Source organism: Mustelus asterias, chromosome 13 (genome assembly GCF_964213995.1).
Source record: "Mustelus asterias chromosome 13, sMusAst1.hap1.1, whole genome shotgun sequence".
Lineage (NCBI taxonomy): Eukaryota > Metazoa > Chordata > Chondrichthyes > Carcharhiniformes > Triakidae > Mustelus > Mustelus asterias.
This window is the reverse complement of record NC_135813.1, coordinates 74,264,116-74,336,204: the sequence shown is the minus strand read 5'-3', so window position 1 is coordinate 74,336,204 and position 72,089 is coordinate 74,264,116. Positions and strand designations below refer to the sequence as shown.

The 72,089-nt window shown below is 41.2% G+C and overlaps 1 protein-coding gene across 1 annotated transcript; it reads right to left on the bottom strand.

Moving 5' to 3' along the window:
* Positions 1–14,113: 14,113 nt before the first annotated feature.
* Positions 14,114–21,422, bottom strand: LOC144503148 (LIM/homeobox protein Lhx5). The gene is made up of 5 exons (XM_078227658.1): positions 21,253–21,422; positions 19,229–19,452; positions 18,187–18,464; positions 17,295–17,460; positions 14,114–14,499 (listed from the first exon to the last, which is right to left on the bottom strand). Exons 1-5 carry the CDS (start codon positions 21,420–21,422, stop codon positions 14,114–14,116), a joined length of 1,224 nt encoding a protein of 407 aa, XP_078083784.1.
* Between the last annotated feature and the right edge of the window lie 50,667 nt (positions 21,423–72,089).

The following is a 72,089-nucleotide window of genomic DNA, read 5'->3' as shown; positions in this document are numbered from 1 at the left end:
AGACCATCCCCTATGATTTAGCTTCCTGCATTTAAACTACTAAATTTAGTTATCTTGTCTTGGCAACGAACTCATAGACCCAGTTTATCATGGGTCTATATGTTTGCTGTTAAGGAATGGGCACTTAACAGTGCAGACTTATGAATGCTGGTAACCAGGAAACTGACCTAAATGAAGAACAGTATAACAGTAACCATTTTTGTTGCAGAAATATTGTGAAATGTGGTGTTGCAGTATTGTTATAGTTTCATGGTGTAAAGTGAAGCTGCCAAGTTTATTTTGCAGGGGAATACCAGTCAATCAGGAAAAGGGGACTGTACATGCATAAACTGTGCTTCATAGTTATTTTAATATTACATTTTATAACTTTGCTTCTTATTAATGTAAACTCCCCACAAACCCTGCACCCAACATCACTCCCAGCCAAGCCATGAACCCTCCACCATTGGTTGCACATGAATGTTTGAATGTTTGCACATGTCAGCAACTAGAACAACATACCTGTGCCAATGAGATGAGCCACCCAACACATCAACAATTATCAAAATCACAAGATCATAAAATAGTACAGTACCCACTGACGAGGAAGCCTATTATAGCTCATCCATGCTGAAAGATCATTCACATAATATGCCAATATTCTTAAGTAAATGAACAAGGGCTGGCGTCTCCACTGTTCTATTCTGCAAGTTCATTGTGTGTTTTGATCAACCTTTCTGTGAAAAACAACTAGTGAAAAATTATAATTTTGCCATTTAATGGTTTGAACCTGTGTAGCCTTCTCATAGTTTAGTTTGAAGTTGTATCCCAGATCTATCTTTGTTCTGCCTGCATAACTGCATTTCAATTGCTTTCGAAGATCAAAGATGAAAAAGCTGTGTGTCTCCAGTTGCTGGTCTCTCCATTGGGCAGTAGCGGTAATATAACCAACAGGAAAGTGCAAGCGAAATCCGGCTTGTTAGGTAGATTTCAGTATCTCTGGAGATAGTGCTGTCTTGTCTATAGTAGCACACTGCCAATGAAGTTAAAGCTTATATCTTGTAGTAAATACATCAGATCAGCACCATAGGGTTTGTTTACCCACAGAGCCATCAGAGCGACTTTCTAAGAATTTTACATGAAGTACCACAATGAACCTGAGCACAATTTTGCCTTTCATGCTGTATTGTTCAATTATTTCATCTGATCTGCAAAAATCTTGTTTAGGTTATTGAACAGAACAACAATTAAAGCAGCAGTAATATGATGCATTCAACATAGTAAATTGCTTCACAGAGTTTCACAGCGGCATTATTGAACAAAATATAACACCAAGACACATAATGAAGGACAGTTTGGTCAAAGAGGTAGGTGTAAATAAGCACCTGAAGAGAAAGCTAGAGAAGCGAAAGGTTTGGGGTGGGAATTTCAGAGCTCAGGACGTCGGCAGCTGAAAAATGGCATAACAATTAAAAATCAAGGATACACAAGAGGTCGGAGTGCAGAGATATCAAGGAGTGTGGGGCTGGAGGATGTTGCCAAGATAGGGAGGTGTGTGGTCAGGGAAGAATTTGGAAACCAGAATGAGAATTTTAAAATTGAAGGTGTTCGGAGCTCAGTTAATATGTGATTACATGTGCATGGGTGTGAATTCAATGTCGGTGAATACAGACACTTCTCCAATCTTTCAATCTGCATGTTAACATTCACTAAACAATAATGCATAAAAATGAAAGAAATGGAAAGAATGTTCATGATTTTTTTGAAAAGCAATGATGGAGCCTTGAGGTACTATTGACAATGATTTAATACATCAAATGTTAACCTTTTTAAATCTGGGTTTGTGGAGTTTTCAGCTGGTATTTGTGTAATCATGCACTGTGATTCTGATTTTAAAATCAGATTCATTGGATTATGATAACGGAATAAGCTTAAATGCAGTTTTTATTTTATACTTTACCCATGTACGTTTCTGTCCATTTTTCAAGAAAAAAATGAAACCTTGATAATGACTCTCCATTTTGACTATGGCACAGATTTTCCTCTTTGTAAGGAGGTTCGCATAACAATAAGATGCAGCAAAAGACAAATGTCCACCAGATTTTAATGTGGTAGCTATTGGATATATTTGGAGAAACTTGACTGACCATCAAAGATGTGCGGGTTAGGTTGATTGGCCATGCTAAAAATTGCCCTTAGTGTCCTGAGATGCATAGGTTGGAGGGATTAGTGGGTAGATATGGGGGTAGGGCCTGGGTGGGATTGTGGTCGGTGCAGACTCGATGGGCCGAATGGCCTCTTTCTGTACTGTAGGGTTTCTATGATTTCTATGATCAACAGGCAAATCAGATCTATAAAAACTGTTTTAGGTTTATTGGTACTGACATCCAACAAATAGTTTTCCTTTAACAATTGTTACCAGTAACACTCAAGAAAAACACATTTCTGTTGGTCAATCATATCATGTTGTCTTTAAAGCTACTGTGAGATAGGAAGTATAAGTTATAGGTGTATGAATATTGGAAAAGGGAGTCATTCACTAATGACATGGGATTGTAGTGTTTTACTAGTTTTAGATAATCATATTGTTCAAACATTTACTTGGGTTCCTTTTTTTTAAAGAAGATAAATTGAGCAAGTTAAAATCTTAACTTAATGTTGGGTTAAATTCTTCTGTTGTATCACTTAGAAATTTAGAAACCCTACAGCACAGAAAGAGGCCATTCGGCCCATCGAGTCTGCACCGACCACAATACCACCCAGGCCCTACCCCCAAATCCCTACATATTTACCCACTAATCCCTCTAACCTACGCATCCCAGGACACTAAGGGCAATTTTGGCATGGCCAATCAACCTAACCTCACTGAGAACATCACTCTATTCACCTCCTTTCCTGCCACTCACACACTCTGCACCTCCTCTTCGCACCAATTTTTCAATCCGCGTTTCTCCACTCCTCATTATTTCCATTGCAATCAAACTATATGCCCATGACAGATACATTCTGGAAGCACCGCAAGGCTTTCACTACAATACTCCCTTATGTTCAATCATGTTTCACACATCCTGAGGAAGGAGGAAACCTCCAGAAGAAGCAAAGATTCCCTCTCTGAAAAAAATATGTGTTGGCCATTATGAGCAGGGGAGAGGGACATAGTGTGGTACATGGTGATTCTGGAGGAGGAATTGCAGATTATTATTTCCCATCTTATCCTCTTATTCTTCCTTTCTGACTTCTATTATATTCTCTTCATTGTAAAAAATCGTTCCTCTGCTAAATTTCAGGTACTGAAATGTTCAACATTGCAGGAAGAGATGGTCAGTCTTCCTGAAGGTACATTGTTCCTCAATTTCACCTTAGCAAGCACCATCTCAGTAACTGCAACCTTGCATATTTGAGAGTGTAGTTTAAGAATGCAGTCAGAGTCAGTTAGCTCAGTCAACTGGATGGCTGGTTTGTGATGTAGAGTGACACCAGTGTAGGTTCCTGTGCTGACTGAAGTTATTTATGAAGACTTGCCTTCTCAACCTTGCCCCTCACCTAAGGTGTGGTGATCCTCAGGTTAAAATCACCACTAGTCAGCTCACCCCATCGAAGAGGAGAGCAGCCTATGGTCATCTGGGACTATGGCAACTTTACCTTTCCAGCAAGGTGCACCAGATTGGCCTGCACCATACCAAGGTGCTACAGTCAGCTGCGCTCTTGAGACTCAGAGCTGCTTGAATTTACCTATCACAGCCATCTGATGTGTCCATAATGGAAACACAACTAGCCTTCCATCTCCCAAGCTGTTGGCAGAGGGGAAAGATTTCGTAGGAGTACCATAAAGGTGCACACAAAGTAGAAACTGAGGAGTTTCACAAGGTTGATTCTTACTTCATGTTAAATAACACACACAGATAGAATTGAGTTGTTCTTTTATGGATTTGGTATTGGTGTTAATATTTGCAATAAAGAGAGGGTAAGGCCGTTAAATATGGAATGATGGAAGTCAATTGAATAGTGGTTGCAAGGACAGTGGTGAGAAAGATTGCCGGACTATCAGTGTATTGAGGATGGGAGGGATGGTCCACTTGAAGTACATTTGGATGTGGTGCTCTCAAAGAGCTAGGGGGACAGGTGGCTAATGCTGCTTTTCCTGCTCCTCCTTCTGTACTTCTTGTTGCCCAGCCTGGTGTCTTACTATGCCAGAGTTATGCAGCAATTGACTACACAACTGGATACACAGTCATGGCTGTTCTGTAAACCTTCTCCCAAATGTATCAGGCAGTGGAAGCATTGATTGAGCTTGCAGATGATCTGCTTGAGGATATTTCTTGTGGCAGTATAGGTCTTGTTGCATGCCACCTCTCCAACTGGGACTGAGTATGGGAGTTGTTGTCCAAAAATGAAGGGGCGATCTCTAATCACCCAATGGCCAGCCTGTGACTTGATGGTCTTGTTGGAATTAAGGTGGCACAGAGGACTTATAAAGAATGAATTAACCATAATAGCTGCAAGAAAACTTGGGACTAATCTTCATGGCACATTATCTGATGTCTTCTTTTGTTTGGGTTGTATTCTTTTCTGTTCTGAAAGTTGCCAGGGAAGCAGGTAAGGCAATATGGGTGCAGCCATTTGCATCTTGAGTCTGGGGAAACCTATTGAAACTTTGTGCTCTCTCCTCTTCTTTAATTCTGCCCATTGTGAAAGTGATATCTTTGTTCCCCCTGATGCAGAAAGCCTTGGTGATTTCCCAGTGGCAGTAAATGAGGAGATACCACTGATTTAAGCTGTTTCAACCTGGATGGAGCTTGTTGCATAAAAGTCAAGGACCAGGGTAATTGTGACAACCAGAGGTGATGCTGTCATATCCTGGTTTGCAGCTGTGGCAGGTGATGTAGTCTACCTCATTGAAGCAAAGGTGTTGCTCTTCTCAGGAGTTAAGTTTTGAGAGGTGATGATTGTGGGCAGCATTTCCTGTTCAGTGTCCTCCCTTTTCAGTTTTTCCCAGCTGCTTCTGCCCTCTTCTGTTTCCTTCCATCCCCTGCTCACATCCTCACAGTTGTCATAATTGCTCTCCCAAGTGGTAGCCATAGCTCAGTAGGTAACAGTCTCACCTCTGAGTCAGAAAGTTGTGGGTTCAGATCCCACTCCAGAGTAGTGAGTACAATGTACACTGACACTCCAGTGTAGTACTGAGGAGTGCTGCATTGTTGGAAATTCGATCTTTTGGACGAGATGTTAAACAAGGCTATTTTCTCGCCAACATTATAAAAACGGATTATCTGGTCGTTATCATACCACTGTTTGTGAAAACTCATTGTGCACCAATTCACTGCCACATTTCCCCCATTATAGCAATGGTTGCACTTCAAAAATGCTTCAATGACTGTACAGTGCTTTGGCATGTCCTGAGGTTGTGAAAGGCGCTATACAAATACAAGTCTTCATTTTCTCTCCCCAGCCCCCGGTTCTCGAGGCCGACTTGCCAAACCAGCCATATTTGGAATAAATCTAATTTGAAGGCGGACGATAGCAGCTCGGCGCCAGAAACAATGTTGTGAATGGAAGTTACAAATCAATTATAATGCCCAAAATGGGCAACGGAATAAAATACCTGGTGTTGCTCACCCCCCTAAAAGAACAAACCAACAACAACGCCGAATGAACTATTTAAATAGCTCTGCTGTGGACAGGGCCACCCTGTTAGTGCCATTAAGTGGGGGTGGGGTTGGTTGTTATTGCCATCATTTTGCTAACCGAGTTTATTACATGGCATTTCAGGCATTGGGGCAAACCAATTTCACAAAAGGGGCCCCAACAATAAGTAGGAGACCCTTATTTAAATATTATGGGGGACATCTGTAACACGTGCAGGGTGCGGTCTGGATGTTTATCATGATCTGCTGGCCACCAGGAGCCAGTTTTGCATTTGTAAAATGAGCACCATAGGATCCAATTTCTAGGACCCTTTCTGTTTATTTCTCATCACTAAATAAAATCTCAACAGATATTGATAACTGATCGACATTCAGATATTGATCGTATTTTAAAGATCACCCAAGTGGGTGATCTATCTAGTGCAATTGCCCAATCTCCATTCCGCACTCTCTTTTAGTGATATTAACTTCATTTACAATCATCATTTTGTGAAACTTCTGGCAGCCCGCACAGGAAACTCGCGTGTGGTTTACCACAACAGTTGTACAATCAGGCAAAGATATGCAGGGTAATAATGTTTTGCAACATTTTCAATACTACAAATCTAATGGATATCTGAAAGCAGGATCCGATTGGTCATTTTTGGTCAGTATCTTCAGTTTATCCACTGTTTTTTCAACAGTTATATAAGATTTAATTTGTGGAGTGTTTTAACTTGACACAGCAAATTTCAAACACCTCAATACCTTAAAACTTAGTGCACATTGTTGGACAAATCAGTACTTTTAAAAAGAAAATGCGGGTTAAAACTTAAGGACAACTCCCCATGCTGTGTGGATTTGAGGTTGCATTCTGACCTCCGCACCTGAATAAAGCGTTCACAAGCTTTCTGGGGCTCCACGTTTGCACCAATGAAGTGACTTATATGCTCTCTTAAGCGGAACAAACGATCGGCAACACAAACAAAGTAAAGGCAGCCCTTGGTTGGGGTATTGTAACTAACACAAAACGTCAGAGGAAACGTAACTAATCAAAGTAAAACCTTATTGCGGGGGTGATGATGCCCCTCAGCCCCTGAGGTGTCCACCGGTCACGGAGGGCCTCTCCAAGGCCTTGCGAAGTGAATGTACTTGACATGCAAAACTAGATACAACTGTGAGCACCCATGCGGATCAGGCTTCTGGGTGATGTAAAGACGCGTGGGGAGAGTATCTCCCAGCTGAATACTCTATTACACCTATAGTGAACCTTGAGAAAACGAGAGCCTGCCATTGACAAGAATAAAGTTAGACTTTAGAAGAGGCTTATACCCTAACAGAAAAAAAACCCCCTGCAAGAACGGAGACAAGGGTACAACTCGGCTTCTCTCTTATGATTTTTCACTGTTAGAAATATATTAAAAAGACTAACTATTGTTTATAAAATGTCCGGGCGTGCTTTAATGTACCTCTGGGTATACTTTAACGCTTGCTTCATTCTGGACAATACTCCAACAGTGCTTTAACATCGCACATCGGAACCCATGGGCGAGGCGGCAAGTGAGTGGTCGGTATAACTACAGGTTGAGATTGCTGGAGGGAAAAAGGCACCAGGGTTTTTCTCTAATGGTGAAATTAATGTACAGAACACGACCAGATAGAACAGGCTTGCCCAGGTTCCCAGGGAAACTGCTGATTATTTTAGTTCATTAAATCTCAAACCATTCCAGCACCATGATGTCCGACCGAGTCTGTATCACCAGATTTCTGACAGCAATTTAAACAGGAAGACACGAACAAGATGAGGCCATTCAGCCCCTTGAACCGGTTTGGTCAATTCCATTCACTCAAGGCTGACCTGTATCTCCACTCAATTTACCCGCCTTCATCAAACCCTGGATCGGGGAACAGCCGAGCATCAAAATACAGTACTAGAAACCTCAAGATTCGCCATTTACCGTTATGGTTCGCACAAATAAACTGACCGCGGTAACGGAGCCTTTGCAATATTCTCTGTAATTTATACTGATTGGCCATTCGAGTCAAAGTAATGAGAGGGATTTCACAATCTGTTTTTCTGCTTAGATTTTCCGCTTTCCTCTAGAAGTCCATTCCTGTTGCTGTGCATTTAGTTATCCTGCAATGTGCAACGAATTGCGATCTCTATCTGGAAATATTGTAAATATTCTTCGAAAATGTAAGTAAGGAATACGCAAGAGCGATTTAACCAAATTCAGCCACAACCGGATCCCGATGAAGGAGACCGGTTAACCGTGGTACTTGGAAAGAGAATTGTATTTGAATTGAATGGACAGTGCCGGACGCCGTCCATAGGCTGCTGTGTGTGATTAGACCACAAGGGCTATGTGGGAGCTGTCCGTGGTCCTGAAGCGCACATCCACAGGAGACAGACTCGCAATCTCTCAGATGGGATAGTACATACTTTAGCTGGCTGACCGATGCTGACTCCAGGATCAGCACAAGCTTACTGTCCACATCTACATCCGGACTGAGCAAAGTGCGCTCTTCGTAAAGCAACAAACAGTGTGTTTCAATTAGCACATGCTGGTGATTGTGATACTTAGTGTTTGGTGCAGTTACATCTATTTAAAAATTCCTAAATGATCTGTAAAACATAAAAAAAGCAGGAACCATGAACAGCCACAATTTATTTCCACATATTCTACCATTTCCTTATTCGTTAGAGCTTCCAGCTTTTTAGCTCTCTCTTGATTTGCCTCCTGGTCTACCTCTGCAGCTTTATCCAGTTAATCTTTTAAGTTGATGGTCAAAAGGGAAAATAAGTCCCGATATTTTTTTTTCAAAGCAGCCACTTGCTGTTCATACCAATGCTCTACTGTTTTTGACATTATACATCAGCTAATAAAACAGTGGAGGATCAACTCTTGTGTCATAAATAATGCGCGGATTAATTTATCACCATCGTACGTTTTTTATAAGAAACACAAAATAAATTGGGTTTCTCTGTGCTTTCCAGCGTCGTTTCACTTACACGTTTACATTAAAGGCACGCTTCCCTTCAAGTCTTTATGTCGAGTTAAGCAAACGGAAAGGCTGGCATTATTGTTAGCGGGTCAGAGCGTTCGCTAGAGCAACGAATTCTTCCAACTCCCTTATGCGTTTAAATTTATTACAAAATTAGAACGTAATTTTCATTTCTAGGTTATAATTTTCTCGAGTTGAACTTTTACAAAAAAAATTGACAAGATGGTTATTTAACGAGATGAAGTTCCGCGGTCTGGACTGGATACCTTGAAGATGAGGACATGATTCTAACTGAAGTACCCCGACTGCCCGGTTATCCAAGCATTAACTTTCTGAGTTTACAATTACAAGTGATTAATGGAGGTTCCTGATACTTGCTTCACCATGAAACCCGCCATAATTGCATGATTTATTCTTTATAGTGCTTTGTGCTGACCTGCAGAAATCAAATCAATGAACATATCGCAACCAAACACCTCAAACAAACAGGATATCCCCCTCCCCCATTCCCCCTGCCCCCGTCACTAGTGGGTTGGAATTCCAAATAATTATCCCTTCATAAACCAGGATTGAGGCAGAGCTGCAGTTCCGAACTGAAACTTTCACTGGTCCACTTTTGACCATTGTGTGGTCGGTCCCCGCATCATAGGCGCATAAATTACTATTTGCTGTTAACACTATTGAATAACGAGACCGAACTAGACCAAAACAAAACTTTAATCGAGTCAAATTATGGGCGGCACACGGCACACACCAGAAACAGTGAAAACTGTGCTTCCTACATCCAAGAATATCATGAATATCCAACATGGCCAACTCATGGGCTGTCTGATTCATCACACACAGGCTAACGCTTGGTCTGCATGGCCCGCATGAATGCAAGGAGAAGGTCTCCCCTTGGTTGATGTGTTGCTAACACCAATGAGTGGACATTGAATGACCGTTTTCTAAATAAGCGCATACTATAACAATGAGTTCCATCAGTGTTTAAATGCTTCATCACGGCAGAACGCGCATGATAAGAGTCATCCTATTTACGGTACTTTGAGTATTATTCATGAAGGCTCCGCCTTCTCTACCTTGCCTCTCGCCTGAGGTGTGGTGATCCTCGGGTTAAATCGCCACCAGTCAGCTCTCCCTCTCAAAGGGGAGAGCAGCCTATGGTCATCTGGGACAATGGCGACTTGACATTTCTTCGAAAACACAAATGTGCGCAAAATTACAGATGCATAATTACAATGGATTTGTCTGCAAAAAAAAACAGGTCTTCTGTTATAGTTAAATAATATATAGGTATACTTTTGTTACAGTACAGATGGATTTGAGAAGTAGCACGAACCAAAATGCTCAGAGGTTTTCGATGGATCTTGTACACAGCAACTTCAGGTGAAAGTATTTTCCCTCAAATATCTAACACGCTCCTTGTGTTAAACACACCTGAAGGGCTGACATTCTACAAATGTTTCTCTTAATGGTGTAGCATCAACTTCCCCTCAAACTAAAGGCCAGTTAACTCGAAGCCCACTGCATACATTCAAATTCAACCAAGCGAAATAGTTTCTAAAAAGGCAAAACCGTTATTTTTGGATTCAAACCGGATGAACGTTGAAAGAGAAACGTCAGAAAAATAATTACAGAATCCCAAGTAGGAGAGAAGATCGTTTTATTTGCTGTAAATTTCCACACAGTTCTATCTAGAGCCCAGGAGTAGGGATATTGGGGAATTTAAACCAGCCTTTAGGCATTACAAATGACCTTTTTGGATTTGCATTTGATTAATGCTTTGTGGTCTAACAGCTGGAACAAAAAACAGAAGCGACTGCTTCACAGTGCAGGTTCAGGTGATTACCTTCTCCTGTTTTGAGGCAGTGGTTTGCAAAGCCTAGTGCAATAAAACTGCATTGCCATTAATACCGGCAACTGCTTTGTTTTTTTCACTTTCTCATTTGCGTTTGTACTTCAAGTAGGTATCAATTTTCAGGTACTGCAAAAAAAAACACGTCCACACAAAAGCCGTCTGTGTCTCTTCTGATGAATTTCGCTGGCCAGCTACCCGGGAGATTCATTCCTGAGTAGGAACCCATAAATCAAGAGGCAGCTCCCTATTGTATGCTACATCTTATGCAAAAAGGTGTTTCCAGTCAGTGCCAAAGGCTGCAAAATCCTATTACAACTGAGGTCATTAATTATAGAAAGTCGACAAAACTGAACCCTGCTATTTTTCACCGAAAGCTTGAAATTTCTGCACGGTACCTCTTCGAAAACGCACACAAGCGCGCAGATCGTAGGCATATTATACATGAACGCACATGCCAGTACGCCCATTCGTAGTACACAGACATAGATGTGTACCACTACATGTAATGTTCACACTGGCTCTGTCACAAAGACCTAACGTCTCTTACATAAAGTAAAGCACACTCATACAGAACACACTCGGAGTGCACGCACTCATATACAGTTCATCTCACACACGCTCTTCCCTCGCTCACTCAGATCAACCCCCCCCCCCCCCCCATAGAAACATAGGAGACGTGCATATGCCAATCTTCGCAAAGTTTGCAAACAAGGCAAACGATCTAGGTCATATCAAATACAGAATAATTTCATTGGCACCATCTAGCTGACCGGGTTGATCATTGTGGTTAGACAGGCTGTTACCCTAAATCCAATAGAGATAACAGCACTTCAAATCGGCAGCAAGAGCCCTACACAAGTGAGTGTTGCCTGAAAATGGAACCCGTTTCTTCAATGGGACACCATTTTGGAGAACAAAGTGGGCCACAATAGCGTTTGCGTCAACATATATTTTAGATTTGTCATGCAATGTTGGCGGAGTATTTATAATATAACTGATTTCAGATTGGATTATTATATTAGTACACATTTGAAGCACATAGCTAGCACAATGCTCCCCCTTCAGACCAAAATATGGTCATAACATTTTCAGTGTTTCAGGACATTCATGAATGGAATCAGTCTTGGCTTGTGGAAAAACAGATTTGCATAAATCTACTGATTCAAACCTAGGTGAACAGATGATTTACAGAAATACCCAAGAAGCTAACAGAAATCACCGTGTAGTCAGGGGAATACCATTACAAGGCTGGGGCGTCCCGATGTAAACGTGGGGTTAAATCCTGTACGCGACACTTGGATAATGTACATTTAAGTCATTAGTCTTCATAAAGCTTCTCGCCTATTCCCTTTCCGTGCACCCCATTGGGGTTCATTTGATTGATGGCTCATTGATGATAAACCCAACGCAGCTTAAACACTCTTACAATGAATATGCCCAACTGGACTCTGGGTTGCTAAGATGCTGAAGGAAATTACAGTATAGTATTTAATATACTTCCCGTGAAGACGTATCGGTCAAAAAGTTTACGCTAATACTGACGACGAGCCGCTGTTGGCAATTGGCCCCTGAACTGCATCTTTGAGCATGGCCTTAGACTGCACTTGGTTAAAAAGAATGCTTGCATGCGGCGTCTTCGTGTCATGTCGGTTGGAAGAAATTACAAATAGGTTAAATCCCATATCTCTATTTTGGTTAAAAAATAGATCTATAACATAAAAATGATAACATCGAAAAGGAGAACGTGACGCAGTTCGCTCACCGTATCCCAGCAACCATGAGTGAGGATTCGCCCATTTTACCTGTAATATTTGCCACCCCTACTGGCGACCCCTGCTAACATTACCGATAATTCTGCCTTTCACTTTTTTACAAGGAGTGTCAACATTGTACTTCCGGGTGCGCTGCCAAACACAGAAGGAGATTTATTTTAATTGCGTTCAGTTCAAAAGAATATTCCAACATTTGACCCAATCTAATAATTTCTTGGATACAATAAATGCAAGACGCATCCTTTAAAGGTTGCTGGAATCATAGTGCTTGGTTAGAAAAAAAAACAGATCTGTTGGAGATTTTAACCACTTCCGTCGTAAAATCGTTTCAGTCAACCATACATTGGTCTTTCAATTTAGCAAAATACCTCGAAAACTGAGGCCAAGTCATGTACATGTTATAACTGGTGCCTGTAGCATCCTTTGAACCAGGTATATGTTTGGGCATACGGGGACAAGACGACAATCATTCACATTTAACGGCCTAAAGCGATAGGTTGGTTTTCTGCGGGATTAGGATATGCTTCCACTTCCAATAACGTGCACAAAACGTCTTGGTGGAGGACGGCTAAAGGGGCCCGCATCGAAATATTGCATGGATTGCCGAATAAGACCTCGCGTAAATTTACCGCCAAGGGCTGAACTGTGATTTAATGATTATTGTCCACTGAGGTATCCAGCATTTTGTGCACCCGGTGAAGGTGGAATGCCTGAGTGAGGCCAGATAGTTGCTGCATCATGTCATCAAATCTATTTGTATTTCACTTCTAGCTTTATGGATGGCACATGGGGGGAGGAGCGGGGGGGAGGGGGGTGAGGGGTCACCACCTTTCAATCTATTATCACTTCTAGCAGTGCAATAATGAACCAAAGTTACTGTGAGGTATTCTGACTTCTCCCCTTTGGTGGGTGAGATACATCTATTATAAATCCCATCCCCCCCACACACACACATTTTTTCCTTGTAATAGTGAGATCCCGAAATAAAGCTTGCTAATCGCTGTTTGTTAAAAAAAGGATATTTATTCAAGTGTTTACTTTTTTTTCTTAAACATCAATGGTGACAATTTTACAGTTAATTAAAGAAATTTAAAAAGGTGTCACGTAGGGAACTCCAAGATTGTGGGATGGGAACTAACTATCCAAAGCACTCAAAGTGATTGTCATCATCGATGCCAGATTTCCTATGACTGATGGAAACAATGGATTGTCGGATGAATGGTGAGTTGAAACTAAAACGATCTTTATTCACATTAACAACAAAACCAGGAACTCTATTCATAGCCAGTGCCTTCTGCCCACTCTTACGGGGGGGGGGGGGGGGGGTGGCGGGGGGCGGTGCAAAAGTGGCAACTCCTGCTTTCCCAGCAGGCAATGCCTCTCCCAGAGACCCCTGCGGTGGGCCCCTCCCCCACCGGATGTGCCACCATTCGCGGAGCCTGCGCAGTGCCAACTTCCTCCTCCCGACCCCTGTCAATGAGGTCACTTGGGTGGGAGGAGGAGAAGGAAGGGAAGGGTTGAGTGGGAGAGAAGGAGGGAGGGTGGGGTTGAGTTGGAGGCTATGTGTGGGAGAGGAGGACGGAGGGTGAGGTTGAGTGGGAGGCTCTGCGTAGGGGGCAGGGGAGGGAGGGGGTGCTCTCCCCCATCCCCACACACCCACCTCGTCACTGCTCCTCCTGGGAGGGGGCGCAATGTATTTGGAGAGAGAGATGACAGTTCAATAACTTGAATGCCAGAGCCGCAGTGATCATATAGTCATTCCCCTGTTGCCTGAGCTGAGTGGAATCCTCCCCCACCCCCCGCATCGCCCCCTCCCCACATCTCCTTCTCCACTCCCCCCCCCCCCCCCCTCCTCCCCACACCCAACATCCCCCTCACCAGACCGCAGTCTCATTCAGCTCCTGGCTCGGATGTGAGAGCGGCCCGCTGTAGCCACTGTTGCTGGACATTGAGAAGGGCGGGCTGGGTCCTCCGCTGAACACTTCGCCCGGGATCGGGTGCAGCGGGCCGGTTATCCCTGGCTCAGGACTCGGGGTGTCAGGGTGGGAAATCATGTCCGTGTACCTTTGGTTTTCGCTGCCACCGATAGTGGGAGGATGGTGGCCGGGTAAAGGGGGTTCAAGTACTCCGAGTGAGGTCCCCCCAGGTCCTGAGGACTGCATGTAGCCGGAGTCCGCCGGCGAATGTGCTTGAGAGGACGGTGGACCGTGCGGGAAAAAGTCATAGTTTGCCGCTGGGCCGTAGTAGTCTCCCTGATAATCTGCGTGGGATGAAAAGAGAAAAGTGTGTTTAGCCTTGCAGTTCGATTCCAGTTTCATTCATTCTGCCTAATCGTTCTTGAAACTGCCATCAGACTTTTGAATGTTCCTACCTCACATTAAGTGATCTTTCTCTACATCCTAGCTATGATTCAGTATACTGGAGACGAATTATGACATTCTGCACTCTCTCCTTTCCCTCTCTATGTACGGTATGCTTTGTATAGCGTGCAAGAAACAATATTTTTCATTGTATACCAATACATGTGACAATAAGAAATCAAATCAACACCGTTATTAATGATCCAAAAAAGTACAGAAATGTGATGAAAGAAATGCATTCAGTTTAAAATATTACCATAAAAATGGCCTGACTGAGTTCTCCAGTGAGGAACCTGTTGCCCCATCGCTACAAGTAAATCCCATCGACCGCACACTCAGGAAGGAGTGTCAAACTAATGCTGTAACTAGCGAACGCAGCTCTGAGGAATGACACTGACTTGTTCGGGAACTTTGCTCCGGACTTTTAATTTCCCATTTTTGGTCGATGTATCAAATGCCGGGCCAAATCGTGTGAACTCCACGGTGTACACACAATTTGTGCACGACATGCTTTCGCGACCATTGTTAAAAGGCAACATCTTCTTGATTTTATCATCAGGCTCTTCGCTCTCCAGGCCCGATTGTCACACAAGAGCTAACATGTGATTTACTATTATTCACCAATTGGTAATTAATGTGAGTGACCTGATGGGAAATGGAAATCCATTGATTTCCCGGTTACAAATTAAAGTTTGTGTTTTTTTAAATGTTTGGACGGCAAAAACACTCAAGCACGTAACGTTAGCTGTATCTGAATGCATAGTTTTAGAAGGGCCGATTATTATTATTAATGGTCAACAGCAAAAGGCGGGAAAGTGAACGCCAGCAGCCCATTGACTGTTTCCTGGTTGGATGACTGACTTCAATCAACTTTGCAACAAAACCTTGACTGGTTGAAGCGAAATGTTGTTTTGATGAAAAATCTGTATCACTGCCTGCATACCAATAAAATCTAAAATTTGTACATGAACGGGTAAGATATGATGCCATAGATTCCAAATGTGTACAAGAGCACAATAATGGGAAGCTGCAGAACTGATTTTTGAAACCTGTTGCTACGAATCCTTTGTTGGTCTTACAACCGCAATTCGTGATATTCCGCAAAAGGTACAGCCCATTTATACCCAAATTAATAGATAAATAGTGCCTACTTCTGATGAGTACTTTTATTTTATAGGAGTGTCAATAATTTTCTTGCTAGCTAAAAAGTGATTCAAAGTAATTCCTTATCTGTAAGTTCTACTGGGTGTTGGCGCGTGGTAATAAGTTTCCAGATTAACATGAGTGACACATTTCTATCCAAAGGATTCTTAACACTTACACAATTCAGCAACGGGAGACGAATTATAATGTGTGATTCAGTATACTGGTATCACATTTGGATTTGTATGTTAAACTATAAAGCGATGGAAATTTAACGCGACTGGAGTCAAATATTATCTCATATTCCTACTGTATTTAACAGGGGTGGGTACATTTGGAAACCTCTACACGTGGGTACGGGTGGCGTATACTTAGAATGTTATTTTTAATTCGCTAAAAAAATGTGAAATATGTTAATTTGATGAAGGGAGCTGTTTTAAATGGGAGGGGAGCAGAAGGCTGCAGCAAGCGGCAAGGAGCAGAGTCGTGGCGTTCAGCGAGTGACCCTCCATATGCTCCAAGAGTTCGAGGTAATTGGAACAAATCCTGGGTGAATATCCGACAAAAGACTGCAGCTGTAGCTTTGTTCGCGGAAACACAAGAGAAAGTGCCCGCTGAATGGGCTAGACTTCTCTTCAAAAAGACAGCTTCATCACAATGCATTGCTTTATCGGGCGCAACTTGGCTAGCGCTGGAGCGGAATCTCTTACAGGGGCGGTGAGGAGGGGGGGGGGGGGGCGGGGGGAGAGGGGCGGATTAAAGAGCTCAACAGGCTGCGATCATTCACTCAATAATACCCGTGCAGATGCCACAAAACAAGTGAGAAAGTCATAGCAACCGAGCACCTTGGACCACTCGGATCGCCCGAACGTAACCGAGGCGGTTTAGCAAATGAACTCTCAGCCTCAGCTCTGGCCACCGTTCGCGCGAGAGAGAAAAAACACACCCAGAAAACGATCGTTCCGCTTAAAGATTCGAGTGAAACATCTAGATAATAGCACAGGAGTTAAAGGAAATGTGTCTGGGGAAAGGGGGTGGTTTAGGGACATACACGCCATGCAAAGTAACACAGGCATATCCAAACTCCCCTTCTCCCAAGTCTTTTTAAAGCTTAAAAAACGATGACATTTTGTAACAAAGGGGCTCAAACTCTTTGAGCCTTGTCGGCATTAATGCTGTTGAACACGGAATAAGGTCCTGAGAGAGGAGACAACTCTACTCAGCGAATCTCTGGGTAAACTAGCAGATAGAAAATCAGGAGCTTCCTTTGCCATTCAGTTACAAAAAGTGCGCTTTATGCCCTAACCTGGACCTGCTGATTGGAAAGGACACCGGGAGGGATGCTGGTATGTTGTGGCAATTTAACGCCGAGAGGTGACACACAAATTCCAAATCCCAATGAAACAAAGGCGGGGTGGGGGGGGGGGGGCGAATAAGAGGAAAATGGGGAGATTACAGCACTGGCGATACGGAGTGTCCCATTCCGGACACTGCCTGTTAACAGCGGATAAACTCTTTGATATTTTTGGAAGTTGACTGTTGTGGAAGTTACCTCCATAGTAATTGTAGGGAGCAGAAGCCATCATTTCCGATTCGTCCAGGCGCCCTCCCAAAGGACGCATGCGCCTGGGACTTCGGAAGAAAGCGTGCCTCCTTGCACCTAGAGCACTCAACTGCTTCATCCGCCTCTCCTTAGATCTTCTGTTCTGAAACCAGACCTGCCAGGAAAAAACAATGGGCCGTTCTTTAATGGAAATACAGCAAGTGCCTCTAATAACACCTACTACCCATGTAAGGAATGGGGAAAATAGGACAACCTAGGCAAACCTCATTCTTTGTGTCTGTTGATTAAACCAATACCTTCCCATTATGTGTCGAAAATTGACGCTGCGGGCAATAATTTAACATTCAACCGAGATTTCGCCAACATCGGGATACAGCCATAACCTTATATACATATTTATATGTCCAATTTTGTTTAATCAGAAATAAAGTTTGATTGTTAAAATTCTCTGATCATTCTGATTGAGGATCGGGGGGGGGGGGGGGGTGGGGGGAGGAGCCTTAAGTGTGAATGTTATGGGTAAAAACAAAAGCATCAGTGTGTGCATGGAGTGAGCCCGGGCATTGAACATATTGGCATTGTGCTTATCTAGTACCCGAACTCCCTGAGCGGTGCCAGGGCACGACTGAGTTAGACATTTCAAGTTTAATCTGAATGCTTGAAAGACCGTCCCGGGATAAAATGAAACGCAAACTACTTTGTGGATTCAGTGTTCCTCCCATAAACCAACATTTTCAACAAAGTATATTCGATTCGAAATATCTGCCTCTTTGCTTACACATCTGAAGCGTTTAAAAACATTTTTTTTCTCTTAGAGAGTGATGATTACTGAATCCAGATAACATGGTTCAGGGCCGAATAAGCAACGGCGTGGCGGTACCTGAATAACCCGCATGTTGAGGCCTGTTTCCTGAGCAAGTTGCTCCCTTATGTGTCGGGTGGGCTTCGGGGTAGCGGCGAAAGCGGCTTTTAGTGTTTCTAACTGCTTGGCTTTAATGGTGGTCCGGGGTCCTCTCCGCTTGGTGCCCATGCTCTGTTCCTCGTTCTCATTATTCTGCGTCTCTTTGTCTGACGAGGTGGAATTGTCCGTTTCTTTTGTATCGTCCAGATTCTGATCTTGGATGTCGGGCGATAAACTCCGATCTGTACACGAAGAGACTGAAAGACATAAACGGCTTTTTAAAAATTAACCCTATCAGGCGCAGGCGTCCGTCAAAGCTGCTGCTATTGACACCCCACTCCCAGCCGAGCAAGGACACGCCAGGTAACGCCGGGGCCAGTGTTACCCCGGAAGGGAGATGACTTTCCAACAAGCACAGCGTAATAATCCAAGTCATTAGCCACAACTTTGAACATATCTCCAATTGGATGCGAACAGATGCGCTTCCCCGAAACACGTGTTTAATGTTTTCATTTTTTTTTAAAGTTTCCATTAAAAAGCTTTGAGGGGCTATTTCAATTTGAACGAACTATTCTACCGGTGTATTTTTTTTCATGCCATGCAGTTGCAATTTCATGCGGGTTAGAACTCCCAGGAAAAGATACTGTGTAAAATAGTGTAGTCATCGATTTTGACTTTATACCAACGCCGGGTGCAGATGGAAACCGCGAGAGGTCTTTCCAATACATAGCACCCCAATACAAGAAATAATCTCAAAATCCTGTTGTAAATAATGTTGTAAATAACGCGCGGCATGTGGTCAAAGTATATGGGATTTGAGCATTCCCTCGAAAAAGAATGCTGGAATATTGTATAAGGTTTCCCATTGCACAGACCTAGAAAAGAGAGACTAAGTGGGGAAATGTATCGAGGCGTTTTAAGTCAGTGACGCCTCATTAGAAAGAAAGAACCGGGGGGAGGGGAGAAGCACCGCTCTTGCAGCGGCTTTAACAATAGGTGTTGATACAAGTTCGGGCCTTACCTGAATTTAAGTTGGTGTCTTTTAAACTGTTGGTGCTCAAATAGTCTTCTTTGCACACAAATTTATTTTCGTCGATAATATATAGTTCCTCCCCGGTCGACAGTTGCTTATTGCAAACCATACAAGTAAAGCAATTTAAGTGAAAGACTTTATTTCTTGCTTTTCTGACGAGGTCACTGGGAGAGATACCTTGACAACATCCCGCACATTTCGTACCGAACCGCCTGGAAACAGAAATGGGCGCCATGTAAATATATATCACCTCCATAATTAAATAAGCCTTTACCGTCTCATTGAGAAAATTGTGTAATTAGGACAGTCACGAGGACCTAATAATTATAAACAGTTCTTGGAAACTGACAGCGCTGCTTCGCTTGTGGGAGGCGAATAAAGTGTCTTCAGCAACGGGCCAGTTTATTCCTTCTGTGATGAATAAAATGGGTTTCAAGAAGACTTGAAGAGGGCTCTCATTTGCATTTAAATTGTCTTCACTTGCACCTCACCGTTTAATGCTTGTTGTGAGTGTATCCTCCTGTCCTTATTTGAAGAACAAAAAAAAAGCTCCTTTTGAATTATGAATAGATTCTAATACTCATTAGAATTAATAGAGAATGGAAACACGGTAGCAAGCCGTAAGTGTGAATGAATCACGAAATATTTCATAATGACAACATTACAATATAAAGTCAGAATATCAAAATGACCATTGCCCTGAGAGATGATTGCACAAGGCGGATGCAATATACAGAGAAGCACGCACCACATAGTTATTGACTGAAGAAAGTAAGATATTAGAAGATATACATGAACATAGTTCTCTGATATTTAACTTGGGCGAAAGTTTGTTCTTTTTCAATGATTGATATTTTAAGTCGGCAAAAAAATGCAGGGGATTCCGGGACAAGAGTTGAGAGAGGCCAACGCCTCCAACCTCTATTTGTCGGAGGCTGGAAGTCAGGCATGGCCCGACACTATCCCTGAATCCTCAAAAAGCACAGCTGCCGTGGTGACCGATATTTATTACAATGACGTTGATTTAGTAAAAGGATTAGGGATCATAAGTCATCTTTGTCTTATCCGCGAGGTGTAATTGGTTCATTTGCAGCTTAACAGAACCATTAGATACGTGTAACATGTTGCTGCATTAGACACCTTAGAACAAGCGTTGTTTGCAATTTGGAAGGAGCCAGAAAGGGAATGTCCCATTTTTCCTACCGAAGGGCACGTTGATAAGGCCTAGACACCAAAGTGTGATTTCCAGACACCTGCAGTTTGTGTTCATTTTTTAAAAAAAAATTAGTGTTATGTCAACCATTTACAGAAAAAATAAGAATATCATATCATACACCTTTTGATATTTCACTTAGTTGGAGCGAACTTCCTCTTAACTGACGCTGCCTAAAACCTTCTAAAAGTTTCCAAAGTTTCGACATGCACCATTGCGGTTGTGAACAGGTCACACTGGAGCTTGGAGTGTACCTGAAGTTCCCCGTTTAAATGTCCTCCGTGTTGGCTGTGTGTGTATTGGAAGGCGCACGGGATGGTTGTGTGGAACCCGGAAATAATCAGATCCAGTGAGCGTTCCCACCAGGCTGGCTGGGAAGGAATGTTTAGCTGGATGGATTTATATCGCAAATTGCGGTGTTATAATTCCCCGGGCCAAAACAATCTGGGCTATTGCGTGGAGCACTCAAAAATGTCATTTAAAGTTCTACGGCCCCGACTAAGCCCTTTGTAGGCCCGTCCGAGGATCAAAAGTCAAGTGTGTTTCATTGGGGTTTTTGGTTTGCTGATATTATTTAAGTATAGGCTTTAAATGATATTTTAAGAGTTAGTCAAACTCAGTTCGATAATGGGTGCAATGTGGTGCGAATTGGGCGAAACACATTCGGGGGGGGGGGGGGGGCAGACTGTGTCCCCGGTCTGGTGGGTTTCATGTTACCCGATGTGCTAACTAGAAATACAATTATGCGTGGCGTTTAAAAGGTTCCCCTGTCGCTTTAAGACGATTCGGTCGAACTCACCTGAAGAAATCGTTTTTACAGTAAAGCTTCCCTTCTCTGGAAAAGCATTTTTCAGTCAAGTTGCACTTGCATTCACAACATTGGACGCACTTGATGTGCCAGGCTCTGTCCAGAACGTTGAGGAGGAATCTATCTAAAATAGGCCTCTCGCAACCAGCACAGTGCACCATCGTGGTTTGCTTCAGGGACACAATCTTTTCCTTTGGAAAAAAAAGCGTGACTTCAAGTGACTGCAGATTATACTTCAAAAATCCAGTTGCTCCGTTCAAGTTCCTGTTGTCAGATTCGCAGCTGCTACTTTACCCTTTCGGTGGCGAAGCTGCACTCACACGCTTTGGGTCCGATTGTTTCCTCTCCCTGAAGTTTGAAGGAGCTGGGCAAATGCAAAATAATCCTCTTTTTTTTTACTCTCAAAAGGCGCCCTGCTAGCAGCTCATCTTGCTTCTTGAAGCTATCCTCACACATCCAGCAATCAACTCAAAATCATCCTATCTGGGCTGCTTGGGACTTTTTTCGGCGCCGGTGCTGTCTCCATCATCTTTGTGTACCAAGCTGTAATTCGCGCATCCTTATTCAGATTTGGTGACGTTTGCCGCCACGTACGGGATATGCCGCCCAATCAGAGGCACGCTGCCATAGAAACGCTTAATTTATAGTATATCTAAATTGAATGTAACGTTGTTTCCGCACAGAGGAAAACAGCCCATTTACCATTGTGGGTGTTAGGTTTACTCGGTGCCTAATATCTTAAGTAAGAATGTCCTCCTATTCCCCTCTTTCTGATATGAAGATGTTTCTTTTGTCCGACTAAAGGACGTGGTATTTTTTGGTAAGTTAACATTTAGGTCGACTCACTATTTGTGAACAAGCGCTGATCCTGGCCAGAAACAGAATCAGAGACTAAGGTGCCCAAATAAAAGCCAATTAAGAGATAAAGGTCTCTTTGGATCAGTCTAATAGATCAGAACCCGCGCGCTTTGTCAAGTGGGATGCAGATTTTGGATCCCGGTGTACAGTAAACGTTAGATCTAGCTGCTAGCCTTGGCAAAGGTCTGCCCGTCGCTTTCTCTGCAGAGAAAACTTTATCTAATTGGTACTAATGGTTATAAGTTGCGAGGTGATCGATTAAGTGGAACGTGTTATGTCGTAGATTGCTGATTTAAATATGTATTTGGAAAACAATAATCCGTATGTGAGGACCTCGTAAAACTTTCCTGCAAAGTGAATTATTCTTGATTGTGTTCAATCGGCAGTATTGTTTCCAACAAGCACAGATGAATGTTATGTTTCTAGTATATTGTGTTACTTTTACCACATGTTCAATAAAATCAAAGACATCCGAAAATTATAGAATCAGCAGGTTTGTGTGTTGTTTTTATATATATATATAAACGGGGACCGCTTCTGGAAATCGCACGCCATTGTCTCATTAACCTGCATCTTCGCTTTTTAGATGCGGTGACGAACTAAAATATATAGTTCATTTTTGGAAGGGGGCAGCGCTTTCCATACATATCCTCCTGTAGGGTAATTAGAAAGGTATACAGGGTGGATTAACTTTGTAGACTTAAATTCACAGTTAAAAGGGAGGGCTGACAAGTGCCTGACAAAGCAACTGCTAATGGGAACAGAATGAAGCTGTTTAATTAGTCATTTCATTTACTGTCTTGGCTTTATCACCTTTACAGGATAACAAACTAAACATGTATGTACTCACAGTTACATGCTTTACCTATCTTTCCACAGTTCCTTGCAGTCTATGCTGCAATAACTCAGATTTTAAGTCAGAAATCTGAGGTAACGTATAAATTGGCACAGTGGGGTTATTAAGTAATTAACAGCTTAGGCATTTAGGGTGTTGATATAACATCTGAAACTTGATCTGTTGCACTTTCCTGAGTTGAATTTCGGTAACTGGAACTGAACCAACTCTTGAACAACTCTTGGACAACAAGGGGGAACTTTTGAAATTACTAATTATAAAGTACCATCCAACACTGTAACTTTGGATTAGAATATGATATTTCAGTTTTGTACATTTTGTTAACTCTGGCACTACGACGTGACGGAGGCATTGAACATAGAACTGATTCATATGCATGTTTCATTGGGTCAGTAATACGCAGTATCACTAACATTAGCACCCGTGTTATATGATAGTCACAGCAGTTTTCTCTATTGTATACAGTGCGTAGAAATATTCGGCCTGCTTACCAGACGTTGGCTGACTTGCTCTTGGTAACAGCACGTTACACCTGATTACCGATAAATACATGCAATTTACATTTACTAGGCGTAGGACGCAGATGCCACATCTCGGTGCCACAAACGCCACTGTGCATGTTCAAATCAGCATGGATCAGGCTCTTTAATCACGATTCAAAACAAAATATTCACGCCAGGGTACAAAATAGCACGAGTTGTTCTCATTATGCTTATGTGGTGGATTACAGTTCATCGATTTATCGTGGCTTAGGCAATTGTATGTAGGCATGGTAATGCCGAGTGGAAACTCTAACCCATACTGGGCAAGTCACACACCCTGCCAAATATGTACATTATAAAATTAAAATAAACTTTGCGTTACATTTTTGAGACATGTGTAGAAGTGTTGTGCTCGTAAATAAGGACAGGTTGTCTTCTTATTTGCGTATTTCGTTTGGAGGACAGTGCCAAACAAATAGATAATTTTCGAATTGTTATTTTTATAGCACAAGGCTATACTCGCACTAGTTTCGAAATGTTCTCCCTTTTCTTGTTGCTGATACACATTAAATAGATGAACTGATTCTTTGTGTTTTTTTTAAAAAGACAGGAGTATTTATTTAACAGAGGCGATTAAAACAACCAGGCATTGGAAGCACAAACCATCTACATAACACAACTCAGGACAATTTGATGCTGATGTTCCCAACAAACTGTTCCGTTTCCATTCGTGTTAATTCATGTGTAGTGGGAAGTGATTATTTTGACATGGAACCCCGTGTCGTTTCAAATCTGCAGTGTAATGAACCCGAGGTCACGTTTCTGTGACGTTTCGGAAAAGAACAAAAGTCTGAAAAGGGTTAGTTTAGCTGCAAGATCAGAGCTCGCGACACACACACACATACACACACATATAAATGTGTGTGTGTGTGTGTGTGTGCATTTTATGTGTGTGTCAGAGACTCGAGTCTTTCTGAGTCTTTGTCGGTGAAACCATTGTCAAGTTTTTTTTTGAGGAGGTGGACTGGACTCCAACTTTTTATTTTTCCGACCCGGGCAATACTATTTGTGAAAGACCCTGTATATGTACTTCATTTGCATAAAAGAACAAGGATGCCATGTAATAAAGTATTGAAATATTAACTATTTGTACATTTGAGGAGTAATCTGGCTCACCATCTCAGCCATAAAAGAACATCGCCGGTGAAATGCTACCCAGATTGTACAGCAAATACACGGAGTACGCTCCATACCCTCGCATTGCAGCCAAGCAAACTGAAAAGGTATACACATTATTAAAATAAAACCGTCGCCTCTCTGCTCTTATTGATAACGAACAAACGCCTGGTGGAGCAACTCAAGGACAGCTTGTCGCATCTCCAGGAACACTTTTAATACATTGTGATGCCTTTAGTTCCCCGTCCTAATGGGACAACTTCATTTATGTTTAGTTAAACCTTTATGCCCATTGCTGTTCCCCCTGCACATCTTTTAACAACACCGACTGAAAGCGTTATGCTTTGCGAATCCGTATCTCGTAAATGTTTTGAACAAGGAGGCCAAGAAGATTTGCAATGGATGGAAAATGGCAATCAGCTCTATTTTCGAAGCAGTTTTATTTACTAAAATAAATAATTATTAATCAATGAACCCACACATAGAATAGTCTCCCGATTACAGAATAGTGGGCACAAATCTACAGATGAAATATTTGGGGATGGCATGTATTATAAAACATTGGCAGACTGGCTTTATTCAAAGCGACGTGCAGAGTAATTCTTATTATGAAAGAATCTGCTTTTTAAAAAAAAACTGCACAAGCAACGCGATCAAGGGAAGTTATTTTGCTCTGTGTGTGCGATTTTAAAGTTAAACAAACCCAGCATGGCCCTTGTAAATCGCCTAGGCTTTTATAAGTGACTGCTTTTCAAATGATAAATTTAAATAGTCCTCAGCATTCATTACCACTGCTTTGATACCAGCGAGGCGTGAGAAATTGCATATAGTACCCTTTGCACGACTGCTTCAACCAAGAGCTGAGGACAATCGAAATCGGAATCCCTCAGCAAGGGGAGAAAACCACTGCCTCTGCATTATAATCGCAAGTTGCATCGTTTGAGAATGTATCTATCAACAACGAGGTTTGCTCCATATGCAAGATCAGCACGTTTGTTAGCCTACCGCCAGAAACCCCTTCAAAAAAAATGCAATTCCCTTAAGCAATGTTATAGTAAACAGACCAACTCTACTGGGAGAGCGCCGACTCCTTTAAAACATATAACATTTATTTTTATGTGGTCAGATATAATTAGCTCGTCCCACTCTGAGGTAGGGACGTCAGTTTACCCAGAAATCTTTTCACTCACAAAACAAGGGGAGAAACAATCAGTCATGTATATTAAAATCAATCAATTACTTGTCTCATTAAGAAAGCATGAGAAAGAAAAACAGAGCCACTGTGAGCGTGTGCAGTCACAGCGCAGAGCAGAACTGAAAAGGATTTTTCAGTATTCCCTAATGGTGTGACTGGAAACTAACGTAAGGTAATATACGCAGATTTTAAGTAACATTGCTGTGGGGGGTGCAGGGGGAGGGTGGGTGGGTGCGTGGGGGGGGGGGGGGGAAGCTGTGGGTGGGGGAAATTATTTGAAATTAAATCCGGTCATAAACAGATCAAGTGTTTGGTCTACCTTGTATTTTCGTTTGATTTATGAGGAATATGCTAGGGTAAATATGTATGCAGGTAGACAAAGCTTTAAATGGTTCCGCGTTTCAGACGGGTAGAGACTGATGAATTTGTGTTCACCTGCTATTTTGGAATTTGCTGTAAATGGAGGTGATACAGCGTTACTGCCCCATTGACTATTGTTTGGAAGGTGTTGGGAAAACGCTAAAGCGCACCGCTAAACTGGCTGGCACCCGCCTCAGAGCTTAGAGCGATCGAAGTCAAGTGCAGGAGGAGCTGCTCGCCTCGGGCAAGCAGCACAGACTCAGATGGTATCAGAAGAATTTGCTTCCAGGGATTACAAGAGAAAGATCTTCTTTTGTATCAGTTCAGATGCCATTTTGAACACCCCCCCTCCCCACCAACCTCAGTAGCTTCTTAACAACATTTTAAAAAATCATTTTAGCTGTTGCAAACCCAGTATTTTCGAACAGCGCTGTTGTGGATAGCCGACACGGCAACAATCAGGGAAAGTAATTGCCATTTTTTTGGTCGGATACATTCAGCGACGGGTCCTGCGCACTTGATACCCGCTTAACGTTTTATTAGAAGTTTTTGACACCTCAAAAGCAGCGCCCCTCTGATTTACAGCCAGAGTGTAATCTGGAACTGTATTTAAAAAGAGCGGTGTTTTTTTATGCGGTTGGTGCTTTTGCACATGCCCCGCCTTTCAACAACCAGTGTACTTACCTTATCTGCAAATATGCTGTGATAATTGACTTTCTTTCCTAGACTATCTCCATCCCAAAGTTTACAAGGAGTTTGGGACGGACGTCAGGAGCTCCTACAGTCTGTCAGGAAATGCAAATACCTGCTGATTTTAGCCCAGTCACCTAAACCCAAATGACTTTGCGTTTGATCCGGATGACCTTTCGTTACCTAGTCAACACCAGCCTTCGCGCGTTTTACAATCGTCTTGGTTACATGGTTATAATGATTAAATAGACAAGTCAAAGAAAATACTGACTAACCACGGTACATTGAGAAAGCGCAGTGATGGTTAATAGCACTACTTACCAGACGATGGACTATAATAATGTACTGGGATGGACGAATGCTAAATATTTAAAACAAGAAATGACCGTGAATCACAAATAAAACTATTTGGAAATTAGATTCATGTTATTGGGACATAAATACTTTTATATCGGATTAACATCAATTTAATCACGTTGATGATAAATTTATGATTGTGCTATATTCGCATAGTCTAGTATTTTGGGGGCTGTGGCTAATTAGATCAACCTCAAATGGAGTTGGAAATCAGTTGTCCATTGCAACACAGTTTTCTGTCAGAAAAGAAATATAAGGATAGTAACTGTGAATGCTTAAAGATGTCTCTTTATCCTGTATGCTACTTAGAGATGTTTCCTGATCCTTGTTCATTCTCCCCTTCACTCGAATTCAGGTAAAAGTGTTATGAAATATGAAAAAAAGGCAAGCAGGAGTGTAAGTGGCAAAGATCTCCAAGATTATAGATCAGCTTAATGCCAGGCAACGAATCCTTTGGAAAGGAAATCCACCGTTTTGTTTTCAGCCAACCGAACTATAGCATTCAAACGTTTCTCAAAGAAGAAAAGGTCATTATCTTCCGTTGAATAAGGATGAGATATATAAATGCCATCTGTTTTAACATGCATGGAACATTTCTTTTAACTTATTATGCAGGAACAAAGGACACGCGATGAAGATTTGAATACTGCAGCGGTACTGGGATTTTTGCATAATTATTCATATAGAAAAACCTATACGCTTGCATCTAAAATATATCGAGATTGAAGTCTTAAAGAGAAAGCGCTTCCTTGTAAACCTATATCAATCATGCAAATAAAAGGACCTCTAGGTCACATCGTCCTAAACTGGTATATGAAGATTATTTATTAAGCTTGACACAACACTATCATTTAAAATAGCTCCTTTACTTTCAGGGACAGTAACCGTTAACTGTCGAATATGGAGGGAACTCCCGTGAGAATGTTTATGAAGATTTAATAAGTCACTTGTTATGTAAATGCACTTACAGGAGCCAAAAGTAGAGATGCTGTTCCTTGGGGGGGTCTACATGAGGTGAATTGTTATTACTACAACACTGAACCGAATTACTTTTATTTAGCACAGAATTGTGACTCGGGACAATGTGTAACATTGCCTCCCAGCAAATACGCATGTTCCATTGAAAGTTGTGGACCATATTTCATGGCCCTCAGATCTCTCTCTTCATCTCATTTGTAGAGGAACTGGAACTTTGTGAAGGATGTAGATAATTGTTGCAGCTACCTGGTGTCGCTGGGAACCCTCAACAGGGGATTTACAATGTAATCTCCCTAATAGTATCATTTTTTATTTAAAAACAATACACGTCAATTTAAATAGAGACTGCAGTGAGAGCATTCCAAACTGTATCAGGCCAAATGTTTAGTTAGTCGATATCAATACATGGTTGGTTTGTTCCAACTATTTATTATGGTAGGGTTTATAGTAATGATTTAAGTCTTAAGGTAGAAATCATTGAAGCGTGTAAAGTAACCTATCAGAAAAAGGGTCTATTTCGCCAATCGTTCGGAGAACAAGTACATTATTGTCTGATCAATAATTACTTGTCAATTGCTTTATTCCAGGCGCCATAAAGGCTACAGGAAACGGCATCGAATTCTTATAAGCAGAAAGTAGTGTATAGAGGCATCGGGATGGGTAACAGTTGAACGTTGAGTATATTTCTGGAATGGAGATCTCATAACTCCAACATGACAAAGCGAGTTATAAAGATTTCGTTTGCCCATCAATGATAAAACTTCGGATTTCACAGTCCTTCCAGCAACACTGATATGGGAAAATTGCACAGACATTTACTATATTCAGTTTATTAAGATATGTAAAAGTTATAAAATAAGTAGAACAGTTGAGGCAGCTTACGGTGTGATTCGGAACTCATGGTGATACTAAATCAGTTACTCTAGCACCTAATTTGATATTAGTACAACTTCCAAGTTGAAATAGTATAGAACTATTATTTCTATCTATAATCCCCTATCCGTTCTTGCACCTATTTAGTATTTCATGTGAGATGTGACCGTATTTGATTGTACAATGTATTGGAATGTTTCATAATTGATAGATTCAATTTTCAGTAAATTTTGACAAATACATGTTTTTAAGGCTTTTCACGTTTGCGATTGTCAGCTTAAATGTGATTTAATACCTTTTTGAGGAGGGTTTAGATCCCTATACAATGACATAATTTGTTTATGAAAGGAAAACAGAGATTGCTGGAAATGCTCAGCTGGTCGGATGGCATCTGTGAAGAAAGGATGCTGGGGCTGTTGGTTCCAATGGATGACCTTTAGTTCCTATGTTAACCCCCAACTTCCTCCCAGTATAGATGCAGCCTGGCCCGCCTGGGTTTCCAGCATTTCCTGCTCTTCTTCATATTTCAGATTTATAGCATCTACACTATTTTCTTTTTAGTATGTCCGACTATGAAATATTTCAACAAAAACCGCGAACGAATGCAAAAAGCAAACGATTCTCGTCGTAACACCCACTGCTTGGAGTTAAGATTAAATATGGTCCACCTTTGTAGTTTCCATTTCAGAAAGAACCCCCTGGCTCCAACGCCCAGTTGGTTCAATAAAATGCACAATTACAGTGGTAACTCTTGGATCGCCACAAGAAATTGCCGGGGTTTTTTAAATTACTTTTTTAAATCGTTAAGTTGGAGTTAACGCAACTCAAGGAGATGCTGTGCTGATTGGTTACCAACTTCAAAAACACCAAGGCAATTCTAATGTTAACATTGTGAGTCAGTGCCGTGGCCGGGTTGCTTTGTGCTAAAATTATTTGGACCATCAAGACCCCATATCATGAACTTACTTCTCTTGGTGGCAGTCACGCAGCTTCATTTAAGTGCATCACTGGAGCGCCAGCAAACGTAGGCACCCTCACGCTATCCCCACACCCCCTGCCTTTTTAATATTTGGACAATATTGGCACAACGCTGGGGAAAGATGTCTCCCCACACCATAATTCAAAAAGGAGTGAGTGACGAAAGGAAGGGAGAAAGCAAAGTGAAAGCAGTAGAAATAACTTGCAAAATGTTCCAAACATAATCACCAATGTCATATCCAAAACAACTGCATGTTTTGTTAATCTGATTCTTTGAAGATCTATGGATGACTTCAATATATCATACATGCACCAACATTGTGTGAGAGTAGATCTAAGATTCTCGACTTTAACTGTTCAGTCTGGCCGGAGCCACTCGAATATGTGCATTCGAGAACCTGAAACGTGCATTAACTTGGGAGCTTGTTTCCAAATATATTTTTCAATAATTATAACACAGGTCCAACAGTAAGCTAAATTTGGCATCATAATGTATGCCGCTGTGCACGGTATAATTAAACTCACAACAGAAACAATTTCGGGGGTTGAACCAGGATTTAGGGATTCATTAAACTTGCAGATGCAGATACAAATACAAAGTCTTGCCTTTATGTAGGAGTACAAAAGCAAAATACTGCGGATGCTGAAAATCTGAAACAAAAACAGAAAATGCTGGGAAACACTGACGAAGGGTCATCTGGACTCGCATTCTCTCTCCACAGATGCTGTCAGACCTGCTGAGATTTTCCAGCATTTTCTGTTTTTGTGTTTGGCATTGCAGAGAAACAAAAACAAGAGTTGAACAGGGCCTGATGTTTCACCCCTCACCACTGCTGACAGACATGCTGAGCATTTTCACCATTTTTTTGTGTCTTCTTGAATTTATATCTAATTCTCAAAGTGCTTTATCGCCAAACAAGTACTTTTGTGAACTGTTGCAGTGAAGAAAATGTATAGGTGAAACCTTAACCTTTGCCTCCAGAATTAACGCTTACGCCTTTTTTGCATTATATGGTCAAGGCAAAGTATTAACACTTTTCCAATGCTTTGTTATTAGAGAATGAAATCCGACCCGCTGCAACACTGGACTACATCTCAGGATACCGCATGTTTGTCACGAACATCATTAGATCAGTACCAGAATAATACTAACATTCGTGGTTTGGTCTTCTGATTTTTTTTCTAAGTTTAAACACAACTGATCTTATGATAAGAAATATGACATGTTTCCTGGTACCTAGGCATCTGTTTACATATTCTGAAGGGACTCACCCGCCAATTTTTGCCAATATCGGGTTGATTTTATTTACCCTAAAAAAATATTGATTTTGAAGAACTCCTATGATCTAATGACAATGGCAAAATCTTGGAGACCTGGGAGTCCATCAATTCCAAATATCTCCTGACGTTGTAAAATGCGGGGCATTTCTTATTCGCAATTATTATACTATTATCCCCAAATATTTCTTACTTCAGAAACTGTGAGGCATAATGTCACCGTAATGATCATTTTATTTGAACTTCAAACATAGTATTAAACAAAAAGAAAGGGAAAACTGTAAAAAACAGACAAATGTTACATTTCTGAAGTTTGGTATTTAGTTATATTGGATTATTCCCGCAATGTATTCAATATACAATCCGAAGAGCCTCTTTTCCCAAGCATATTTCATTTCCATAATAGTAACGCTGCTAATTAGGCTGGGTGGATAAAGTAATTACAGAAAATCTGATCCAAACAGGGAGAGATTTCCTACACCTGTATTTGATTTATTTATAATGCAATTTTAAAATCCATTTTCGGTTTTGCTCATTGCTTTATTATGCAAAGGAACTCGGTTATGTTTCAATGCATATCGAAAACCATATATGAACATTATGGCATTGCATTATTGATTGCATGATCCCCTGAATAAAGACTTGGAGCTCCCAAATGAAAAGTTCATTCTTTCCTGTAATTCCTGATCTGATGACATCAAGTGGGTTAGAGGGATTATAGTCAGACGTATTAACCATTTAATAGGGAGTGCAAAATGAACAGAAAAAAATAAGACTTTCCTTGATTGCATTTACAAAAATGTATGCAAGCAAGATATGTTTTAGTGCCTTCATGTTAGCACTACAGCTAAAGTGTATTGCTGGAATTCAAATTTTAAACAATAGGAAAAAGGGAATAGGGGACTTTTCCTTTATTGCAGTGTAATTGTTTACTGTTTGGATGTTTGGCTCGATGTGTGAAACTTAAAACAGGTTTCCCTGTGCTGGGGGCGCTGCGCCTTTAAGGGCAGCGGGCGAGCAGCTGCAGGTTGGGTTAGGGGTGATTGTTGACCAGGTGGGCAGGCAGGGGAGAGCCTGGCGTCTCGCGCCAGCTGGAGGCTCAGCTCGAGAGACGCTCGCGGGAGAGGCCGCCAGGTAAACCGGGCTGGCGGCAACCAAGCGGGCCTCCTTATTGGCTGGCTGGCTTGGCGGGCTGCAGAGGCGCGCGGCTCATTAGCTTCCCGCCAGTTCGGCGGCAGGGCGGCACTCCCCGAGCACTCCCCGGGAGCACGAGGGAGGGAACCTCTCCTCTCCACCTTTCCCTATCTCTCCAACACCCCCCCACCCCCCTCTCCAAATCTGCCAAAGGGGAACAGACACTCAGTGACCACCATTGCCTCTCCTCCCTCACAGTTTGCATCAGAATATTTATTGAATGATACCCGTTAATGAGGCTTAAACACTTCAGTATAAATTCCACAGCAAGGCCATATTTTGACAAGCGCAGAATCAAGTAATTACTTCCAGCACATTAACGAATTCGATACATTATTGCCCACTACTTAATTCCCTTTTATCCCATGGTCTGGGTGGTTGGAGAAAAGACTTCGAGGCTCATGTATCACTTGTTACATTAAAAAACGCATATTATCGAACGTTAATAGTCCAAATCATTATTTGAAAATGCAAAATATATATATATAATTATTCCAATCTCGCTCAATAATACCTTTTTGCGAAGCCAAATCCTGGACTGGCTTCCATCAGGGAGGGAATCCCATGTCACAGCGCCGGATGACTCAGCTTTGACATGGAGTCTTTCTGGAGCAGAAACCTAATGATAGTTGGGACATACGAGTTCCTAAGATAAGAAGTCACCAGACGCCTTGATAATAAGGTTACTCGAAAGATCACCATTATACAGAGAATCTGATCTAGACAAAGGACGCACATTTCTGCAATTCCTATTACTTTATCACACTTTTATCCTGTTCCTTTTTTTAAAAAAATATTTTTTTGTCTAAAGCCTCTTTTAAATGCAAGAACAGGTTGTGCAAAGAGCAAGACAAACTGTGCAACCTGCTAAATATCGATAGGCAATTAATGCAGTAACTTTGGTGATATCAAAGCTAAAATAAACGCAAGACAAAACAAATACATTTTGAACAAGACAAACAGCCGACTTCACGTGGAAACACAGGCTACAATAATCTGCTATGGAAGGCAAAAAATCGCTGTTGGGTTATAAGAAGCATGGTGATAACTGATTTATCAATTATGCTGAAAATCATGCAGCGAATAAGGAAATGTAGTTACACTAGAAGTTCATGGCCGGATGACAATGTTGCGTTAAGGGGAGGAAAAAAAATTAAGGTCATGTAGCTAGTTGTAAGGAAAGGCTTAGCTGAAAATAACTGTGAATAAGTGTATAGCAATGACTCTTGCTTCTCTTTACAAATCCTGATGTTTACCACAAAAGGAAGGAACGGCAGCAAACAAAGACAGATTAATCTGTAGTTAGATTGCCTTTTAGTGAGAAGATGGCCTTGACGAGTTAATTAAGCAGCAGCCTGTAAAACCAGTCTATTTGCATAGTAAATCCTGGCCACTATGCAAGTGTGGACAATTCTGGTTTAAATTACAGCCTCATGAATATGCTAATCTAGTTGTGGGCTAAAAGGGTTGCCTTAGCAACCTTTCTCCAGGTAGCCCTTCTATAGCTGCCCTTGATATCCCCAAAGGCTTGTAATGTGTGAAGGAGTTTGGCAGAGGAGCATTTTGTCACAGAACATTGAACAAAACAAAGGCAAACACACACGTTTTAATTTCACAGCACAGAAGCCTGTCAAATCAAAGACGAACTGAACAGATAACACAAAGGCCCCACCACCCTCGAAGGTAACAATGTAGCACGTACGTTTTCGAAGGTTTACATGAATTAGTGAAATAGGTTTTGCTTTTGCAATATTACAACATTTATGGCATTGTAACAGAGCCAGTAAGTGACTAGAATACCAGGCGGCAGTGCATTAATAAGTAACAAATACCCAATAGTAAACCTTTCTGGTGTAAACATGTATCTTTCCCCCCACAGTTAGTACGTTGGCATTAAAAGATACAGCTTTGGAGACTTTCACCGATGGCAGACATCATCTGAATCTGATGTGTCTGATTAGGCTATTGAAGACTGCATTTTACGTCATGTACTTTTTTCATTAGTTAATACATCACCAATCTCGCATCGGCAACATAAAGGAAATGCAAGCCTCCCTTAGTTTTTCATGATTTTTGTTCATGGGGAACGCGTATGAAACGAAGAGGCACAACCTGAAAGCTAAATAAATCAAATGGACAGTGCTTTTGTTAAATACCAAATAGCCCCCATTTCGAATTGTTTACACAATCTATACATTTGAAAGTAAACAATACAGCAGATAGGTGTTTTTGTTAAATGGTCCAATCCTGTAACAATTTTATCTGTCAAAATAAAAGTGCCAAATAGAGTAATTGGTTTGTAGATAAAGCACTCTGTGTTGCTGCTAGAAATTTAATTTAAATTTAATTGAAAATAAACATGTAACTAAACAAAAGAAGGGAATGAGCAATAATTATTAAGTCACATTACAGAGACTCGTCAGGCTAATGTTGCCTAAGAACAACGCAGCACAACCCTATTGTGTTTGCCAATGATAATTTGAAAGCTTCATTGGCCACCACACGTTGTTCGCCCCCCCTTATAACAGGGAGTGTACACACACACGAAAATGACGCGGAATCAGGGTTGCCGCTGAAAGTGAAGCAGTCACGCGAGAAAAATGAGAAGAGTCATGTCTCTGAGCAGGAACCTGGCACCAGACCCACAAAAGCCCTGAGCACTGGTCTTCTGCTGGAAAGCGGCAAAGAGATGGGGGTCGTCTGTTAGCAACCAGTACGGTGCCGTTCTGTATGTTCACACCGCCCCAGGCACTCTCCTTGTAGATTAACCGACCAATTTATATCCTTAAATCCTTTCCCGAATCTTTAAATCTCTTCCTGAAGTATTTTAGCTCAGTGACTTCAGCTCACTGAACGGATGAAAACGCTATTTGTTTATAAAATCCGAGACCCATTTGTATGCATTATACAGAATTAATTAATATCCAAACGCTTCCGGAGCTCTCTGGAGCCTAGCTACCAAACCAGCTTTTAAAATGCAATAAGTTCTCATCAAAATAAGTTTAGAAATTTCCCAACATGAATGATCTGCGTTCCATTTATCCAAATCCCCTCATTGGATATGTAAAGAAAAACGCTAAAAGTGATCTTCTCCAGCCATATTACATGCAATGAGTAGCCAAGAGGCAAGGTCGTTAACTATTGTCTAACGATAGGAAGATTATAACCAGCGAGTGCCTTGGGCGTTGACTTCATTGTACAACCTTAGGAGGAATTTACCTCGATATCAGCACTGCCAAGGCACGGAATCAGCATTTGTCACGAGGAAAACCTAATAAATGTCAAGCATACGGAAATTAAAGTGACCATGGCTTTTGGTTAACATGTTTTTATTTGTTAATCCTGTTAGGGCGCTGGTGAAGGATCAGTCCATTGAAAAAGTAACCCCAGTCCATGAAACAACCATCTATCTTTATAGAGTGCGGGACATGAATCTAGTCCTCAGTTTACTGCGCTGTTTTGTTCCACTAGTAACGAAAAAATGTCGCCATGTTGGTATAAACTTGTACACAACTAGTGCAATTTCCTAAATAGCCACAATATCGTTGTTACAAATAAGCTTGTCGGCAGTCACCATGTTATTTGTAGAGCAGTGCCATACTTTTGGGCTGTTCCAAATTTCCAGTTAAATTTCCCGTAGACAACTTCAGTCCAAACAACCAAAGTGAATAGTAATGTTCACGTTGGAGTTCACAAAAGCCATTCTCTTCCCTCCCTGCATTCTCCAAGAAGTTCACGAGAAAACCAGAGATCACTGATCAGTGTGGTGGCATTTCTCCTGCATTTTGGATCAGGACAGAATCGCTGTAATTTGGTGCGCACTTCCTATGCTAATTAGGCATTAAGATGTTAGTTTTTTCCCCCCACACCAGGCTCGTGGAATTAATATAAAATGTGTTAATTGGCACCAATAGGTGTGATCGTGATTTATTTGGAATTGACAATGAAAGTTGGTTACAAAGATTAAGGCCTCAAGTGTCCATCGTGCCAAGTGACCTCCAGGAGCATTTGTGCGTTTGAGCACTGTGAACTGTTCATCGGCGCATTAAAATACAAACAACACCAAATATTTACACGGTATATTTATGCAAATAGCTTCTGTGATCACTCGTGACCAAACAGCAAAAGCGAATGGAATGTTTTTGTCGTAAATGCAGCATAATATGGTGAAAAATCCAAATGTTATAATAGTAAAAGTTGCCTTAATTAATCTCCTCCCCCCCACGTCTTGCTATCATATTTGGTACAATATAGCACATTATGTGAAAATGTATGACCGGTTTCCAGTACATGCGAACGTGTTAAAAAATTTACATTTTTAATACGAAATGGGAAAGCTTACCCACTGCCCTTTAGCAAAATGGAATTAAACATACAATTATAATTTTAACAAGTATCACCTTGTAAAACTAAATATAACATATGCTGGGTTCACTATTTTAATGTGAGACTATTGCTGACGGTGGTGTACTGTATTCCAGTCTTGTGTGCCTGACTGGAATGTATTTTTGTTTTCAGCACCACGTTCGTGCATTTTAGTTGCCTCTGTATTAACCCACACCACCAATCCCCGTTAATGTACCAACTTTTCTTCGTGCATCAATTTACGCTCACTTTCGGGTTGAAACTGTCCTATATCACTTTAAAATATTAAATTGCGTGCATACTTGTGGTCCCCCCCCCCCCCCCTCTGAGTTTAATGAAACAACATTGCGAATGGTGATTGGAATAATGCCACCACAGTATATTGTAAAGATAAAGGTATACTAATCATTGTGTATACGTACAGATGCAAATGAAGTGGTGATTTCATCCCAGTTCCTGTTCTTTTCATGTATCTAAAAATAAAATGGCTATATTATTGTGGAATAGTTTCTACATCATGTAATGCAAAAACTAATCATCTGTGCATAATTCAGCAACAATGAGCCCTCCGTATTGCTTAATAGCACCCCAATTAGCATTCCACTTACAATGCATTCCCCCTGAAAATTCTGAACTACTCCTTTAGCCATCCCTAACCGTTGGTCCACATTTCAAAATGGAACGTCAGAAGAAGGCTATGATCTACAAAGCAGATTTATACACTTTCTGTACCATGCCATCTAAAGTTGTACTTTCGGCATACATTTACGACTTTCATTTGAATATAGTATTGCCTTAGGAGATAAAGATAACAATCTAATTGTGAGGAAGTCAGCCCTGAAGAAGACTCTACTGAGTCACACCAAATGCCTATATATATATATATATATATAAATGTGTGTGTGTGTGCACCAGACACATCAATAGCTTTCCAGGAATTGTCCTTCAGAACACGCCCAGAGTGTGTGGATGATATGGGCTGACCGCTAATGATACGGTGCACAAAAGCAGAGGTTTCTTTCAAACTCAGATAAGTCAGTCAGGCATAAATCTTGCTTAATGGCGCGTGCGCGCATGCACTACACCCCCACCCCATAACCTCAGAAGTACACACACACTCACACACATAATACAGGTTATCACACAGATCGCAAACATAAAAGCAGGCGCAGAATATTTGCAATCTCCTCACCCTCACACATCCCAGTAAAACCAAGTTCACTTTAACATGATTTCATATTTCGAGACTAAGTCACATTAAAGTAATATCACTTGCAATTTCATCAAAATATTCTTTTACAAGAGACATCAAATAGGCGGAACTACATGACCAGCCACACACACAAACAAAATTAAACAGAAGCAGGCAATTGCAATGCAACATTTGTAAAGTATTCAGTGTGGCTGAAATTCTAACACATTGCTGCCCATTAGCTTTGCAATTGCTTGGGATTAAAATTATTGCACGGTACTTATTTTGTAAGCACTATACCTTCCTTTCTGCGAGGTTTCCATTTTTTAAAAAAAATCGCTGCTGTGATGCATAGCCTCAATTTTGTCCCCATTTCCACATTTTGCAAATTAAATATGCATTCTGCTCATGTACTCTGTTTGTCATTAACAATACTTGACTGCTCTGGCTTGCATCAGCACTTTGCTTTCACCTATGCAAATTCCACTTATGACTAGTGCTGCATTTTTTGACTGAAGCACTGACCCATAACAGAGTGAATACCAGAGGAGTCGATCTTGTTTAACCACGGAATCTCAACAGCTAGCAACGCTATCATCAACAGTACAAATTATTAAACAGCCGATTTTGACCTTGTGCGGATTTTACCTGAAATCGGCTTTCATTAATAACATATTTAGTTAGATTGTCAAAGAATGCCTCCAGGTTTTTTTTAATAAATGAATACGAGTATATCGAAGTTTTTGTGCTGGTGATTTATTTCTGGAGGTGATGAATTAGTTTTATTAAGGAAAAAAACTATTATTTAAAATACACGGTAGAATGGGCACTTAATTGTGCCTATATACATACCTGTATCTATTAACAGTTCACTAAATACTATACTTGACGGAATGCAATGTGTAAAAAACCTGAAGAAGCACAGATTGCTGGCAATAATTATATGTATCTCATTCCTCTGACTTCATTGACAAAATATATTGCGTGGTTCTGTAACAGATCATAGATGATACTACATCAAACATATGTCCTAAACTACTTTTGTCAATGTAATTCTCTATTAACATACCGTCAGGACAGAAACAAAGAAGAAAACCACTTTGGGCCACATATTCAGTATGTCAAGTTGTTATGATGGCTTAAACTGCATCACTTTCTGCTATTTTCGAACATTTACAGAGATGACACTGTATAATCAGGGGTTTGATTGAACAGCCTTTTAAACAGTTTTCTTTTTGATGTAAATTCCAGTAACGTATCATTATTCATCTAACAATGCTTTCAAATGCAACAAAATCAAGATAATGTGCAAACGGTTATATATCATGAGTTGTTTGTGTCTTTTCATGCAATTCCTTTCTTTAAAAGGGTTGCGATTTCTATCTAAAACTGACCAGTGTAACTATGGGAAAGTGGTTTAAACTTTCATAATGTAAATTGATCAACATTACACATTTTAATAATTCAAAATTTCCCTCTTGTACATGATAAGTACTGAAACTTTTAATAATTTCAATACCAGAAATCTTACCGTCCCCTTTATTAGTTTAGACTGTTTCATTAGTTATCATTTTTCCATTTCTTTGGCTTTTTCAAAGGTGGATCCATAAGCAATATCTCCATTGATTCTCTTGTGTTTGGCAGCAGAGTTAGGGTGCCTATGTAATGTAGTTTCAAGTATGCAATTGAGTTTACAATTGTTGTATAATTCAGTATAGCTGCACTAAAACTATGCCAAACTTTTTTCAGGAAGCCATGTCAAACTTGCACCATCCGCAACAAAACTCAAATCCAGTTTGAAGTCTCATTTTAAATATACCTAGATGGTCCAATGGGCTGCTTAGGAACTTTCAGTATTTAATACAGAGCCTTTTTGAATGTTGCAGAAGAACAGATGCTACCATGTACACATTTTCTAACTAGCTGCTGGTAACTCATACAGATTGCAAAGCACATATGAGGGCATGAACATATTATTATCAAGGCTCTTCCTCACATCCAGTCACACTGAGATCCAACTATGGTGTAACAAGGCATTTATACTTGGACTAGCCATCTAATCGGTAGAATGTGAAGCAGAGATTTAAAAAGACAGGTTGCATTGAGATCAGAGACAAAGGACATTTTGGTATGCATGCTGCAATGGTCTCTGGGCAGTTAATTTTAATATTAGATGAACACAGGTGGCAGAGTCCACTCCTCCTCTCATTAAAAACATCAAAATGTAAATAGGATCACCTGGATATTTTAAAAAATGCAACTTTGTGCTGTCTGGAGTTCTATTGCATCGCGTGCAAACTCAGATTAATATGAAATGGTCACTTGGCAAGGACGAACCACCTCTTGACATTGCCACACTGATCAGGATCTGATTGCCAAGTTATATTGCCAATTTTGTAGGTATATGGACTCAAGCCACACTGCATTGACATTAAAATGGGGCATTACTGCATTTATTTTGGTGATGCCTTTGAATCTATGTTGTCAGTAATATAAGTTCTAAAATGAATCATTTTTCAACTTACCATCTGGGCATAGAAATGACATTAGGAATGGAAATAAAGATCAGGCAGCCTGTGTAATTGCTGGACCAACTGCATTGCCAGTTCATGTCCAATTGGCAAGTTCGAATCTGCTTTGTATCACCCATGATCTGTAATGAAACTGCAGTGCAAAAGATAGGGCCACATTTGGAAAACATCTTTCATAGCTGCTGTAGAACTGACAAAGCTCACTGTTAAAAGTCTCTCTTTCAAATATCCCTGCTTGTCTTTCTGTTTGGTGGTTGCAATTTCTCAATAATGTGATCTTCTGAAGTGTTACAAAATTTAGAAATCATTATTCCTAATGTGAGGTTACAGAATAAAGTTTCAATATCTCTGTTTCCAGCAGAAACAATTCTTTACATCTCCAGTTCAATGTGATCTTCCACTGGCCAAATGGATTTACTCAAATGCTGATTGAGTGTTCATTTTCAATTTGGTACACCTATGGTTGGACAACCGTTTTCCAATTTGATATTTGAGACATAACTTCCTGTTATATTCTAAACTTTGATGTGAATGGCTCTTGAGGCGAAAGGGATCAAACGATATGGGGAGAAGGGGGGATCAGGATTTTGAATTTGATGATCAGCCATGATAATAATGAATGGCAAGTGAAACTAGAACTAGGGGGCATCGCCTCAAAATGAGGGGGAGCAGATTTAGGACTGAGTTGAGGAGGAACTTCTTCACCCAAAAGGTTGTGAATCTGTGGAATTCCCTACCCAGTGAAGCAGTTGAGGCTACCTCATTGAATGCTTTCAAAGCAAGGATAGATAAATTTTTTGAACATTAAAGGAATTAAGGGCTATGGTGAACGGGCGGGTAAGTGGAGCTGAGTCCACGAAAAGATCAGCCATGATCTTATTGAATGGCGGAGCAGGCTCGAGGGGCCAGATGGCCTGCTCCTGCTCCTAATTCTTATGTTCTAATTTTGATTAGAGTTTCCCCATCAGTTTCCATTTTTAATATATTCCCATCCATGGTCATCCTTTTGAAATCCTTGAAATCCTGAAGTTTGCAATGCCTACTGCTCAACTTGCCTCGATACTGAGTGACAAGTCTGCATCAGGTATACTTGACTAAGCAATACTTTGGTGTAATTTTATTGTTGTGCACAGATTGGCTGTTGTGTTTCTCCACATTACAACAGTAACTAACCATTCAATGGTTCTTTATTGGCTGTGAAGCCTTTTGGAATGTCATGAGGGCATAAGTGTACAAGTCAAACTGTTGTTGAGTAATAAAAATAAGTAAACTGACAAATGTGAGTAGTTCAGAAAACTAGTTAAACTTTAACTGAAAATGGTGCAAAAGATTAATTTTAAATTCATCCATTTTTTCCCCCAAAGCATGTAGCCAAGGTACACAGATATCTCTAACTTACTTGGGAAAAGCATCAAGTGCTGAAATATTTCCCTGAGGCAGAATTAATCTTTAAAAATTCGAACTGAAGTTGGTGTGCTAAGAATTCTGATGGATCTGGTTCAATATATTTTACTTTAATGTCATGGGTTTCTCATATTTCAGCTTTCATGCCTTCCTTAGTTCCACACCACATTTAGTAAGAATTACCTATGTCTCTTCTACTCATTGACTTTATGAATCCATTCAATTGGTAAATACAGCTCTTTATAGGTCTGGTCAAAACACTACAACTAAACCTATGCAATAGTTGACAAAGTAAGTCTGTCTTTAGCTTTCATTTTGGAAATAAATTATTGTTGTACTAAACTATAAACTATATATGATTAACTATATATTGTCGTAAAATATTTCCTTTAAGATATGTATACTATAAATACACAATTCAGAATAATGGTACATAAATTATTAGCATGCGTTGATGAAGCCAGATTATACTTCATGTTTTCAAATGACAATTCACTGTCTCTGCAATCCAAGTAAGTTCTGACTGTCTCATATTTTTATGTTAATATGAAAATATTACTGTGGTGCCTTATTTGTTGAAATGAAGCTAGAATTGGTAAATTTCATGAATCTCTGTGGACAGCAAGATATTAAAACATTTACCCATGTGCAAAATAAATTACAGAAATAGGGTGACAGAGGCATAAAATGACAGTCGGCATAATGGATCCACAAAATTTACACAGAATAGGAGTACAATGAATCTCGAAGCACATTCAATTGACAGGGTAATTACTTACACCCAGGTCTGTCTTTTACTGTTCAGTGAGTACTCTGTTGTTTTGGCAATAGTATGAGAACCAACACATCCAAGGCTCATTTTTTATGAGTATTCCTTGCGAATACAAGCATTGTGTGCCTTCAATTGATGTATAATGCCTGTACTGCACAGCACACTTCCTGATTTTCCTTTTAATTTGGGCACATGCTCTTTTCAAACAAAACCAAATTTTAATGAAGCAAAGATAAGTGCACATAAATTTGCACAAAAGCAGTCACACATGCGTAATTTGTATAATGAATCTTTAAAAATTCAAACTGAAGTTAGTGGATGTTAGTAAGTGAACCAATATAATACTTAAATCAATACAAGTGTGTAAACCTACCAATGTTTGGTTTCATCATATTATTGAATTACTGTGTTTCAGTTGTGCTATTATAAACTTTGCTGTGGTGAAGCATTGAATTTAGTACAGGTGGAACTGATGGCAGATTCTAATGGGTTTACTTCATAAACCCTGGAATTAGACACCTTGGAGACTTGGTATGGTTGATAGCTTTGTATAACTGAGAATAAAATGAAATATTGGCAATCATTTTTCCTCTATGGTATTACGAAATATGCTTATCTGTAATTTTTGCAATCTGCTTAGATCAGAGCAGTTATTTGGAAAAAATACCCCATTTATAAGAGTGGATATAATAAAGGCCTATAAAATATTCAACATTAATCTCTTATTAAGTATTAATGGTCTTTTTATTAATCTCTGCTTTCACCAGCAAAGCTAACAGATCAGTTAGCATACAGTAATCAGTTTTAATATTATCACTTCAACAATTTAGAATAACAGATTATTGGTTGAGATGTCATATTGGGATTGAGGGAGGATTGCAAACATCCAAGTGCATTAAGGTCCTTTCATCATCACATCAAGTTACTAAGACTACGTTTCGGTCATTCATGCTTTCATAATACCTCTTGTGGGCGTTCGTGATCTATGATTTTTTAATTTGTAGCTTAAAGAAGAAATAGTAACTACAACTTTCCTGGTGATTAATGCAGTGCTCCAAGAGTAAGATAACAATGTGGATGCCAAGTGAGTGAAGTCGCATTTAAATGCTACTGACTTGTTTGTGCCTCAAGTTTCTCTCAATATGTCTCTTTGCCTGTTGTTCATTTTCCCAGATGCACACAACTCAATCTCAATAATGCACTAGTCTGCTGGTTTATGTGTTGGGGGTAATAAGGTTAATTAGACTCTATCCACATTTTACAAACTGCATTAAAATTAAGGCAGTAAGAAATCACAGTGTTTATGGAGGGTGTAACCAGGAGGAATTTGTGAGTTTTATTTTTCGAAGTTTAGGTGCACCTTGTTTTTATAGGACCAATTTGCTATCAGATTTATAGGAAGACACGTGAAATTGGTATAAAGCTGCTACAATAACCACAGCATCAGTTATGGACCTAGTTCACATGAGTACTTTTCATTAATTCTTGAAAGTAAGGTGAGCATGACTGAAATTGTGAAGCAACTCTGACTGGGACAGGAGGGCATTTTTTTTACAGCTGACTTTTGTTCTCATTGTTAGAGAATGGAAATGGAAATAAAGTAAAACAACTCACTCATATGGCATTTGTTTTCCAAATATACATTGGGATAGATATTCCCCTGTGCAGACTTTGGGTGACTGGCCTGTTCTGGGCCATTGGAATATCAGGCAGTCCTGCTGTCCTGTGGACCAAAAGAAGGTGGGTCTGTGGGGAGGGCCCTGATATCGCGTGGATGGGAGCTGGAGCGGTAGTAGCTGAGGCAGGTGTCGTGGAGTCTGGGTGAGCATTCTGCTTCTCCTCGCCCAAAGCTATGGCCTGGCAGCCAGTTAATACTGTTTAGCCCAAATATGGCAACTACGCCCTATGTACATTATAGGATCCTGCCAGGTATTTTAATTGGACAAACCATCTGACTCAGGGATCTGCTCCAGTTGCTAAGTGTTACGCTTGAGGGAACATTGCTGTGACCACAACAATGGTGGAAACAGAGTAGTATTTCATCGTCCATTTGGGGCACTACTATCTGTGCCAGACTGAGACCTGAAATGTAACCCCATTGGTTTTATAATTTGTAAAATGTGAAGATACTTTTGTCTGGTTTCCATGTTAACCTTATTCGATAGTTTTGCAAAGGATGCTGTATTAGACATGACGACAGGGAAAGATAGACACTTAACCCTGACATGATCCTACTACAGCCTGCCTGTATTATAGTCTAGTACAAAATAAGTAAATGCATTTTTAAACCAGGCTAATTAAAATAATTACCTCCAAGGTAATGTCAGTGCACAATACGTGATTGGGAACTCTTCTGACATTCCGAAAATTTTATTTTCTCTAGTTTTGGATAGGTTGATGCATTCACAGCCACTGCAGTACTTCGCAAGTATAATCATAGACCAATCTAAAGGAAATCCATGGTCGTCAACTGATACCTGAGGGAGAAGGAGGTTGTATTCACACCAATAAGCCTTGTAATAAACAGACTGCATTAACTTAGTGCAAATACATTTTACATAAATGTATTAACCAGAGGAAATTAAGTTCCCCCTCCCACTGGTGTTTGTTTACACCAGAGTTCTCCCCAGTTGTAATGATTAGAAAGAAAGAAAAACTACAGCACAAAACAGGCCCTTTGACCCCACAAGTTGTGCCGAACATATCCCTACCTTTTAGGCCTGAGCTTGTTCTAAGCTTGGTGAGCAGCTCTATTACAAAGGTGTCCAAGCCTCTTATCTTCATTGGCTGTGTAAATACATTCCATTGAACCTTGAGGCAACATATAGGGTTGAATGTTTGGGGTCTTGGCGGCAGGAACAGAAGCAGGAGGCTCCTGAAAATATTGATGTTGGCTGCGTTGTCAGTTGTTGGATGCTATTCCTGGTGTCAGCTATTTTGGGGAAGCCAAGATAGGCCGCTATCCCCCATAAGGCAGGTGGGCATCTTACCTCTTTATGAGCCTTGATAAAGCTACATTTAGGAGAGTCAGTGTCCAGTTTCCTGATGTGAAGTGGGTGCAGTTCAATTGCCTCGTAGCAAACATCCAGTGGCAGACCAAGGTGCCAGAACTCCACCAGGCATTCAGGCCCTCCTTGCCTGCATGAGTGGGAGGACAGCCAAATTACCATGCTGTAGAGGGATTCTGCCATAGGAATGTGGGCGGAAGCTCAAGCCTTTCTCTTTTAAAAAAAAGTCTGGGAGGATGCCTTCCTGTTGCGGCACTGATTGACTTACCTTGTAGAGTAGCAATGTGTGTTTCTGAATCTGGAAGATCTCTGATTGGCCAAACAGCATTCAGAAGCTGCCCAATGCCATTAATTGGAGGGGGAGCCAGTCTCCATGGATCTCCAGTGAAAGGCACACCCATGTGAAAATCTGAACCTTAATTAGTTTCATACTTGAGTTGGGTATCTGAGCTGAAAACAAAACCAGATACCTGTTTACTGTTTCCATGGTGAATATTCAGCCTATAAAATTTAAATCCTTGTTCCCATTAATTTATATCATGATACTGTCAGATCTTGGTGTTGTGATTTATAACTTATCTATCAATGAGGTAACATGCCAAAAACAATCCTTTTCAAACTTTCAGCCTCAGAAAACCTAAAGAAGAAAAGCCACTAAATCAGAACTTAAATCTGTTACATCTGTGGAGGCTGATAATTTTAAAAATCAAGTTCAAACCTCCAGTTAATAGTTGAAACTATTCACTGAGTGGCACGGTGGCACAGCGAATAGCATTATGATTTGGGCCTCGGGTGACTGTCTGTGTGGAGTTTGCACGTTCTTTCCGTGTCTGCGTGGGTTTCCTCCAGATGCTTCGGTTTCCTCCCAAGGTCCAAAGATGTGCGGGTTAGGCTGATTGGCCATGCTAAATTGCCCCTTAGCATAAATACGTGGGGCTATGGGGATAGGGTTCTGGGTGTGATTGTTGTTGGTGCAGGCTCAATGGGCCAAATGGCCTTCTCCTGCACTGTAGGGATTCTACAATTCTAGGAAAGGAGGACAACGTAACTTCTTGAAAGATCATTGAAATTAGGAAAGCAAGATTTGTTCCTTCTAAAGTTGTGTTGGCTGTCAATTATTACATTATTTCAGAGTGATAGGCCTGAATTCTCTGTTCTCGTTGGCTTTGCCAGCAAGAGTGGAAAATTTAGCACTCAGCCAAATTGCCATTCACTGCACCGGGACTGGAGAATCCCAGCCACGGTTATTCATTCCACCAGTCGTCTGACAACTGAAGATGAGAATGATTCCAGGAATGAGGACCTTCAGTTATGAAGATAGATTGGGGAAATTAGGACTATTTTCCTTCAAGAAAATAATGTTGAGAGGCAGTTTAATGGAGATATTAAAAATCTGAGGACAGAATAGATAAGAAGAAACTGTTCCCATTTGTGAAAGGGTTGAGAACAAGAGGGCACAGCTTTATACTAATTAGCAAAAGAAGCAAAAGTGATACGAAGAGAAGTTTGTTTATGCGACGAGTGACTATGGTTTGGAATATACTGCCTGAGAGGCAGGTGGAGGCAGGTTCAATTGAAGCATTCAAAAGGGAATTAGGCTGTTATCTGAAAAGGAAGAATGTGCAGGGTTACAGGGAGAAGTGAGGGACTGGTACTAGGTGAGTTGCTGATTCAGAGAGCCTGTAAACACAATGGGCCAAATGGACTTCTGTGCCATAACAATTCTGTTATTCTGTGAACTCAAACCCATTGTGCCTTTAATTGCACAGTGTGGCTTCTTTCCTCTTCGTATGCTTGGTAACTACATTTGCCTAATTCCACTCTGATATATAATGCTCTGTTGCCTAGCTCAATTAACTAGATGGCCAGTGACTGGTTCAAAATTACATCAACAGTGCGGGTTTGATTCCCAATGCAGCTGAGGTAGACTTGGGACCTACTTCCTTGCCCTGCCCCTGGATGGCAAAGACAAACCATCAGTGACAAAATCTGCCAGGAAAATGGCTTAGAATGATGCATCAACAGATAATGGGTGGGATTCTCCAGCCATTCATGCCAGTAGGATTCTCCCATTCCATTGCAGTGAATGGAGCCTTGGCTGAGCGCCAAATTCTCTGTCAGTGGCGGCAGGGCGTGAAAGGCCAGAGAATTCGGCCAATGAGCCAAGGGCCTGTCTTTGAGCAGAATATACATGAATGAATAAATAAATTAATTAATTAATGAACGCTGCTCTCAGCACCAAAATAGCAACATGAAATCTCAACATGGAACTTGTGCACAAACATTTTCTTCAACACAATAAATCATAGGCTATTTATCTTCCTCTTTTCCATTCTAACTAAAGTGCCTCTTAGTTTAGATTTTGTTTGTGCTGTCTTCATTTGTAAAACTTAGCTACAACAATATATTAATGAAATAGATATAGAATCATAGAATCCCTACAGTGCAGGAGAAGCCATTCGGCCCATTGAGGCTGCACTGACTTTCTGACAGTGCATCCTACCCAGGCCCCTCCCGCTCTATCCCCATAACCCCACACATTTCCAATGGTTAATCAATCTAACCTACACATCTTGGGACACTAAGGGGCAATTTAGCACTGCCAATCCACCTAACCTGCACATCTTTGGACTGTGTGAGGAAACCAGAGCACCTGGACAAAACCTATGGAGACACGGGGAGAACATGCAAACTCCACACAGTCACCCAAGGCTAGAATTGAACCCTGGTCACTGGAGCTGTGAGGTAGCAGTGCTAACCACTGTGCCACTGTGCCACCCCATATATCTGGTATAATGATTATAATGATTACTAAGAAAGAACAAGTGACCATGTGGTGATAATTCCTTTCCATATCTCTCCAACACACATGTACCCTTTTTTTAAAGGGTACCCCATCTACATCTGTGTCCATCATCTGCATTTTGGTTTGCTTTTGTCTCCATCATGGTGTTTTCTTGATCCCATGCACAAGTTTTCCCTCCCCTCACTCTCACACACATATTTCCTAAACCTCTTTCAAACATGGAAAAATATTTTAATTGGTAAATTACAAAAGAGAGGATCTTTTTGTGGCAAAATTTATTGTATTTTCCTTCAAAGAAACACGAAGAATTAACAAATCAGAAAGTTTTAACAGTTGTTTCAGATATTTGAAATTGAGGTGGATACAATACATAGAACCTTTTGTTCTCTTCGAACCTTGTGATCCAACTCACTACCTGGGATCGATGTCAATCCCACAACTCCATATTTCTGCCATGACCTTTACCCCCCACTTCCTTAGAGTCTCCATCTTACCCATTCTGTTCATGCTTATGAAACTCTGACTAAGTTTTGCCTTTGGTTGTCTGTTCGGAGGTCTCCCTCAACGGCCTCTTCCTCTGTTAGGTGTGATATTCAAGCTACTGTTCTGCCAATCTTTAACATAGCTGCCTCCCACCTTATCTGTAGATTTTGTTCCTGTTATATTAAGATTATCTTCCAATTCATACTGAGAAAATCCCTTACCTCCAGGAAATCAACACTTCTCAAGCTACTTGAAAACCTTTCCTTCCCTAACCGAGAAAATTCTCTGCTCCACCTCTTGAAAATTAATCATCTTGTCTGCCAAGGAAATTCTCTTTCCCACTTCATCCCATCAGCCACCTTATTTAATGGGAGGGTGCGTACCTGGGCGTTACGGTAGTGAGTTCCTTACTTATTAAAATATTGAGTTAAGTGTTGCATGGGGAGAAATTTTTTCTATACATGTTTGCCCATTCATGCATTCTGTTCATTTACTGTGGTAATTTTTCATGGTATCATTTCAGGAATCATTACCACAAGATCACAATTAGGAGTGACACTCAACTCAAGAAATCAGTGAAAGAGAATTGAACATAACTCATGTGGACTCGATTTCTGGGTGGAGTTTAGGTGGGAGATGTGGAGGACACGGGAAGGTGGCTGATATTTAAAAAAAGTACAGGTTCTAACTCTGTGAGAGTATCATAAATTTCCAGCTGTTCTGTAGGAAATGCCATTACACATGCACACACACATTAGAGAAGGCAAGTTATGGCGAGACAGTTTGCTTGACAAACCACAGATATTTGATCCATATTCTCTTAGCTTTAACTGAGGAGGTCCAAGCAGCAAAAAATAATAATTTGAATGTTAAATATACACTGGGATCTGATTCTGCCAGTATGTTCCATCTGATTTAAAATTTCATTTTTATTTTTTTACTTAGGCCAAAGATAAAGCAAAAAAAGATGCAGTAGTAAGGATTTGAATCAGCTATGCAAATAACAAATCACATCCAGTATTCAAAAAGTATTGTACTTTGATTGGCAGCACGGTGGCCTAGTGGTTAGCATTGCTGCCTCACAGTATCAAGGACTCAGGTTTGATTCCGGCCTTGGGTAACTGCGTGGAGTTAGCACATTCTCCTGTGTGAGTTTCCTCCGGGTGTTCCGGTTTCCATAGAACCATAGAACCATAGAAAATTACAGCTCAGAAACAGGCCTTTTGGCCCTTCTTGTCTGTGCCGAACCATTTAATGCCTAGTCCCACTGACCTGCACTTGGACCATATCCCTCCACACCCCTCTCATCCATGAACCCGTCCAAGTTTTTCTTAAATGTTAAAAGTGACCCCGCATTTACCACTTTATCTGGCAGCTCATTCCACACTCCCACCACTCTCTGCGTGAAGAAGCCCCCCCTAATATTCCCTTTAAACTTTTCTCCTTTCACCCTTAACCCATGCCCTCTGGTTTTTTTCTCCCCTAGCCTCAGCGGAAAAAGCCTGCTTGCATTCACTCTATCTATACCCATCAAAATCTTATACACCTCTATCAAATCTCCCCTCAATCTTCTACGCTCCAGGTAATAAAGTCCCAACCTATTCAATCTCTCTCTGTAACTCAGCTTCTCAAGTCCCGGCAACATCCTTGTGAACCTTCTCTGCACTCTTTCAATCTTATTTACATCCTTCCTGTAACTAGGTGAGCAAAACTGTACACAATACTCCAAATTCGGCCTCACCAATGCCTTATATAACCTTACCATAACACTCCAACTTTTATACTCGATACTCCGATTTATAAAGGCCAATGTTTCCTCCCACAGTCTGAAGATTAGATGGATTGATCATGCTAAATTTCCCCATAGTGTCCAAAGATGAGTAGGGGTAAATATGTAGGGTTATGGGGATAGGTCCTGAGTGGGATGTTTTGTCGTAGAATTGGTACAGACTCAATGGGTTGAATGACCTCCTTCTGCACTGTAGGGATTCTATGATTCTTGATCAAACATATGCATCATTGCTATATAATGAATTGGATGGAATTGACAGAAAGAGATTTAGAAAGAGAGCTAGTAGTGATCATGCACTCATTCCTTTCAAAGTCTAGACAATGTTAGCAATACCATTAAAAAGTGAAAGAATTCTGGGATGTATATAGATTGGATTGTAGAACAAACAAATATAATAAATCTGCAATACAAATAAAAAACATTTTTATGGTTATCTAAATACATAGCTTTAATTTCCCACTTGATAGTTTCCAAAAAAAGTACCTCATATTATTTCAGTATATGTTACATTTAACTTGCAATATTGTATATGTGCTACTGAACTGTACCATTTCCTATCACAACCCTTTAGTATAGTCAATGATTTTTAATTTCTACTGCTTTTCATTGTTGTACCTTGGTCATTTTAAATAGACTTTTGCCAGGGTAAAGCAACTTTGGGGGAGGCGATTAGGGAGAGGTGATGCCTGATGGTATTATCGCTAGACTATTAATCCAGAAGCTCAGCTAATGTTCTGGGGGACCCGGGTTCGAATCCCGCCATGGCAGATGGCGCAATTTGAATTTAATAAAAAATATCTGGAATTAAGAATCTACTGATGGCCATGAAAATATTGTCGATTGTCGGAAAAACCCATCTGGTTCACTCCCTTCCTTTAGGGAAAGAAATCTGCTGTCCTTCATGGCCTACATGTGACTCCAGAGCCACAGCAATGTGGTTGAATCTCAACTGCCCTTGGGCAACTAGGGAAAAGCAATAAATGCTGGCCAGCCAGTGATGCACATATCCCATGAATGAATAAAAAAAACTTTCAACCTACCGTTTTTTAGCACTGCAAATTACATTCCATGACATTGGACTCTCAGTGATATACCCCAACTCTGATGTGACTACGATTCCCCCACTAATAAGGGAATTATGTCACACATCATTTGCATTCCATCTCTCACGATAACATGTTTTGCTAACATGGGTTTCAAAATATTGCAAAGAAGGTTCTCTTATTCATGCATTTTACACAAAGTCATCTTTGAGTTGTCAGGTTTGAGTCACAAAACTAAATAGTAAACAGGAAGAATACAGATGGCACATTATATATATGATCAGGATACATGATGGTTAATGCCGCTTCCCAATATGATTGCAACTGATAGTTTCATGGCACACTGATAGCTCACAACAAAGAAACGAAATAGAGAATAATGGATACCTGGAAGTGAGTTAGAGGGCTACAGTGTAATTGAGGAGTTCAGGTGGCATCATCACATACCTTTGACTCCTTGATTAGAGTGTTGAACTCATTCACATGGATTTGTTAGCTTTTAAACATGGTATATAGGATATTTTCAAAAGTTTCAACTGCTTCAGTCAGCAGCTACATGTCCTCGATAATATCACGATGTCCATGAAAGACCTGAAATATCATTACTGCAAGCTGATAATCTGTGGTTGATTTCAGGGGATCTCTGCATCCATTATTTATTATGAAATGAGTAATGTGCTTACCTTCACAGTGCATTAGACAATGGATTGACTTTGGGAAGGTTGGTGCTTGATGCTTTGAAATCTATTGTACACAGGCTCCCTGCATTATCACAGTTGTAGGCTTGAGAATCACCATAATCTTTAATGTATTCAGTGTTCTTTATGCAAAGTTCCTTGCCTCATCAGACATCTTCAGATCGGGGACTCTTCACATAACAGGACTGGAATGTTTGTTAGGTAAGGGTGTTAAGGGATGTGGAACAAAGGCAGATAGATGGAGTTAAGGTACAGATCACCCATGATGAAATTGAATGGTGGAGCAGTCTTGAGGGGCTGAATAGCCTAGTTCTGGTGACTGAAAATATCATTTTTGAAATAGCTTATTTTTGGTCTTGATTAACACGATGTGAAATAAGTCCCTAGTTTAGAAGGGAAAAACACACACAAAAAAATAATATTTAGGTAATCAAAAACCATTCACTGACAGCTGCTGCTCCAACTGCATCGCATACTGTGTGCTGGGAGCATCAGAAAAAGATTTAAATGAGCTAACCTTGCTTTACAAGGTCTCGTCAGCTCATTCATGGGAAGACAAGTAGAGCAGCTGTACGGTGTCAACTCCAGTGGCACTGCAAGGGGCTGATACCAACAGCCCAAATATGTTTCCAGTTTAATGTGAAGCTTCCAGTAAAACATGTAGAATATTCCAGTTTCCACACTGGCCCAGATAATTAAGCAGTTGAGCTAAAGATCAGGAACATCCCGGATTTTGTTTCCCATTCTTTTGGAATGGGTTAATCTCAGATGGCATGCCAGTGAGGCAATATAATTGGCATCAGTGCTGGAAGTACAAGAGTATAGACATTAGGTTAGGACATGGACAGACTTTGACTGTTTTCATCTCTTCCTTGACAGCTGCAACCAAAGACTTGCCGACAATTGATGTCTGGGCTCACAGAGAGTAGACAAAGTCCACAGACCTATAATTTGGCAATACGGCAATGTCTTCAAGAGAGGAGGGAAAGCTGGTGGAAGGCAAGACTGTTAGAATGATCTGTACCTCACATTTTCTTATGAAGCCTTGGCACACATTTCCCTTCCAACAATCCCAATCATTTTCTCTTCTCAATCCTTATTTCCTGAAGATAGTGATTTGTGATGGGTTACAGCCCAATGAAGAGTGGAAGATTGCTGGTACTCTTGACTTAACTAGACAGTTTCATGATTAGCACTGTTCACTATTGGCAACAAGTTGCACAATTATAGTTGAGTCAATGGCAAATGTGAAATTGCACTTTTCACATTCTTGGAGTAATGTTCTGCATGTATCTGCCTTCATCCCTAACTAGCCAGTGTGAAAACTCTCTTTCATCTCTTCATTGTCTCAAGGTTCAATCTCTTCAACAATTCCCTTATTGACCTTCTGAGTTCCAGCCTACTCAAACCCCAACTCATTCTGAACTTTGAAATTTGCATTCTATCCCATTTAAGCCCCTCTTCCCCGTATTCCTTTTCTTTCCTGGCCTTAGTTGACTCGATGTGGAGATGCCGGCGTTGGACTGGGATAAGCACAGTAAGAAGTCTCACAACACCAGGTTAAAGTCCAACAGGTTTATTTGGTAGCAAATACCATAAGCTTTCGGAGCACAGCTCCTTCGTCAGATGGAGTGGTAGTTGACTCCCCATTCTCCAAAGAACCCATTTCAAGATTCATTTCCTCATTTACACATCCCTCTGTGTTCTTCCTCCACCATATCTTTTGTCACGTTCTGTATCCTTACATTCCCATGTGAGTCTTCTGTGCCTTTGCTGTGCCTTTCCCAATCATTCTCTCCCACCTTCACTGTCACAGCATCCAGTCAGAAAGGCGCAATACTCTAGAATTCTCTTTCAACACGCGTCCATCTTGCTTCATTTGTCACAACCTTCAAAAGCCTCCTCAAAACCCATTTTTTCAACCTTGTCTTCATTAACCTCCCTTAACTCCTCTCCTAATTACTGCTCAGCATTTGACATTTTCCTTCCCCATCTTGTGAAGTGCTTCGAACATTTTAAAGGCACTATATAAAGACATATTTTTCGCTCTGCCATACATTTGTCTGTGTTAAGTTGCTGGCTTTATATTTTTTCACTGTTTTCATTTACTTTACACGAGGCCCAGTTATAAAATATACCAGTTATAAAAGTTCATGACCACACTTCAAAACTACTTAATTGATTGTAAAGCATTTTGAGATATCAGGTGGTCACGCACAGCACGATATTAATGCAAGTCCCTTTCTCTTTTTTGATCTCAACTGTATCTGTTGTGGACAATAACTAGACTGGTTGGGTTCTTCAGTTTGCAGATTGTATTTTTAAGCTCTTAAACTCTTTAAAACGGTGGTTAGAGATTACAGTATACACAATAAAATATTTCTATTGAAGAATCAGTATATGTCTGATGTTTATCACCACTCCAGTTTTGGATACATTCCTGATAAATGTATCAAACTTAAGATCTATCATTAGATTATGCACATAAGAGGAATAAAAAGTCTAATTACTGGGAAAAGCCTATTATGAGTACATTGAATCGTACTGTTTGCACTATATGTATTCTTTCAAGGTCCAGAAAAGATTAATTGACTTCATACAGTTTAAAGCGTTTCTTATGATCAATTTAAGAGTTTAATGGTTGTTTAAAGTCTCCATTAACATTTACGGCATATTAACACTACTACTTTGTCCTTTGGGCGATATGACTTCGACCATTAGTGATCGTTCTCGAGAAAGTGCAGCATGAGCTGCTGAATTAACCTGTTTGTTAACGTCGCCTCTCCAGAAAATTGTAATTGCGTTGGCATGGTTTGAAAAAAAAACCTCAGACCTCAACGAGCCATAAATATTTAATTTTATTTTTCTAATTTGTCAACACTTTGTGATTGACTTATTGACAGGGGTGTTGAAAAGATTGACAGATTGATGGAATTATATATTGATGAAATAATTGATTGTTGCCTGCTTTCAGGGAAAGAAAAAAGGCAAACAGAGGTTCTGAGTGGAGGTTGGTGAGATGGACACTTTTGATTTGAAACAGCAATTTGGATGCATTGCATGCCTTCAACAACAATAAGCTCAATGGCATAAAATTTTATCTCATTTGTGAAGCAATAATTTTAATTATGAAATCTGTTTTAATATGCAGCGAATGACCCCATGGTTTCCCTTTAAATAAAACAATTGGGTTTGCAATGCATACATACAATAAGGCAATTACTTGCCTTTAATAGAATAGAAATGGAGTTCACAGCCAGTGCTAATCAGACAGACGAATGTCCTCTTACAATTTAACAAATTTTCTATTAGCAGCAGAATGACTTCCGTGTATCCCCTTAGTTATTTTGTTGATTAGTAAAGCATCCTCATGGCAATTTTCAGACAGATATGTTTGCACCACTTCCTGCACTTCTGAAAGTCAAAGTACGAATGGTATAAAATTCCAGTTTGTTGTGAAACATCTTTTGGGGTAAATTTATTTTTTAATGGAAAGTGTGAAAATGCCTGTTTCTCTCCATAATGAACAACCCACCTATACACATGTCGTAATATATAACTTTGAAACAGGCAAGTTTGGACAATGTAACTTTATGAATGGGTCATTTGGAGGTCAGATGGGTTATGGTGGTTGAATAACTTAAATTCCATTTTTATTGCATAGGATTCGGTGAATTGCATTGACATTTTGTGATTCTAAAGAGAAAACCTGCAGCCTTGCCTATAACATACAAAAGAGCCTGATATTATCATTAGAAGTGCTGGCTTATGATGATGGAATAAGTCCAGTTCTTTTATTTCAATTGGCTTTTAGTACCTTTTCGCTATGATTTAGGGATTGCATTTTACAATTTTGTCTTTTCTCAGTGAAAACTAATAACCAGCAGCCAAAGTCATTAACTAGTGGAGAAAACAAAACATAGTTTTGTGATTCTAAACAAAATAACATCTTTTAAAATTATTTTAATTCTTGGAGTAGTAGGCAGATGGCTAACTTACTATTTTTTAAAAGAAAGAAATCTAGCAATTTTACATCAGTTTTTGTTTACTTAATGATAAATCAAAAGCATGTCCTTTTTTAAAAAAAAGAACTGTATTTCCACAGAAGTTAATTGCACATAGACATGTTGTTCACCATTTAGCAACTCAATGAATGTTATTCCCTGAAACGCAATAAAGAAACACTTTAATTAAAACTGCGACATAGATTTGTTTTTTCCAATAATCTGAATCTTGTGCTTCTTTTTTCCTGAATAGTATTAGAAATGGTGCATTTCAGAACTCTGTCTTCCAAGTAAAGGTTGTGTAGTAATGGAACTCTCTTTCTAACCTTACAGTGAGCTGTTTGTAAACAAGGGAAGTAGTGCTAAAGGAAATTAAGTACCCTCTAATTAAAGGCTATCATACAATGAGAAAATTATGATATTTGACAATTTAAATAGGGCTGCAACCTCCTACCAAACAAAATTAGGAGAATAAAATAACATGGTGCTACTGAGTAGAAGACCATCAAACACACAATTTAGTAAATGGGGAGTACAGCTGAATGTAAACAAATAATTAACCCTCCTGACCCCAGAATGTCACTTTACTGTTTAACTCTGGAATTGGTAGGATAAATTACAGTATTTGAGAATAAAAGCTGTCCTCCTCTTAACACTTTGCATCCTGCACATTATTCCTTCTGCCTACTGGTACAATCAGGTTATAAATTGTGTTATATAAGGAAACAAAATGCTTTTGAAATATTCAGGAGCAGTGGTAAACAATACAAAGGGTAACTTGCTGTACATTGACTAATTCATTATTAATCAGCCTCAAGAAAATGTCAGAATTTTCACACACTTGCTGCCATTCTTCTCAAAACATCTCATATAATTCTAAAATGGAAACATTAATTGCTGACAGAATTTCTGTACCTGCGGGGTATTGCTTTGGCGTGCTATGATACAGCAGCATTTTGCAAACAGAGGGATGGAGCTTGTTCTCGTTTCACTGTCTCAATAAGACATCCTTCAAAATACACTTGCGTGGCAAAGCAAAATCCTTAACATTATTACTGACCTTTAAACCTTCCCAAGTCTTTCTTCTGCACCTAAACCAAACCAATCATTGTTTGATAATCTTGAAATGAAACACAAGCTTTCTTTCTAGGGAGATATCAGTAGGATATAACTTCCCGTTGTCTTAATTACTCAATTAATTGTTGTGTAATATGCCTTGTGTACATAATTTCTTTGTAACACTGACTATTACAGGATATGCAGTAATGTTTTCAGCTCTTAAAGTAGATCATAGCTTCAGTCAATGGTCCAGATTTTGCTGGTGAGAGACATCTTATTGCCTGTCCCATTCATTACATTTTATCCCCACCCTTCAGCAAAAATGATTTGTAAGTTTCTGGCACTGATAACTGTTCGGCAAGGGCAATTGGGCATTCGAGTCTTTGTGAACAAAAGGATCAACAGTCTATCTCTGTCACCAACAAAATTTAAGGATTGAGAAAAAAAAAGAACAACAGAGAATGAAATAAGGTGAATTAGAGTCAAGTTAGGTATAGAATGAGAAATAAAGGAGGGAATTTTAACCTCAAAACGAACACATTTGGATTGAGTGGGAGGTTAAAAGGAATAGAAAATGACTCCTGAATCCAACTTGCCTCCACTCCACCTATCTTTGGTGCTAGACAACAAACCCCTCCCTCCCCCTCCCCAAGGAGGCAGGTTGGCAATTTAAATGTTTTAATGAGGCTCTCTGTATCATTCGGGGAGATGATGAGGTAGTGGCAATTGTCACTGGACTAGTAATCCAGAGCTCCAGCCGAATACTCCGGGAACATGGATTCAAATCTCACCATTGGCAGCTGGTGAAATGTAAATTCAATTAATAAATCGGGATATTCAAGCTGGTCTCAGTAATAGTGACCATGACAACTGTCACCGATTGTCGTAAAGACCCATCTGGTTCATGAAGGAAATCTGCTATATTTACCCAGCCTGGCCTTCCATGTGACTTCAGACCCACAGCAACGTAGTTAACTCTTAACTGTGCTTCAGTTCAAGGGCTTTGCCAGTGATGCCCACATCCCGTGAAAGAATAAATAAAAGAAAATCAAATAAGGCTCTGGCTGGCCATATTCCCTGCACCTTGAGGACGCTGCCAGCTAAAACAAGGTGAGCACTGTTGGACCTAGTGCTTTTCCACTTACCTGTTGGATCCACTGTACCCACCTCACCAACCTCCTATGACTGGACACTGCTCCATACCCTTCTGATCTCCCGCTCTGACCTCTTCCCCCAAAGCCACCGCCGCCCCCCTCCCCATCCCACTCCTAAGAACCTCTTCATCTTTGATCTCTTAGGCCTCTCAGCCTGGACACCCAACTCTGATCTCCTCTGTCCTTCAATCTCTAATATCCTCCTCCACCAAAATCAGACCCTCCTCTACAATCTGACTCTGCAGTGCCACCCCAAGATCAGACTGCTTGGTTTGGGAGTTGTACTTACCTGTTCCTGTGATCTCTTCAATGCAAACCTGTCAGTCAGGCTGATGTTCAGGTGAGGAGCCTGTCAGTGACTTCACGTGCATGTTGTCTTGTGGGGAAACTTTGCGTTACTGGAAAATCCCTGTTCCCAGAGATCAAGAATGTAAAACTCATCCCCAGAGAGAGGGACAGAAAGATTGGATTGAGAGGGAGAAAGGAAAAATAAGAACAAAATTAACAGATATAAATTTTCACATTTTTCAATGCTCTATCAACAATGCACTACTTGCAGACATGAGTATCCATGATTTAAATTACCCCTTTTCTGTGCAAAAGAGGGTAATTGGGATTGCAGGAGCATACACCTCCTCACTAAAAAAGGTACTTATGCTGTTAATTACTAACCTTGGTATTCTATGGTGGCTTTAATTAGACAAGTAATTTACAAATGCAACAACTTCCTGAAACGCACAAGAATTGGAGGACGAGCTGCTGCCTTTGCAAATCGAACAGTGCAAATCGCCCAGCAATTTGTGACAATTTGCAATTCATGGGATTTCTCTTGCGACAAGCTGCTGATCAGTTACACACAATGATTGTCACTAAATTCACTGGTATTTTGGTGGCACATTCTAGATCGGGGTGATGTAAATGTAGCAGAGAGCAAAGTTAAAGACTGCAGGAAAGGTCTTGGGGTTCATTCGGTTTGAAATGCTTTAATTTTACATCTTGAGAGGGGCACTGATGTGGCTGAATGCTGTCCTATGAATATTGACACTTTGGGGTGCCTCCCAAAATGAGCAACAATGTCAAAACCTTCCCAAAATTCTATGGTAAACAGAATTGCTATTTGTGCTCATGTATCTTTGTAAAATATTTTCATGCATGTGTTACATACTATATATGAAGGAATGATCTGGTAATCAGGACATCTACACCGGCTCTAATAATACCTTGAATAGCTAACTAGGGCATGAGCGAAGAGGTACGGCCGAAGATAACATTGACTGTTGATTTCCCCTCCTTACTGTCGGTTGGCCCTCTCACCCACTTGCTACTGGACCCATCAGCATAGCTGGGAATGAGATTGAGATTTGGGTTTGCTGTCTTTGATGTATGGCATGCCAACACAATGCACCATTCAGACAGCTCTCACGCTGTTTCCCAACAATGTGAGCTTTGCTCTCCTTGATCGTATACCATTTGATTCTTTTATTCAGACTGCAGTACCACTTATGACAAGGTGAAAATATTCTTGGCTTGTCACATCAATGCCACATTTTGAACTTCCAAACTTAGATGGCACTGTGTTAATTAGAAGTGGTTGGCTTGAAGGGCTTTGTGTAATATTTGCTATTTTTGTAAATAGGGCACAAATGGAATAATTGTTTAGATAATAAATCTAATTTTAGATAGTAAAGTGCCACACCCATTTTTCAGGCACAAAACGGACACCTAAGCAATTAAGTACCTGATGTGTGTCCCCTGCCATATTGATAAAGGCACAAAAAGAGGGGCTCACATTCTGTGCCTGAAAGAAAAGGTTATAGGCCCATTGTACACTTAAGCAGTGGGTCTCTTGCTCTCTTGAGGCTCCCTGGGTAAAACTGAAAGCAGCTGTACCAGGTCAGCTGTATCCATGAAAACATGATCTACATACAGCCTAACCAATGCTCCACTAAGTGATCGCTGGAGGTCTCCACAAAGAAGGTAAGCTTAAAAAAGTCACCTAAATGTTGAGTCAAGAGGTGAAGGAGACATAATCCTCCTGGTTGCATTACTATGCCACTCTCTGTTCCAAGCCTCTGCTTAGCCTCTCTTGATGGATGCCTGCCTTCCCTCTCCTCGTAAGAAGTCTAACAACACCAGGTTAAAGTCCAACTCTGGCTGTGTTTACCCCAGTCCAACGCCGGCATCTCCACATCATGACTTCCCTCTCCTAACCAGTGTCCTCCTCACTACGGATCATTGACCCCTCCATCTCCCAGTCAGTCCCATCCTCCTGGCAGTGTCCACCACTCTCCCAGGATCTATCTGAGGGCAGCTTTGTTGAGGCATTGAAATACTCTTCACTAGCGAGCTACTAGTGGAGACTCAGCAGGTGTCTGCAACTCGCTGGTCTCCTGAGATTGGAGAACCAATATCATTGGGCTCATGTCCATACTTTCTGATACAAGGATGGTCACCGTTGCCTAATTTGCCCTGGACTGCTAGTGCGAACCAATTTACAAGCGTATCCTACCTTTACAAAGTACTTTACATGAAACTAGTGTCACTTTCATGTCAAAATTTAGTTTAAAAAAATGTCACAAGCCACTTTGTCAATCAACAGGTGTTATGGCATTGAATTCACGGAAACAATATTTTAAAAAGTAACACAAATGCCATCATTATGTAGTTATTGATATCATGTCATTTGCACATTCTCCGTTCGAAGGATCCTGATATGGTTATGAGGCACGTTGGTGATTTGAAACTATTTGGAGATGTAGTTTATTCTTACAGAGATACCATATTTAGCCTGCATTGAAGTAAGCCTCAGCTTCCACACACAAAAATGACAATGCAAACTGGGTGCAGCACAAATGATAACGTCCTGCGCAAACATGAACTATTAGCATGTAAAGTAAAATACGAATATAAACAGTGCATCTTTTATTGGCCTTATTATTCCTCTAACTGTTGATGCACCCAGTGTGCTGTTGTTAAGACATTGACAGCACGTTTTTAGCCTGCCATGTTTTTGGGCATTTAATAAGCTAAACAGTTCTCTTTTTGATTTGTATTGTTTTGGTTCATTGAAACTAGCATTAATTTATTTGTGATTTTACTACCTTTTGTTTTTAAACTGAGGATTTTTGAAAGGAGAAAGGGGATTTTTCTTAAATTGTAGAATTAAAGATCTGGTACCAGGCTACAGCATGAAGAATATTAGAAAAGCTTTTGACCAATATGTTCCCTTTCAGTAACTTTAACCTTGGATAATTTGTGAAAAGGAGTTGTTTCCAATTTTATGGCAAAATCAAAACATGCATTCAGAATAATTTAGCATTCTTTAACTAATCATTAAGAATAGAATAGTTGCCTGTCCTGAACTTGCAATTTGCTCCGCGTCTCACAGTTAAAGTCACCCTATCGTTTACCATATTTACTTCTGGACTGGTTTTACTCATCATTTGTGGTGAGCTGTTTGCATAGGCTTTGACGGTGAAAGGACTCCTGGGAGAGGAAGCCAAAAGGGTCCTGATGATGATGGATGCCTGATTGGTGTGGTCCCTGGTGCTTCTGCTGAAAATTAAAAGACTATTTGTTAAACGCTAAAAGCCCTCAGGTGCAGCTAGCGGCTGGACAATTTGTTTCACTGAAAAGGATGCTATTAAGGGAAGTCTGGAAACAGGAGGGGGTGGGTGAGGGGTGAAACCATTGGCAGAAGACAATAAAGCAGTGACAAGCCTCGGGAATCGTATTTGATTGATCAGTAGACAGCTTGACTTCCAGATCATCTCCTATTCAAAAGACCATGTGGACAACTGAAGACTTTTGAGCAAGTGTTGTTTTTCATGTCGGATTTATACGGACATTAACTATTTCAGCGCTGATTTATTTTCAGTCAGTTTTCAAAACATGCACTTTCAAGCATATCCAGTTGTAAATATCTCATATGTATAAAACTATATATAGGTTAAGAGATGGTTAGTAGTGAGCTGTAAGACAGTTATTCAATTGAATAGTTCCAATTATGTCATAAATGACAAGAGAAAAGCTTGAATGTTTATGAATGTCCGTGAAACCAACAATTAAATTACTTACTGATAAACATTTGTCATGCTTTGTAATATACAACCGAATTTTCCTTATATATTTCTTTCATTATTGCCAATCACAATGGATATAAATCAGCGTAGTAAAAGGATAATAATGCTCTTAGTGACATTGAAGCTGACTTTAGATGGGTTTCTGTGAGTGGTTATAATGCAGTTCCTTTTTTCATTAGAATATCTTACAGACAACATATAATTATAAAATAAGATACATGGGGTACTAAATTGCTGCACACTTTCTGAAACAATCTCAGGATTTGGGCAATATGTTCAAACTGTTTAAATTTCATTCTTGGTTTTTATGACAACCATTTTACACACACTCCTACACAATTGCCAGCCTATTTATTACATATAGCTATTATTTATTCAGCATGAATCACTGAAAAAAAACCCTGCATCAATTACTTCTATCCTATGAAACCTTATTTACAGCACAACCTTTCTGAATAACGGATTGCTTCAGCTTCAGACAAATGTTATGTATGTCGCATTTAACATTCCTGGGATGGCATGGTGGCACAGTGGTTAGTACTGCTGCCTCACTGCATCAGGGACCCAGGTTTGATTCCATGTGACTGTCTGCCTGAGTGGAGTTTGCGCATTCTTCCCTTGTCTGCGTGGGTTTGCTTTGGGTGCTTCAGTTTCCTCCCACAGTCTGTGCAGGTGAGGTGGATCAGTCATGCAAAATTGTTCCTTACGAGGTGAATTGGCCATGCTAAATTTGCCCCTTAGTGTCCCAAACTGTGTAGGTTAGGGGAATTAGTGGAGTAAATGTGTGGGATTAGGGGAATAGGGCCTGGGTGGGATGCTCTATCAGAGAATTGATGCAGACTCGATCGACCAAATGGTCTTTTTCTGCACTGTAGGTATTTGATGATTCGATGAGGCACTGAAAAGCATTCCTTTTGTACTACGGTGTTGTAAACATAATGGCCGGAATTCTCCCAAAAATTTCTAAGTGTTGAATTTGCAGGAAAACTGGAGTAAATCTCACTTATTTTTCAGTGGGAGTTCAGACGGGAATCTCCCTCACTCTGTGCAATGCAGAGGCCACCAGCGTGAATATCATTGGATTTCAGGGGGCGGGGCCTAATCCCTCCCATGAGGCTGAAACCAGCAGGCATCTGCACATGCGCCGTGGCTTCGCATTGTCAGCCTCCTGACTGTTGGGCAGCTCGATCGCTGGCCAGCCCCATGACCCCCACAATGCTGGCCCTCCGACACCCCCATGGCCCAATCGCAGGCCCCCCCGACCATTGCTGGGACAGCCCCTACACCCCCTATCTCGGACTGTCCCGATCTCCAACCCCCCAACAGTTATCGCCTCCCCAGCAGTGTCGATCCCCCCCACCAGCAGGCAAACTCCCCTCCCCCCCAGGCTGACCCCCCACCCCCCCACCCCCAGCCCACCCTGATCGCTGGCCTCCCTCCTTAGTTGACTGATCCCAATGGCAGAGTGGCAGCAAGACCCCCCACTCCCACCAATTGCCCCCTAGACCCTGCCCCATCAGGCCCTGCCCCCTTGGCACAGCCCCATGCCCAATGGGCAGTGCCAAGGTGCCCCCTGGGCATGGGCACTTTGCCCCTTGGCAATGTCAGGGGGCACAGGCTGGCACTGCGAAGCTGCCCATGCCCAGGGGGCACAACAGTCCTGCGACCCGACTCCCTGGGGGGGTCCTGATTGCCCCCCCCCCCTTCACTTCAGTCCCGGGCCCGTTAATAGCTTCACCTCCCTGCTGATTTCCGATGCGGAGCAGACTGCGCCGGAAATCCGGCGTTGGGAGATGCTAGCGGGATGCGAACTCTCGCACGAATCCCGCGCATTGCCCGCCTGCGCAATTCTCTGGCCCGTTGCGCTAACGAATTGGTGCAGCGGGATGGGAGAATCACGCCGATATTTAGCGAAGAAGCAATTCAATATATATAAACCATTCAATAAGTGACCAAACAAAACCCAAAAACACATTAGCTCAGTGTACGTTTCCCAATGAAATATTGCTGGCGATTCCTTGGGTTGAAGCACAACAAAAATACTTTGCAATTTTTGTTGAGCACAAGACGTTACAACTTTGCTCTCCTCAGAGCTAGTCATCATTGTTGAGCTAATTCTCCCTGAGAAGGCTTACAAAAAGAAGTTTCTCTGACTATTAACTGTGTAGCTCAAAGACAGAAAATGGAAAATGCCCAATCCACCAAAAGTTCATATAGTTAAGACAGATTCAGGTATATAATACAGTACGTACCTGAACCAGGCTATAGGGACCAAATGTTCATCCCCGGGTCAGGTGCGTAGGGTTGAGAGAGTTCCAGGTTCAGTGAAACTGACCTTTAAACATGTCCACCCACATCTTGGAGGTTTGGTCAGTTGGAGGGGGGAGAGGGGGGGAGTTGGGAGGAGGGGTGCAAGAGGCAGAATCAAGCTGAAATAGGAAGTCAGGGTCCTAGAATGAATGTGGAGTTTGCCAGGTACACAGTTGGGCTGGGCACAAGGCCTTCCTCTGTGCTCCGACACTGTGGTCAAATAAAAAAAATAACAAATCAAGATACCCCTCATCTCCCACACACTGCCACTGCCCAATCCACACCAACCCATCCCCCTCTATCCGTCCCCATGGCCTCTCATGCCCCCATGCCAACTTGGTGCCAGTTCATTTCAATCCATACCCTTTCAGAACACCCTTTGCCATTGCCCCTGCCATGCCAACTCATGTAGCACCCTTAAACAGTTCCTGCACAGCTTCGACACTTCTTGGATATGTGGACTGTTCATTGACAACTTGGAATTTCCTCGACAGCTGGAAAAATTCCAATGGGTTTTTGCGTAAATGTGCAAAATCATGTTTAATTCCAATAATCCCAAAGGGTGCTTTACCACTCCCAAATGTGCCCAATCCAAAGGGATACTTTACCTCTGGCTATCCAAACAAATCTGCTCTATACACTGTGGGATTCATGCAACTAGGGTTCAAAAATCAGAAGTCAGTGGAGGCAACAGGTGAGTTAAGAGTCAGCTGCTTCTGTGACTCATGCATGCGTGAATCTTGACCTGATTCCAGTTGCATCCCCACCAAGCTGGAAAATGCTGGGTTTGGGGGTACAACTTAGAAAATCTGACCATTTCCGGGATTTTCGCTGTGACGGAGAGCCACTTGGGTCTAATTTTCAATGTTTGTCCTGTGATTTTAACTGCAATCATGGCGTAGGTTTTTCAATTGGCCTCAGTGCCTTGGGCTGGAGAGAGTAGGTAATCTTCATCTCTTGTCAGCAAACCGTGCTTGACTTGACGGTAAGATTTTACTTTTCATCAGAGTTCCCCCCACCCGCACCCCACCCTGCCCATCGGAAAAGGTGGTAGAAAGCCCGCTCCCTGAGCGCTGGCTCAGACTGTCAATTCTGCCCCATCTGGGCAAAAGGTCCTGCCTCCAAGAGCTGCTGGCTAATCGGAGGGCTGACAGTGCCACTGTCCTGCACGATGACCTTCACTTGGGCCAGAATAGGGAGGAAGAGGGGTGTTTAATGGGACCATGCTAGAACATCCTGCCAAAGTAGAGGGAACAACTCAGAATACATTCCTTCTTTGCAGGCTTCAAATTAGTCTCCTGCCTCTGCTTGGCATGACAAAAACTCTAGTGGGGCATCAAGAGGCCCCCTACTGGTGATTAATCAGGGCCACAACTGGCCCGAGGGCTTTTTGGTTCATAGTGTCTGGAACAGCTATCCAGCAGGTTCTACGCCCTTGCTCTCTCCACATAGCCATGGAGAATTTCCCTCTTCAAGTATAAATCCAATATCCTTCTGGAATCTGCTTCTAATACCCTTCAACTTGTGCATTCCAGACCATAATGTGTTGTGTAAAATAATTCCTCTATACTCCCCAATTAGATTTTTGACAAGCACACGACCTGTTATTTTGAGTAAGCTCTTTGTCCCAATTCTGGGGCAGAGAAGTAGGCCAAGCACTCTGCCCTACCATTCTATATTGCCTTCCTACACCAATTGGAAAATTACCCATTGTGGTGGCACAGTGGTTAGCGCTGCTGCCACAGTGCCAGGGACCTGAGTTCGATTTCCAGCTTGGGTCACTGCCAGTGTGGGGGCTGCATGTTCTCCCCGTGTCTGCGTGGGTTTCCCCTGATGCTCTGGTTTCTTCCCACAGTCCAAAAGACGTGCTGGTCAGGTGCATTGGCCATGCTAAATTCTCCTTCAGTGTATCCGAACAGGCACCGGAGTGTGGCGACTAGAGGATTTCCACAGTAACTTCATTGCAGTGTTAACATAAGCAAACTTGTGACACTAATAAATAAACTTTTTTTAAAATGTAGTTTGAGGCCAGGTTCTGCACACCTCCAGAAGGTTTGTTATACGCAGCTACTGTGATGAGAACTTTTCCTGTCCCGCAATGTTTGCATCTGCACTAAACAGGTTGAAAGAAGGGAAGTTTATTCCTTTGACCAATCACCAACTTTATTGCCAAAGATGGAACAAAAAACAGGTAAAAGTTTGTACTAGCCTGAGAGAAATCCGACACTAGTCAAAAGGTAAAATGGAACTTCCAGCAATCGATTAGTGGGCAAAAGCATCTTGAGGTCTGAACTGATCTGAACGAGAATAGAATTTAAGGTTTCAGTTGGCCTTAGCAGGCCTGAGCACAGGAGGCAAGTAAATCAACTAGAGTTTCTGATCCTGAAGGACAAATTCTGGAACGATGATTTTTTAAAAATTCAGTTGTGGGGCATGGGCGTTGCTGGCTGGTCAGCATTTATTGCCCATCCCTAATTGCCCAAGGGCAGTTGAGAGTCAACTACCTTGCTGTGGCTCTGGAGTTACATGTAGACCAGACCAGGTAAGGAAAGCAGATTTCCTTCCCTAAAGGACATTAATGAACCAGATGGGTTTTTCCTGACAATCGACAATGGTTCAATGGTCATCAGTAGATTCTTAATACCAGATTTGTTTTATTGAATTCAAATTCCACCATCTGCCGTGGCAGGATTCGAACCCAGGTCCTCAGAACATTAGTTGAGTTTCTGGATTAATAGTCTAGCGATAATACCACTACGCCATCACCTCCTCCGATGACAATCCACATGGTCAAATAGTCTTTCATTAAGAATAAAGGATGGTAGTCTCGAGCAGAAGTTGTCAGAAAGCACTCATTGGCTATGGAACCCACCAAATCTATTAAAGAAAAGAGAAAAACAATTGGTGGAAAAAAATTGATATTGAGGATAATGAACCAATTTGTGGAAGGACAGATTGTCTCCTGCACCTTTACTGCGGACACCAGAAGTGGCTGTCTCTAACTCATTAGCAATGGTGCGTGCTGAATGCGTCACCTTTATTTTTATGGCACAATTTGGGTCATGGTGCATTGTCATACCAAGTCAATCCAGTGAGTAGGTGGAACATAACTCTTAGACCGGAATCATGCACTTTACGGGAAAAATCGCAACTCTGCTCCCACGTCAGTGAGTTTTAAACAAAACCATCACAATACATTTCTGAGGAGTAGTACAATGGTTGAAATTTGAAAACATCCTGATGGTTTCTTTCATATTTTACTGCAAATGCTCATTTTTATTCTAAAACTGGAATGTATGACAGAAATATTGTAATAAGAGACTGAGTGCACATTGAATAAAAAATGAATCCTAATGAAATAATTACTATCAATGAAGCAGAGCACTGCAAGGCAGCAGCAGCACAATGAAAAAGGTCACAGTCTGACTTTTGCCTCCACTGAGTACCATATCACAGGGAAAATTAATGCTCTTGCTCTAACAGCCCACCAAGGGAACAGTACAACAGCAACGAATGTACATTAAAAAAATTGCACGCAGAACTGACTTAAATTTAATGCAACGTATCTGTGAGCTGGAAGAAATCTACAGATATCTATTTGACATTAAAGTGAACTAACCTTCCAAGCTCACGAGCTCTCAAAGGATAGCTGCCTTCCTCCAACACAAATGATGTCACCAAACAATGACATAGAGGAGGCCAAAGGTGTTTGTCATTTTTAAAGCTGTGTATATCAAGCGCTGCTGTTAGGTCCTGTGATTCGGCTGTGAAATAACTGTGACCCCAAATAAGCAAAGAAGACTCAGACTTTTTTTTGAGTCTATTGTCAACTGTAGGGAACGTAGATGAGAATTTATGGTCTAACCTTTGCAATGTGGGATTTTTGAGATTCCACAAGAGTGGGGCCTTTCCACAAAGTGAAATGACTCAATAGGCAAATGAACCAAATTTACATAATATGCATCCATTTCGTTATTCCCACCACCTGCCTACTTTGATCTCCAAACTCCTTTTTAGGAACAGATTATGGCACTTGCTAAATCACATAATAGCCTAAGTAAGAAGAAGATAGATGCCTTCTGTATTCAAAGTTACAAGCAAACCCCCATATCACATCAAGTTGACATCAACACAGCCTTGAGTTGAAGTTTTAAATATTTTGCATTTTTAACATATTTTCACTGCTGTTAATTGCTGAAAATGCACACCGCCGTAGAAGCCTTTGTAATGTTAATATTCTTCCTGAAAGAATAAATAAAAGATTTGCATTCTGCCAGTATTGTGGCCCATAGTTTGAGTTTTTTTACTGTGATTTATATGTTAAATGAATAACTCTGATGAATAAACATAATTGTCTCCAAAGGTATGGGGGGGCGCTGCGCAACGGGCCGGGAGACTCAAGCAGAAGCTGTTTAGCCCCCGTTGGGTGCCACGGCCCCTGCGAGTCTCCGACTGCCGGATTGACGGTGCCATCAGCTCTGCGCCGATTTCTGGCACGGAGCTGTATAATTTATGTAAATCATCATTTGCATATAATTTGAATTCCATTAGCGAGCCTTCCCCCCACTGCTCCTCCCCAACCCCCCGCTAGGAATATTTCACTCCAGCGGGGTTTACAACAGCTCCCCACTTATCGGGAGCTGACGGCCTGACCTCCTGGAATGAAGGGAGACCATTGAGGTCCCCCAGAGGGTCAGGGGTAAGTGGGGGGTGCCCCTTGGGCATTGCCAGCTTGGCAGTGCCAGCCTGGGACCCCTGGGACTCAAGGGGCAAAGTGACAATGCCCAGACGGCACACTGACACTGCCCATCAGGCATCTAAGGGGGCAGGGCCTAATCAGGGCAGGGCATAATGGGGGCGAGGCCTCTGGGGGTCGATCGATGGGGGTGGGCGGTCCCACTGCCACTCTGCAGATGGATCAGTGACAGAGGGAGGGAAGCCAGCAATCGGGGCTGGCCAACGATTGAGCTGGCCAGTGATAAGGAGGCCAGCAGTGTGGGGCTACTGTGCATGTGTTGATCTCGGTGCTGACAGATCGGTGCATGCGCAGTGGCCCGCTCTGCGCTACGCTGCCGGCCTCTCCAGTGGAAATAGGCCCTGTCCACTGATTTTTCACGTGGTTCATGCTAGTGCACTCTGTGATGCACAGAGTGTGGGAGATTCATTTTGAAAATCCCGCTGAAAATAAAACAGCGGGATTTACTCCAGTTTTTACGCAAATTCGACCCTTAGAATTTTTGGGGGAGAATCGCCCCCATGGGCTGAAGGAATAGAAATTCTGCTTTGGGTGAAGTATCCCCTTCAAGTTGCTCAGAATTTTCCTTTCACTTTTAAAAATCAAGCAAGATTTATCAACAACATTTTCCTGAACAATAGCCAGAATTCTCTGACCTCGTCCGCAGCTGGGATTATCCAGTCCCGTTGCTATGAACAGAGATTTGGCTGATTGTCAAATTCTGTGTCCTCCCTGGCAGCAGTTGCGTATGAGGCCAGAGAATTCTGGCCAGTATCTCTTCTTGTAAATTCATTTAAACAATGTGAGCTTCACTGGCAAGGCCAACATTTTTATTTTCCATCCCTAATTCTCCTTCAGAAAGTGGTGGTGAACTACCTTCTTGAACAACTGCAGTCCATATAGTGTAGAACAATTAAGAAGGGAGTTCCACGTACTTAATCCAACAATAGTGAAGGACAGTGATATAGTTCCAAGTCAGGATGGTGTGTTGTTTTGAGGGGAACTTGCAGGTGGCGGTATTCCCATACACATGCTGCCCATGTCTTTCTAGGTGGTAGACGTTGTGGATTTGGAAGGTGCTATTGAACGAGTCTTGGTGAGATGCTGCATTGTATTGTGTATATGTATACACTGCTGCAAATGTGCACTTTTGCTGAAGAAGTGAATGTTTAAGATGGGTGGATGGGGTGCTAATCAAACAGGTTGCTTTGGCCTGGATGGCATTGAGATTCTTGGGCGTATTGGAGCTGCACTCATCCAGCAAAGTGGAGAATATTTCATCATACTCCTGACTTGGGTGTTGTAGATGGTGGACAGGTTTGGGAATTCAAGAGGTCCGTTACTTGCTGCAGTATTCCCAGCTTCTGACCTGCTCTTATAGCCATAGTATTTATGTGGCTGGTCCAGTTAAATTTCCAGTTAACAGTAATACCCAAGGAGTAAATGATAAGAGATTCAGAGATAGCAATGCTATTGAATGCAAGGAGTGATGGTTAGATTTTCTCTTGTTGGAGATGGTCAGTGACTGCCACCAACGTAGTGCAAATGTTCCTTGTCTTTAATTACTCAACTCAAAGTTGTCCAGATCTTGCTGCATGTGGGTACCTCATTATCTGTGAAGTTGTGAATGGTACTAAACTCTATAATCAACAGCAACCATCCCCCCTTCTGAACTCATTGTTGAGGGAAGATCATTGATGAGGCAACTACAGATATTTGGGCCTGGGACTCTTCCCCGAGGAACACCTGCAACAATGCCCTGGAGCTGAGATGATTGGTCTCCAACAACCATTGCCATCAGTATGACTTCAACTGTGTGCAGTTTTCCCTCTGATTTCCTTTGACTTCAATTTTGCCAGAGTTCCTTGACGCCAAATGCTGCCTTGATTTCAAGAGCAATCACTCTTACCTCACCTCTTCAACTTAGCTGAATGGCCCTGGTACAACCCAAATGAACATTGGTGACAAGGCTATTGCTGAGTGAGAGCTACTTGTTTAGCACAGTTAGTGACAATTTCCATCACTTTGCTGACTGTGGGTGGACTGATAGGATGATAATTGTCCAGATTAGATTTCTGCATTTTGTAGACAGGACAAACAGGGAGATGGTGGCGT

Bases quoted from the DNA above. Each gene is read 5' to 3' on its own strand.
- LOC144503148 (XM_078227658.1), bottom strand. From the start codon at position 21,422: ATGGTGCACTGTGCTGGTTGCGAGAGGCCTATTTTAGATAGATTCCTC. The intron at 19,453-21,252 runs GTGAGTTCGACC...TTCTGTTTCCAG, and splicing joins TGTAAAAACGATTTCTTCAG to GCGGTTCGGTACGAAATGTG. The intron at 17,461-18,186 runs GTACCGCCACGC...TTTTCCTGGCAG, and splicing joins TCAACATGCGGGTTATTCAG to GTCTGGTTTCAGAACAGAAG.